This window comes from Aplidium turbinatum, chromosome 1 (assembly GCF_918807975.1).
Source record: "Aplidium turbinatum chromosome 1, kaAplTurb1.1, whole genome shotgun sequence".
Lineage (NCBI taxonomy): Eukaryota > Metazoa > Chordata > Ascidiacea > Aplousobranchia > Polyclinidae > Aplidium > Aplidium turbinatum.
In genome coordinates, this window is record NC_137472.1 from 42,363,624 (window position 1) to 42,435,712 (window position 72,089).

General features: G+C 38.7%; 4 protein-coding genes across 4 annotated transcripts in view; 2 read left to right on the plus strand and 2 right to left on the minus strand.

Moving 5' to 3' along the window:
* Positions 1-23,689: 23,689 nt before the first annotated feature.
* LOC145780047 (methylcrotonoyl-CoA carboxylase beta chain, mitochondrial-like) lies at positions 23,690-28,657 on the plus strand. Its single transcript, XM_082591758.1, has 9 exons — positions 23,690-24,807; positions 25,178-25,427; positions 25,707-25,836; positions 26,143-26,312; positions 26,523-26,626; positions 27,067-27,254; positions 27,497-27,659; positions 27,882-28,037; positions 28,153-28,657. The coding sequence occupies exons 1-9, from the start codon at positions 24,236-24,238 to the stop codon at positions 28,307-28,309; spliced, it is 1,890 nt and encodes a 629-aa protein (XP_082447884.1). The 5' UTR covers positions 23,690-24,235; the 3' UTR covers positions 28,310-28,657.
* A 1,389-nt stretch (positions 28,658-30,046) lies between these two features.
* LOC145780100 (choline transporter-like protein 1) lies at positions 30,047-41,455 on the minus strand. The gene is made up of 14 exons (XM_082591819.1): positions 41,282-41,455; positions 40,781-40,923; positions 38,218-38,308; positions 37,945-38,084; positions 37,062-37,216; positions 36,617-36,706; positions 36,095-36,234; positions 35,742-35,933; positions 35,340-35,506; positions 34,696-34,849; positions 33,801-33,884; positions 33,302-33,434; positions 32,505-32,749; positions 30,047-32,034 (listed from the first exon to the last, which is right to left on the minus strand). The coding sequence occupies exons 1-14, from the start codon at positions 41,414-41,416 to the stop codon at positions 31,921-31,923; spliced, it is 1,983 nt and encodes a 660-aa protein (XP_082447945.1). The 5' UTR covers positions 41,417-41,455; the 3' UTR covers positions 30,047-31,920.
* Positions 41,456-41,460: 5 nt separating this feature from the next.
* Positions 41,461-54,926, minus strand: LOC145780111 (putative splicing factor YJU2B). Its single transcript, XM_082591827.1, has 7 exons — positions 54,852-54,926; positions 51,045-51,167; positions 46,580-46,681; positions 45,971-46,145; positions 45,615-45,799; positions 43,411-43,537; positions 41,461-42,989 (listed from the first exon to the last, which is right to left on the minus strand). Exons 1-7 carry the CDS (start codon positions 54,852-54,854, stop codon positions 42,592-42,594), a joined length of 1,113 nt encoding a protein of 370 aa, XP_082447953.1. The 5' UTR covers positions 54,855-54,926; the 3' UTR covers positions 41,461-42,591.
* A 14,821-nt stretch (positions 54,927-69,747) lies between these two features.
* LOC145771343 (zinc finger protein 330-like) overlaps positions 69,748-72,089 on the plus strand; it is a 2,435-nt gene continuing 93 nt past the window's right edge. The window contains exon 1 of the mRNA XM_082583095.1: positions 69,748-72,089. This exon is cut by the window's right edge and continues 93 nt beyond it. Coding sequence (XP_082439221.1) covers positions 69,820-70,644 — 825 coding nt within the window. The 5' untranslated portion in view covers positions 69,748-69,819 and the 3' untranslated portion in view covers positions 70,645-72,089.

Genomic DNA, 72,089 nt, shown 5'->3' on the forward strand with positions numbered 1-72,089 from the left:
ACATAGCCGCTTGGCGACACTTTTTTCCATAGCAATGTAAAGGCGAATCGATCCATATTCAGTATACGGCACCCCTTGTTTGCTGTGATCGATAAATAGTGCTTCCACTAAACTTGCTGTAGTTTTCTCGTTTCTGCTCGGATTTTAACAATTTTGCCATCGTTGGAAAGTACGATTATATATCTACACGAATCAATTAAATGCAAGCACAAACCAAGTATGAGATTTACCTTGTGATAACTTAAACTTCACCAAATTTTACCCATTTTCAGCAATTTAATTTTTACAATAAAATTATTAAACTTTTACAAATGGAAAGGGTATGTCTTGCTTTATTCACCTGAAAAGTTTCAGGTTTATATCTCATTAACCAAACGCGCAATCGTTGTTCAAACTTAACCGCCCAGCGAAGCTTTGTTTCAATGCCTTTTAGCCTAAAGGCGAATCGAACCTTATTCAGTTTACGCCACCCCCTGTTTGCAGTGATCGGTAAATAGTGCTTCTACTAAACCTGCTGTAGTTTTCTCGTTTCTGCTCGGATTTTAACAATTTTGCCATCGTTGGAAAGTACGATTATATATCTATTCTAGAGGAATCTATTAAATGCAAGCCTACAGTCAGTACTAGATTTATCTTGTGATAACATAAACTTCACCAACTTTTACCTAACTTCAGCAATTTAATTTTTACAATAAAATTATTAAACTTTTACAAATGGAAAGAGTATGTCTTGCTTTATTCACCTGAAAAGTTTCAGGTTTATAACTCATCTACCAAACGCGCAATCGTTGTACAAACTTAACCGACCAGCGAAGCTTTTTTTCAATGCATTGTAGCCTAAAGGCGAATAGATCCTTATTCCGTTTAGGCCACCCCATGTTTGCTGTGATCGGTAAATAGTGCTTCCACTAAACTTGCTGTAGTTTTCTCGTTTCTGCTCGGATTTTAACAATTTTGCCATCGTTGGAAAGCACGATTATATATCTACCCGAATCAATTAAATGGAAGCACAAAATAGGTACTAGCTTGATCTTGTGATAACTTAACCTTCACCAATTTTACTGATTTTTAGCAGTTAAATTTTTACAATAAAATTATTAAACTTTTACAAATGGAAAGAGTATGTCTTGCTTTATTCACCTGAAAGTTTCAGGTTTATATCTCATCTACCAAACAAGCAATCGTCGTTCAAACTTAACAACCCAACGAAGCTTTTTTTCAATGCATTGTAAAGGCGAATCGATCCTTATTCAGTATACGCCACCCCTTGTTTGCTGTGATCGGTAAATAGTGCTTCCACTAAACTTGCGGTAGTTTTCTCGTTTCTGCTCGGATTTTAACAATTTTGCTATCGTTGGAAAGCACGATCATACATCTACACGAATCAATTAAACAGTAGCACAAAATAAGTTCTAGTTTTATCTTGTGATGACTTAACCTTCACCAATTTGTACCGATTCTCAGCAATTTAATTTTTACAATAAAATTATTAATCTTTGCAAACTAAAAGAGTATGTCTTGCTTTATGCACCTAGAAAGTTTCAATTTTATATCTTATCTACAAAACTGGCAATCATCGTTTAAACGTAGCCGCTTGGCGACACTTTTTTCCAATGCATTGTAAAGGCGAATCGATCCTTATTCAGTATACGCCACCCCCTGTTTGCTGTGATCGGTAAATAGTGCTTCCACTAAACGTGCGGTAGTTTTCTCGTTTCTGCTCGGATTTTAACAATTTTGCCATCGTTGGAAAGCAAGAGCATACATCTACACGAATCAATTGGCTACAAATCCAAACCAAGTACCATCTTTTTCTTGTGATAACTTAAACTTCACCAATTTTTCCGATTCTCAGCAATTTAGCCTACTTTATACAATAAAATTATTAAACTTTTGCAAATGGAAAGAGTATGTCTTACTTTCTTCACATGAAAAGTTTCAGGTTTATATCTCATCTACCAAACGAGCAATCGTTGTTCAAACTTAACCGCCAAGCGAAGCTTTCTTAATGGATTATAAAGGCGAATCGATCCTTATTCAGTCCACGCCACCCCCTGTTTGCTGTGATCGGTAAATACTGCTTCCACTGAACGTGCGGTAATTTTCTCGTTTCTGCTCGGATTTTAACAATTTTGCCATCGTTGGAAAGCAAGAGCATACATCTACACCAACGGTGTTCAACCTGCGGTGTTCCACATGCGGAAGCACTATTTACCGATCACAGCAAACAGGGGGTGGCGTATACTGAATAAGGATCGATTCGCCTTTACAATGCATTGAAAAAAAGCTTCGCCGAGCATCTACGTTTGAACGACGATTGCTCGTTTGGTAGATGAGATATAAACCTGAAACTTTTCAGATGAAAAAAGCAAGACATACTCTTTCCATTTGCAAAATATTAATGATTTTATTGTAAAAATTAAATTGCTGAGAATTGGTACAAGTTGGTGAAGTTTAAGTTATCACAAGATAAAGTCAGTGCTTAACTTGTGCTTGTGTTTAATTGATTCGGGTAGATATATAATTGTACTTTCCAACGATGGCAAAATTGTTGAAATCCGAGCAGAAATGAGAAAACTACAGCACTTTCAGTGGAAGGACTATTTACCGATCACTGTAAGCAGGGGTGGCGTATACTGAATATGGATCGATTCGCCTTTACAATGCATTGGAAAAAAGCTTCGCTGGGCGGTTAAGTTTGAACGACGATTGCTCGTTTGTTAGATGAGATATCAATCTGAAATTTTTCAGGTAGCCTACATAAAGCAAGACATACCCTTTCCATTTGCAGAATATTAATGTTTTTATTGTAAAAATTAAATTGCTGAGAATTGGTACAAATTGGTGCAGTTTAAGTTATTACAAGATTACAAGATAAAGATAGTACTTGTTTTGGATTTGTAGCTAACTGATTCGGGTAGATGTATGATTGTGCTTTCCAACGATGGCAAAATTGTTCAAATCCGAGCAGAAACAAGAAAACTACAGCAAGTTTAGTTGAAGCACTATTTACCGATCACAGCAAACAAGGGGTGGCGTATACTGAATAAGGATCGATTCGCCTTTACAATGCATTGAAAAAAAGCTTCGCCGAGCATCTACGTTTGAACGACGATTGCTCGTTTGGTAGATGAGATATAAACCTGAAACTTTTCAGGTGAATAAAGCAAGACATACTCTTAGAATTCGTAATGGATTAATGATTTTATTGTGAAAATTAAATTGCTGAGAATCGGTACAAATTGGTAAAGTTTAAGTTTTTCCAAGATAAAGATAGTACTTGTTTTGGATTTGTAGCTAATTGATTCGGGTAGATGTATGATTGTGCTTTCCAACGATGGCAAAATTGTTAAAATCCGAGCAGAAACAAGAAAACTACAGCAAGTTTAATTGAAGCACTATTTACCGATCACTGCAAACAGGGGGTGGCGTATATTGAATAAGGATCGATTCGCCTTTACAATGCATTGAAAAAAGCTTCGTTGGGCGGTTAAGTTTTAACGACGATTGCTCGTTTGGTAGATGAGATATAAACCTGAAACTTTTCAGGTAAATAAAGCAAAACATGCTCTTTCCATTTGTAAAGGATTAATGATTTTTTGTGAAAATTAAATTGCTGAGAATCGTTACAAGTTGGCGAAGTTTAAGTTATCACAAGATAAATCTGGTGCTTAATTTGTGCTTGCATTTAATTGATTCGGGTATATATATAATTTTACTTTCCAACGATGGCAAAATTGTTCAAATCCGAGCAGAAACGAAAAAACTACAGCAAGTTTAGTGGAAGCATTATTTACCGATCACAGCAAACAGGGGGTGGCGTATAGGCTACTGAATAAGGATCGATTCGCCTTTAAAATGCATTGAAAAAAGCTTTGCTGGGCCGTTAAGTTTGAACGACGATTGCTCGTTTGGTAGATAAGATATGAACCTGAAACTTTTCAGGTGAATAAAGCAAGACATACTCTTTCAATTTGTAAAGGATTAATAATTTTATTGTAAAAATTAAATTGCTGAGAATTGGTACAAATTGGTGAAGTTTAAGTTTTTACAAGATAAAGATAGTACTTGTTTTGGATTTGTAGTTAATTGATTCGGGTAGATGTATAATTGTGCTTTCCAACGATGGCAAAATTGTTAAAATCCGAGCAGAAACAAGAAAACTACAGCAAGTTTAGTTGAAGCACTATTTACCGATCACTGCAAACAGGGGGTGGCGTATACTGAATAAGGATCGATTTGCCTTTACAATGCATTGGAAAAAAGTGTCGCCGAGCGGCTACGTTTGAACGACGATTGCCAGTTTTGTGGATAAGATATAAACCTGAAAGTTTTCATGTGCATAAAGCAAGACATATTCTTTTAGTTTGCAAAGATTTAATGATTTTATTGCAAAAATTAAATTGCTGAGAATCGTTACAAGTTGGTGAAGTTTAAGTTTTTACAAGATAAAGCTAGTACCTCTTTTGTGCTACTGTTTAATTGATTCGTGTAGATGTATGATCGTGCTTTCCAACGATGGCAAAATTGTTAAAATCCGAGCAGAAACGAGAAAACTACAGCAAGTTTAGTGGAAGCACTATTTAGCGATCACAGCAAACAAGGGGTGGCTTATAGCCTACTGAATAAGGATCGATTCGCCTTTACAATGCATTGGAAAAAAGTGTCGCCGAGCGGCTACGTTTGAACGACGATTGCCCGTTTTGTAGATAAGATATAAACCTGAAACTTTCCAGGTGCATAAAGCAAGACATACTCTTTGCAGTTGCGTTAGATTGGTACTTTTATTGTAAAAATTAAAATGCGAGCTGAAGTTGGGTAAATTTTTAGCTGAATTGATGCAATTTGGTAAATTTTATGTCATTCTAGGTAGTTATATTCAACACTCGACGTTGGTTTAATGTTTTTATTGTAAAAACACAGTAAAATTGTTAAAAAATCCATATCCATTCCGCTTTATCACCTTCATTCCGCCGCTTTTCAGCATCCTTTTTTTCACCCCTTATGTAGTAGTTGCGTCCGTTTTGTGACGTCATGTTGACTAGGGTGGCGAATTCTATACTTGCACCAAGTCAAGTCAAGTCAATTTATTTTGTTTTAACAGCGCCATATATTAACAAACAATCAGAGTAAAATGTAGTTGTCAAAACAATGCATTGTACAACTGTTGGTTAGATTATGGCGCAATCAGGATGGTAGCGAAAGACCATAAGCAGTCATCCAAAAGTATGGTATGGGGTAGTTTCACTTGCGCTGTAGTCCAATTTAAAATGAAAGCGTGTGTGTTTCAAACTTGTGATGTGACTGTTCCTATGTCGACAAAAAGTAATAATTTCAAAAAATACAAATCCTGTTTGATGTTGTGTCAATATATTAGTTCCGTAACAGCAAAAGAAACCGAACCAAACAAAAACATTAAGTGGCTAGAAACCTGGAGTAGGCAACCTGGAGCTAGAAACCTGGAGTAGAAACCTTCCTTGGACTAAGCATAGTCCAAGGAAAGAGAGAAACATCAAGTACGGTAATAAACGAAAATGCTGCACGAAAAAATTATAAGTGCAGGCCTCGAAATTCGTTTTTGTTGACGGCGGACAAACGTGTCCGGTCTGAGCAGCTATCTCGGCGGACAAATCAAGTCTCACGGCGGACACACCAGTTTTAATATCGATCGTCATGTTTAATCATTTTATTTTGATAATTCTTTGCCATTTGAGAACTATAGCTAGGGTTTGGAAGGCTTCTTAAAATTTCAGCAAAGTCACTCTGAAAGGCTTTCATCAGACCAACGACGTGCGCTTGAAGAGTGAAAGCGCCGTGTAGCTGCTTAATACGCCGCATAACTGATTAACTTTCACCGAACGAGGTCGTACGGCTTCTTGCGTCACAATGCTCTGGACACGAGTCGGAAAACTCCCACACTAACTCTACTATTTTCTGCTGTGCAAAGTTTCACTAGGCTTCTTTCTATAGGTTTATTTTTGCGTGTCATGTGAGCAAAGAGCGAGTAGGTTCATTGCCCTCATTCTCACTTTTACAATTTTCTCTGTGATTTTTTTTTCTTACAGTAATACCAAAAGTTAACAATTTTTTTTGCATCTTGCTGTAATAGCCTACTCGTGCAATCTAATTTTGTAACCAAGCTTGCCTTGTCAATATTACTCAGAGATCAAAGCCAGACATTGTGATGTAATGTAAGACTTGAACTAAGTTGCGCGTGATTAGTGTAAATGTACGGTACTCCCATCGATTCTTAGCGAAGAATTCACCTTTGTTACGCTGATTCAATGTCATCCATCGTTGAAGCAACGTAAAAATGGAAGGTTTTCCTGCTTGAACGGAAGCTAAGAGATACAATATTAACATTTTCTAGATGCGCGCTACCACGCTAGAATGCGCGGGAAATTATATTCTCGCAATAATTGTTCGTGCTGTGCAATGACGATTTGTATCGCTAATTTCTGTGCTATTTTTCGGCGGACAAATATGACCGATCTAGATGGTACTTCCCGCGGACATCACATGCTGTGACGGCGGACATGTCCGCGGTGTCCGCCGTGAATTTCGAGGCCTGAAGTGTTGATTCTAAACGAAATAATTACAAGTTTAGGCTAGCTGTAACATCACTTTTGTGAATATAAAAGTTATGTGAGCGAATCAAAATTTTCCTATCTGGAAATTAGGTTGTCTGTTAGATTACAGAAAAACGTTTACATTCTCCCTTTTGTCTGCAGCGCCCGGAAAAGCAAGTCTATTAACTATCTTAGATTTTGACATTTTTCACACTCAAAAGGAGTCTATGCCTCTTTTAGTCATACAGGGCGCCCATATTTCTGAAATTGTGTGATTTTTAACTTTCAAAGCATCGAAAAATTTATCAATGCGAGGTGCTTTCGTTCAGTGGCCCCGTGCAGTAGGCTATATAGCGCTGTGCCGGCGGTAGTTAGGCCATGGGCTACGGTCCTGCAGTCAATTTAAAAAAATTCTGAAAATAAATAACTTAATTGTAATACTCAGTCAAAAAAGTACTTTTAGGACAAAATGTACGACTAACATGAGCGATTGTTCAATAACAATGTTTAAAAATTGTGTTTCACTACTTCGATTTCAGTTCTAAAGTCGTTTGTTTTCCACGTCACCCTTCAGTGGTTGGTTGAAGGAAAGGTCTATTGTGGGCTATGCCACTGATTTTCAAGTATCGTACAAGCTTCACTAAATCAAATTTTGCTTGAATTTATTTTCATTTTATAGTCAGTTTGCTTAAAGTGATTACTGGTGTAACTCTGCCGCAAAGTTTGTTTCTTTTTTCTTTGTTCAGTATGTTTAGTTGTTATTGTTGCTTTTTTTCTCTCTGCAGTTATAACGACCATTCACTCTAAGTTTAGTATCATAATAAATTGTCATTTATTGTTTTTTTTTGTGAGAGTGACTGTTTTTGTCCTCTGCATTTTTACTCTTAACTTCCAGTGAGTGGGTTTGGTGGCTGTGCAAACTAAAAATATTAACTTCCAGTCACTGTTTTAACGATGCAATGCATATTTTAAACCTTTTGGATTTGCCATCTTTTCATTTTGCTGGTTCCAAATTTGTGTGTTTAATTTATCGTTCTTTTCATTTTCACGCCAGCAATAAAAAATAAAATAATTAATTTTTTTTTTAATTTGGCATTTTTTGAGTATTGGGGCTGGCAACTTTGTCTGAAATCATTTCACTTCACCATGACTAAAGTTGCTGAACTAAATCTGAAGGCTGAACGCCGCTGAAGCTTGTTTTCATCAGTGGTGACACGGCTTGTGGTTTTACTTTTGATCTTGTGTTCTTGTACTTTCTGATCGATTTTTGGCTAAATCTTGTATTTTTTGATCAAAGTCAAATTAATTGCCACCTTTTCCCGTTCGTTAATGTGCTGGTAGGTTTATATCGATTTTTGTAGTTAGTATCTTTTTCGTCCCGGACGCGTTAATGACGAAAAATAAAATGATTGAATGATTGATTGAATCGTTGCTACCATGGCTTGAGTTTGGTAGAGCATTAAGGACTGGAACTAAAAGGTTTTGGTAACTAGGTTTCTGGTACCGTACTTAGGCATATCGATCAATTTTACTCATTGAGTCATCAAGCCTGACAAGATTAGGTAATTTATCCTTGATCTGCAGAGCCTTGATCTGAAGAGACTAGGCTACGATATGTGCTCGTCGTCAGACTCAGAGGTTGTGTCGCTCGATTGGCTATTAGATAACAAGAGTAGCTAAAAGAGTACATCAAATAAGGACAATCATTCACTAAGTCCCAAAACAAAAAAATGGTATAAACAGCCTTTTAATCGTCAATGGTTGAATGATCCTGATTTTAAAAGTTTGATGCAAGAAGACAAAACTGATGGATATGTAACCTTTTGTGAGATTTTTGATAATAAATTAAAGAGTCCCACGAATCGAAAGAGAACAGTGACTGAGTAGTAGGGGGTGGCGACGATGTCGTCCCCTGCCGATGTCGTACCCCCGATGTCGTACCCTCATACATCGGGACGCGCAACAATTTAAGCCGCCAAAAAAAGCTTCACATGCGGCACGCTGTTGGATTTCAGCTCGAGCGTCAATGCCCATGTCGTCCCCGGTGAGTGATCATGAATCACGCTGCCGAACAGACTTCATAATGCGGCGGGCTGTTGCATTTCAGCTCGAGCGTCAATGCCCATGTCGTTTCCGGTGAGTGATCATGAATCACGCTGCCGAACAGACTTCATAATGCGGCGGGCTTTCTTTCAGTTTGGTACAACTTGTGGGATTAGTTGATGACCAAACAATTTTTTGTTTGTTTGTTCAGATGAGCAAACAAATTATTTTAATTTCAAAAATAAAAATTAATTTCTAGGCTAATTATTTTTTTTCAAATGTCCGCTAGCCAGGGTTAATTATTATGTTGCTGACGAGTGCACAGTTCTGCACAACCGAGTGAACAGTTTGTTTATTTATTATTATTTCTTTAAAATTACATAACCTACGGACACGGTGGCCCACAGCTACGAGTGGCGGACCTATGCAAAATGGCGCCCATGGCAAAGTTTAAATGTGCGCCCTTTTTTAACAATTTAAGTTAAATATTGCTTACAAGTCTTTTATGAACAAATCATGAAGAAAATAAATCAATGTAATATTGACGTTATATAATGTTCAAAGGCAGTCACGTGAGATTGTTTCGTCATGCAAATTTTGTTCTCTCTGCAGAGCTAATCAATTTGATAGAATGCTGCGCTATTGCGTCTTTCCAAGTTATTTCCAACAGAAAAACTAGCCAACGCGGCTTATTACTTTTCATCTGACGCTGTGTGTGTATAGCCTACTGTAGCCCACTACCAAGTGAATTATTGGACATAATCGGACATAAGTTTGTCTGCTTGACTTTTCAGCTTCTGCTGCTTGCAAGTTTCGTCTCTTTCGCCCTTCAGCCCCACTTTCCTTTTTCTTTGTATTGGTTTGTTTCAGGGTCTATAAGGGCAAGTAAAAGTTAAATTTAAAAAAATCCTTGGTCGATAATTATAATAAAATAGCCTAGGCATACGCAAAATGTTTTCGTAGTCCTTTACGTAGGCCTAGCCAACTTAAAATTCATCTCAAGAGAGCACTGTGTTGATGCAACCGGCGGTGACCGACCTGTAGAGTGTAGATAGGGGTATTTTTGTCGGATAACTGTGGATAAAAATAAAACGACCCAAGTCCGCCAGATTTTTTCAAAAACTAATATTGATTAATTTTAATTTGTCGCCGACATTTGTTGGCATGTCGGCGGGTTTTGTGACCGTTGGGTTGTAGCCTATGCTAACTAGAGATTGAAGAAACTGATAGCGAATCAATCCCAACATTGGTGTGTAGGCTACTACTACGAATTGCGTTCATTTTATCCGTTTGACAACTTGAGGAAGTTAGGTAAAAGTACGGTATCGTATATTTATAAAGCACAGTTTGTGAAGTTGTCAATGAACCTCAAAACTTCAGACTGCTTAGTGCTAGGCAGCGCCAGCACAGCACGTAAAAGAAATCATACCTAGCATAATTCTTGGTCTCAAAATTTCACATGATGATGCTTATAGGCTCAATAATAGTTCAATGCTAATTTCTTCCTAGAACAGACTGAGTGGTCTGGTCAGGCCAAATTGAAGTCATACAACAGATTAGATTTATAAATTCTTATAAAAATGAATAAGTAAGATCTGGAGCTACTTCTAAGCTTCAACTAATCGCTGCTTAGCGACTTTACTAAACTTCCAATTTTTAAATGGCAAAATCGTCATTTCCGTAAGGTGGCAAATGACTATAGGTCGTCTCGTTGTCTCTCTGTCGGTATGGGAACTTGTGTAACTTTTGCATTGTGTATATTAGTTGCATATTTCAAACATGTAGGCTACTATGTTCCTGTTACTGACAAATAAACCATTGATTGATTGATTCCAATTGCTGCTGACTGAACGCAAAGTGAGCCAGTATAGGCACAATGTTGCTTTTTCAACGTCCATTGTTTAACAATGACCACAGTAAAAGAGTGACCCTTTTTGATCTTTGTTGGGCGCAAATTAGATTTTGAAGACAGTATAAGTCACAAATTTTATTTTTTACCAACCGATTTTTGCGCCCATGGCTCGAGCCATGCCTGCCATACCCTAGGTAGGCTACGCCACTGCAGTGCTACGGCCTAGGGAACGAAGTCGTAAAAATGTGGCTCGTAATTCTGTTCACTTCTGTTTAATTGTGTGTCTGAAAATACGTTATCAATGGAAAATCACCATCACAGAAATGAAGAAGAGCAAATTCTAAAGTTATTTTGCAGTCGTTATATGCTTATCTTGACCTAGCCTATAGCATAAATTTTAAGCTAATACCGGTCCGCTTACAACAATTAGCTTTGTTTTCTAAGTAGGCTAGTCCTATGTTGGCTTGCGAACAAGGCGGACTATATAGAAAGCAGTATAGACTATATAGAAAACAAATGCGAACCATCGATGCAGTGCAGTAACGTGGCACCTTTTTTTAACATTATTGTTAAGCAGAAGCGATATGTTCTTTGCTTGGATTCGCTATCATGCAATAGGCCAAATGCGTAAAAGTAATGCTTTGAATGATGATCAAGACATAAAATAGCCCAGTCAAGCTTACTTAGGCTATTTTCCTGAGTGTGCACAAACAGTATTTTCTGTAAAGCTAAACCACAAATCAAACATCCAAATGAACTAAATTTCTCAAGCCAAATAAAGTTTTTTATTGCATAAAAAAAGAATTTTTTACCTATACAGAAAAATTAAGTTACCTATATAATTGTGTTTGGTGTTGGTCTACATTTAGGTGAGTTAAAAAGCATATTAATTTAGGCTTAAAAGATTAATTATATTGTTGTTCCAATGAGCAAATTGTTGTCAATCAAATTGGCGTCCAGGTGTTGAGTGCCTCCTGAGATAAAAACGCGGTTAGTTGTCCGGTTTTTGGAAGTCGCACTATATGTTGTCAATCAAATGGCCATTCAGATGTTGAGTGCCTGTTGAGATAGGAATACTGTCACGCAGTTGGTTGTCCGGCTTTTTGGAAGTCGCACTGCGTTGCCAAGACAAATATTGAAAGGTTTTGTTATGAATATAGCTTGCCAGTTGACACTTAGCTGCGTCATTGGTAACAAAACGTAAGTTAGTGAAAAGTTTTAGCTAAGTTATTGGCTACGTAACAATTCACTAATATTTCCTGCATACTCCATCTTTCAAAATTCTAATTTACATCATCGGTTAATAAACATATCGAATCAAGATTGCAGCCCCTCCACTACAAATGATCACAAGCCGCCACTGCTGTTAGCCTACGCTACTTTAAAATGTTATAATAGTGCAACATTTCACATCGAGATAACTAATTGGTTTTCATTTCGCAAATGATCCATTGCAAAGGATCAACTTTTCTTCCAAAACAAAACAAACACTTAGGTGCCAAATCAACGAGGAAATGTGTTAAATGGAGATCAATATTACAGGAAACCAGACGGGAGTAATCCTCGGAGAGACCGTAACCCATCGTGAAGCAAACCACGGAGCAACGTGAGGTAGGCCTCCTGGTGTTAATTAATTATTTAAAGATTGAAAATAAAAAAGAGCAAGACACCACTATAAAAAGGTGTGGATCTACCAACAACAAGTTATTACTTGGGCCAGTAACAGTCATTGAAGTCATATTTTTCTTGGTCGTACAGAAAGTTATAAAACTTATAATAGTGAAAGAACTACGTTGTTATGAGCTCTATTTAAGAAGTTATAAAAAGTAATATTTTCTGTTAGCCTATAGGTCATAAAATATGACTGTTAGTTTAAAATGCAAAGATCGAACCCTAGTAGAATATGTTATTGTTCTAAATACATGTAAAAACTTGCATGCGAGTTGTTATTTAGCCTACAGAAATTAGCATAAATTTGATGTTTAAAAATATTCATATACGGTATTGTTATAGATTTAAAAACATAAAGTAATATTTTTCGATTTTTTAGGTCAAAAAATATTTGCCCTAGTTATTTCAATCGTTCGATAACTACTCGCCGAAATGTCAGATATTTGCCCTGTCTGTTCTAAATCTGTTCGTCCTCGACAAGAAGCACTACAATGTGACTCATGTCAAAAATGGCAGCATCGTGTCTGCAAAACAGGAATATCACGAAGTATGTACCGCAGTTTAGTGAAAGAAATAACAACGTTGGAATGTTGGTATTGCATTATATGCTCTCATGAAAAGGTACGTAAAAGTTAAGGAATAGCGAATATTATTTTGACATGCTAGAAATTATTCTTAGCATTGGGTTGGCGTATGAAGATGATTGTGGTGTGATCTCTGATCTCAGTTTGGTCTGAGATGTACGTTAGTGTGGCCATACAGTTTTAGAACTATTTATTCCATTGTTGCTGTTGTACGTAAGTGATTAACAGCTAAGTCAAAACAAAATTGCTGGAGTTGGTCTGTTCATGAAAGTAGTGGCAGCTCAAACGAAACTATCTATTTGACTTTCTTACTTTACAGGAAGGATCGTCTAATGCTTCCACTGACATACGTGATTCCGAAAATGAAGGTGTTCTTCATCAAAGCTCGTCATCAACTCACCGTCGTGAGGTACCGGTAGGTGGATAGTGTGTAAATGAAAGCAAACTTAATCGATACCGAAATGCAGAGGTTGTTAAATTGAAGACAGTACCCTACAAAGGTGTTGTATTTTTTATGTACTGTAGCTTATGTTTGGCTGCAAATCTGCAATATAATTTTTCTGATCGGTATAGTAGCTATAAAGTAGCCTACAGTTTACGTTAGTGGCAGACGTTAAGCTGCATGCAAGTACCATAACATTTGTAATCATGTCTTTAGGAGGATGGTATAACCGAAGATGTAATTCCCGGATCTTCGATGAATTCTTCTTTTACGGAGTGTTCCTACAACGAAATTCTTCCTGTGCAAGCAATGATAACAGAAACGTCTTTCACTGACTCAGAACTTGAGGATTGTACGACAACTGGTAGACCTGGGCCACATCAACCAGGAGAATTAAGCTTTTGGATTCTGAAAGGAGGCACAATCAAAGGCAAGGATAAACTATTCGACAGCCATGGCTATTCTTATACTCTTAAAAAGAATACGACAACTTCTGCCACTTGGACTTGTTCGATTAGGAATAAGAAAGTTACTTGTCGTGCAAAAGTGCTACAGTCTCGCAGTAGTCCTCCAATGTTTCAAAGAAATCCAACACCACACGTCCACCCAGGGACGTTCGGGGCCAAGGAAGCAGCAGTTGTTGCGATGCAATCAAAGGCTGAAGGTCACATACGGCCGTTCGACTCTGCTGCACAAGTAGTGAAAAATGTTATGACCAAAGTGGTCATTGATGCTTCCATGTGTGAAGCTTTGCCTTCACTAAACAACCTGTCCAAAGTTGTAAACTACAACAGACGTAAGCAGAGGCCAAGAGATCCGGATTCCAAACACTTCGAATTGTTGGTCGAACACTTGCCGGACGACTTTCTTGTAAACGATATTGTTCTGAGTGGAGAGAGACATATCATGTTTGCAACTAAAAAACAAGTAAAGCTTTTGAAGTCAGCAAAGACGTGGTATGTGGACGGGACGTTTTCTCCAGTAAAGAAACCTTTCTATCAATTGTTTTCGATACACGCTTTTGTACGGAAAAATAGCGAAGTAATCCAGCTTCCCTTAATCTTTGTGATGATGAGTTCACGCAGTGCTGCTGATTACCTGGCAGTACTGCAGGCTGTAGAAAAAATATTTACAACACCGCCGGCAGTGACCGATGTCGTGCTTGATTTTGAAAGAGCAGCATGGAACGCTTTTCGTCAATGTTTTCCCGCTGTGCGTATGCATGGCTGTTCATTCCATTTCACTCAGGCAATTTTTAGAAAGGTCCAGTCTTTGGGCTTACAAAGCGAATACATGGAACAACATCCAGTGAAGAAGTTTATTCGTAAGATCATGGCGCTATGTTTCCTACCGGAACACCATGCGAGTGGCATGTTCTCTTCTCTTGCAAAAAAAGCTACAAGCGAACGACTGCAGCAGTTGGTGGATTATGTTAAAAGCACATGGTTTTCCTCATGGCAGCCCAAAGACTGGAGTGTATACGGTATGCCAATCCGAACTAACAACGACGTTGAAGGTTGGCATAACAAGTTAAAAAGAAAGTGCCGTCCAAGCACGTCGTTTTATTTGTTGGTTTCAATTTTACACCAAGAATCCATGGAAATTTCTTTAGGCTTGGAATTGCTCGATCAAGGGAAATTAAAGAGGCGGCAGAGGAAAGTGTACAAAGACTTGCACAAACGAATTTTCCACTACTGGAATCAATATGAACGAGGTGAAAAAAGTGCAAAACAACTTCTATCCGCCTGTGCACACCTAGCACACTATCCGTGTAATTCGTCGTAATTTCACACTGCAGCCTGGTTGCAAGTTTATTCACGAGCTTTCAACATGAAAACAAACTCCTTTTTCTTCTTTGGAACTGTTACTTTTTTGGGACATTTTACAACAACTCTCCAATTCTACTTTTTTCCTCTCCTTTTTGGGACTCATGTTGTCAACCTCCACGTGGTGAGTCCTGGTAACTGATCAACAATCAGGCAAATGACAACACCTGGGACATGCAAGACCGGATTTATTTTTTGGTGAACGGACAAACAAGGTGTAGGATAGCCTATAGGCCTAGGCTAGCTGACCTGTTATGGACATTAGTTGATTTTTTTTTCTTGCAAGCTATAGGCTATGCTCCAAAACAAATTGGCGATACTTTCATTCAAGTTCTTGTAGTCTACTCTAATCGTATAAAATATGATGAAAATATACAATGGTAGGCTACCGGTACCTTAAACTTTGGTCACACTATGAAGTAGCATTAGGCTATTCTTAAAAAAAATAGTCAAATTATATCGATCCTACTCAGGCCACACAACCGAAAATACAATCAATAGGCCTAATGTACTCGTAGTTCATTGGGTTAAGTAAGTCAACTACGTCGTCTAACTAAAACATTACAGCTATGCGACATCAAGAGAGTTAAGTTAGGCTATATCATATTGTTTGTTTTCAATAAAAAATGTAGCCTATCTAATGTAACCAAGCTGACCAGCAAACTAAAAAAATTATCGTCAATGCAAACTGAGTAGCTTATGTAGGCAAATCTTTTACAATGTAGTCTAACTAACTGGTTATTGTTAGCAAATGGGCGTTTTTTTAATTCGATTCGAAAGGCTCCCACCCTTGAGGAAATCCTGCGTACGCCACTAAGTCTACATTGCAGATGTGCGAAAAGTAACATAACGTTAAAAAGTAACAGGTAATTTCCTTAACTCATATTAACAGATAGGCTAAGCAAATAGAAAAGTAACAGTTAAAAAAATTGCTATAGTTAACCTAATCGCCTTCAACTTTTGACCTTTTTTTAGACAAACTAGATTAAAATTATATCGTTTACAGTCCAGGGTGGTCCAAAGATTTGTGAATATTCATAGCCTGCGAACAATAAGAATATAGCGTGAAGCTAAAACAGATCGAAATCTATAGAAAAGAAGTTCAAAATCGCAACCTAGTTAAGTTTTTATTTAATAACGTTTCTACTTTCAGCAACGCGTTATCATTTCTCACTATGCGGCCCGTGAAGTTTTTCTCAGACCCTAATGTGGCCCTTCATGTTCACAGTCTTGGACCACCCTGGTTTACACAATTGTTTTTTTTAGTCACACGTTATCTGAGGTTTACTCTAGCCTAGCTTTTTGCTGCTTTCATGGTTTTAGCTTTTAAAGTAGCAGTTCAGATTTTCAAAGTAGGCTAACACTTATTTAAAACTTAAAAAGTAACAGTTAAGCACATCTCTAGTCTACATAACCGGTAGGCTACCAGATAACGTAGGACCACACTTGTTGCATGTCATAGTTAATGTTTTTTTTAGCTGTTTCTGTGTTTTTTGTCATGGTTAGATATGTTTATTTTCGCCCTTTATTACGTTTATTTATTGTCCGCCCCGTTAGCTCAGTGGCTATGCGCCGGCTCAAGATCACGCGGCGCAAGCTCGACGCTCGGGATGTGCGCTTGAGCAACGCATTTCAGGACTGCTCTCCATTCAGCGGCACCTAGTGAATGGAATAATTTCTCGGCAACAACACTTCAACAATCGGAAAACTTCACTCTGCCAATCTCGGTGACCGGCCCTGCGTCAAGAGCCACTGCAAGTACGCGTAACTACCAGGAATAACCAATCAAGGCTTTGTCAGTCCGAGGATAAAGATTCAAAACCAACCAACCAATTTGCAGTGGGCTACGTTAGCGATGTCAAAATAAATGTTCATGAAAAGAAATTGAGTGTTGATTCAGTGGCGTAGCTTGGGAATGTGCCGCCCGGGGCGGATTCAGATTTTGCCGCCCCTTCAAGAAAAAGCATGTGAAAATAAAATGCGTTTTTTTCTCAGATTATAATCAAAATGAAAAATCGTAGTCTGAAAGTGCCACCCCCAGACGTGCCGCACCTCCTCCCCCCCTTAGCTACGCCACTGTGTTGATTGCAGGAACATGAAATTCATGTTCTTCGGACGAAAGAGCAAAGCGAAATTCATGAGGAATCAGAACAGGGCAAGAAAGATTTTTTTTGTTTTTAATTCAATTTTATTTTTCTTTGTATAAGTCATGATGAGTTGAACAATATTGTAACGAGTAAAACAGTGATGATAAATTTAACAATAGAGTACAGGAAAAAAACCAACGAAAGAAAAAGGTAGCAACAATTTCGTTTCGATTTGAATAAGTTCGTTTCGAACAACCATAATTTTTACCTACATTTAAATGGACAAAAAAAGTTGAACATCTGGCAACAGGGACGACATCGACGTGGGACGACATCGGCAGGGGACGACATCGGGGGGACGACATGTCCAGGGGACGACATCGGTGGCATTCAGTAGTAGGTGGTACCGGTATCTTCTCTAAACTGTTGATTTCAGAGTTATGTTATTCTTCAAATTGGCACAAAATAGGTCGCAAAGGTTCAATTTTACAATCTTATGCTTTTGTATCCAAATCTTGTGCTTTTTCCGAATTTGCTGTGGCAGCATTGGTTTTCATGCCTTGGTGGCACCGTGGCAGCAACCTTATTGACTGATTTTTATGAATCTGAAGGGTAAAAATTTAGTCACTTGTTTTTTCGTTTTAATAGCAGACTTCCCAATCAAAGAAGGTTTCAAATTTTACTGTCCAAAAAATAGCGTGTGTTTGAAAATAGCTACTGATACTAATCAACTTGAAAAGTATTGTTGATATAAGATTTGCAAAACAGCTGAGCGACTGAGCGTCCACCTGGCAGACTACCTCTAAACCTGCTTAGAAGGCAAACGAGCTTAGTTGGTTCGTTAGTAGACTTAACTGGAAATAGCACATAAATGACTGGGCGCCACAGTGTGCGCACTTATTTGGCAGACACCTAAAAGACGTGCTCCGCCTTGAAATGCATGTAAGTTACAACACTCGCCATCACAAAAAATGTACGTTGTTTTTACCGCCTGTTAAGTGTTAAATCACGGAATGGCCCGTTTCGGCGAGTCCGATTCGACGAGTCCGATTCGACTAGTCCGATTCGGCGAGTTCCCTATTCGGCGAGAGCCCTTTTCGGCGAGTGCCCTATTCGGCGAGTTTTTGAAATTTTTAAAAGGAAATTATCGGGTACCGTAGCCTAATTGCAATTGCCGTTTTTACATTGTTTTAACGTCGCTAAACGTTGAAATCGTGCAGAAAGGAATAAAAAGAAAATGTTTGAACTATTAATTAAATTAAAATTCGTCATGTCAGTTCAGTTGTTTTTATTTCTGACCATCATATGAAAAACAATACACGTCAACATAGCAAAGGTAGAAGCGACAATTCACGTCAACATAGCAAAGGTGTAGAAAAAGGTAGAAGCGACAAAACGCGAACGTTAAAACGTGCTTGTGACCGAAGTAAGTTATTGAGTTGAAAGAAATTTGGCAAGGTTGCATCACCTTCAAAAAAATTTAAGATATGAAGGAAAAATAAAACAAAGAAAATGTTACAAAAAAAATAATGTTTTTATATGTCTATAAGTTAGTACTTTTGAATAGTTAAAATCATAGGCGCCTAACTATTTTTTTGGCCGTGGGGGCGAAAGCGTGTTTCATCAGCAGCAACGTAAATTCAGCGAAATGTCACGCAGATGGATGACGTAATTATGTCGTCACACTAGGATTGCTTTTATTGCCAGACTCGGAGTTATCGCTACGTTCGACCTACCGTTAATTATTATAAACAAAGCTCGACCAAAACACATGCTATGCGTCTGCGTTGGCTAGCGGTTGATGGACTGCGACTCTTTAAGCTAAGCGCAACATAAAGTTTAGCAACGAACTAGATTTATTAGCATGAAACAAGAGACGAAAAGGTTTACTAAAAGGTATACTGTAAATGGAATGAAAATACTAACTTGATCATATGCTTGAAAATATACCTGTTGAAAGCAAAATCATTCATGTTTACATCAATTCAACAGCACGTCACCTTTAATAAATTTAAAAGTTGCTGACATCCGTAAACAGCCCTTGAAAAATAGTTACAGAGAGACGTTTGATTAAGTTTTCGACTTGACATTGCTCCCTTTTCACTACAATATCGCAACTTATGGCTGACCAGCTTTCAAGTTCCAATTCGCTGTAATACGCCCGTTTTCGTGTTGCAGATGAAACAAAATATGCGCATATTCCCCGCCTTTGATCGGGTTTCTATGGCAACGGACGTGTGTGCGCCATGCAGTTTGCGCCAGTCCGTTGTTGTGTTGATTATGCCGCTTGTGCGACTGTGGGCAGTGCGGTTTGTACCAGCCCTTGTTACGTTGGTTAGTGGTAACCTCAGGCCGAGACTTCAAGTTCATTTTCACAGCAACCGATTCACTGCCGCGACAATTCTCTGCAGAGGTTTCGACTTTCGAAAGCGACAGGAGGCTGTTTGCAAGCGCATTAAGCTAAACGCACGCTGCGTCAACGTAGCAAATTATGTTGTTTTTGGGTGCATTCAACATCTGATGACATTGAATCGACGCAAAATGGTAGATTTTTGCTATGTCACAGGCAGCAAAATCAGTCATTTTTACATTGATTCAACGTCTGCAGACGTTAAATCAACGTAAAAATGACAGATTTTTTTGTCTGGGGTGGGATTGTAGCATCGCTACTCGTTCTAGTGATTATTTACTGCGAAGCTGTTGCGGTTTGTATTTAAAAATGTTTTCCTGCTGCCGATCGCTAGTTCATCTATTGTTTTATGTATCAATGCCGCATAAAAAGTTGCTCCCACGTGGAAATATGCGTGGGGGCCTGGCCCCCACGGCTTAGGCGCCTATGGTTAAAATGATTAGTTTGGATCAACAAATGTGTGACCTACACTCCTACAGCTTAGATTGAAAGGAAATTATCGGGTAGGCTACCGTAGCCTAGTTATACCGACCAGCAAAAATTTGTTCCAAGAACCCAGTTAGCCTAACAGTTCATTTTTACATTGTAGTAACAGAATGAAAAGGCTAACCAAATGTGTGGCCTATCGTTTTAACGTCGCTAAATGTTGAAATCGTGTAGAAAAGGGTGCTTTTGCTGACTAGGATACGTTGAAACTGAGAAGCATTCATAGAAGCCCTACGATACGTTGCATTTTTAAGATAATGTATTCAGACGTTGAATCAATGTACAAATGAAATGTTATGCTAAATGGGTTCTTGGAACAAATCGTAGGGCTTCTGTGAATGTTTCTCAGTTTCAAAGTATCCTAGTCAGCAAAAGCTCCCTTTTCTACACGATTTCAACGTTTAGCGACGTTAACACGATAGGCCACACATTTGTTTAGCCTTTTCATTCTGTTACTACAATGTAAAAATGAACTGTGTTCTTGGAACAATTTTTTGCTGGTCGGGATAACTAGGCTACGGTACCTGATAATTTTCTTTCAATCCAAACTGTAGGCCACACATTTGTTGGTCCAAACTAATCATTTTAACTATTCAAAAGTACTAACTTATAGACATAAACATGATCTATTTTATTTATTTTTTGTAACATTTTCTTTGTTTTATTTTTCCTTCATATCTTAAATTTTTCTGAAAGTGTTGCAACCGTGCCAAATTTCTTTCAACTCAATAACTTACTTCGGTCACAAGCACGTTTTAACGTTCGCGTTTTGTCGCTTCTACCTTTTTCTACACCTTTGCTATGTTGACGTATTGTTTTTGATATCATGATCAGAAAGAAAAACAACTGAACTGACATGACGAATTCAAGCACGTTTTAACGTTCGCGTTTTGTCGCTTTTACCTTTGCTATGTTGACGTGTATTGTTTTTCATATGATGGTCAGAAATAAAAACAACTGAACTGCCATGACGAATTTTAATTTAATAGTTCAAACATTTTCTTTTTATTCCTTTCTGCACGATTTCAACGTTTAGCGACGTTAAAACGATGTAAAAACGGCAATTATAATTAGGCTACGGTACCCGATAATTTCCTTTCAACAATTTCAAAACCTCGCCGAATAGGGCACTCGCCGAAAAGGGCTCTCGCCGAATAGGGAACTCGCCGAATCGGACTCGCCGAATCGGACTCGCCGAATAGTAGCAGACCCGTTAAATCAAATAGTGGGAAAAAAATGTTATTTTTTACTGGTGTGAAGTTATGAAGTGACATTTCTAATGAGCTGAAAAATAATACATACGTATAATGTCTTTATAGCTAAGTACAAGTGTTTTCTTCTTGGTCAATATGGTAATAAATTCATATTTGCTTTAAATTAATGTTGATATATATTATATATATATTTTTTTTATTGGTGTTCATATTTTATTTATTTTTTTATTTTTTAGTGTGATTATTTGTTTTTTGTTTGTTTGTTTTTTTATTACTGTGTTAGCCTACCTGTAACAGGCTAGGGTGGCAGCTGACATAGATGACCTTACCGGCCTTTCGTTGCCATCCTGTTGTGCTGATAGACACTCAATTTGTATGTACTTTTTGTTTGTTTATCGCCAGCGAAACAATAAACTGAACTGAACTAAATATTTTCTAAGATTTAAACATTGACCTCAAAGCATAATTTAGTATAGTTCAAGTATGATTTATTATATGTGTTAGGCCTAGCATTGTTGAAAAACAATATTTTATATTTTCTCTAATAGTGCATGTTATAGTTTCCTTTATTTGTTGCAGATACAGTAAAATTTTTCTTTGTTTATCTAGGTATCTTAAATTCAAGAAAATAATGAGGTTAACACTATTGTTGAATATCCGAAAATATCCGAAAAGTTCATTTCGTCGTCCAATGGAAGGCCGGGGTCTTGGCAGGGAAAAGACAAAAAAGGGTTTATATTTATGGTCTTTGTCATTTGGAGAATTGGATGAAGAAGTTCAAGTTCATGGACGAAGCGTCCCAACACGTGACCGGGTACCTCAAATAATGGTTCCAGATTTGACCAACTTCACATTGAAACCGTATGTCACATATCGTGCTGAAGACGTCTATGAACCACCCATCCAATCAAAAGACTTGTTTGACACGTTTTATGCACCTGCGGTTCAAGCAAATGCCCAAAGTGTACCTCTCGAAGACATTCCAGAAAATACACCCAAAAAAAGTTGGTTTTCATCTTTTCGCTCTAAAAAAGAAGCTGCATAGCTAATTGTCCACTAAATGATGCCTTTAATTAATAGTAAATTATGTTGTGTACTTTGATGTATGGTTGTCATTGAATCTACATGGTATGTAAGACAAGAATAGCAGTCAGCTAAAAACTTTGATGTTTCAGAATGGAGATTAGTCATAAAATAATCTACAGCTTAAAAACTTTAAAGAAAAAGAACTTTGAATCCTACAATGCAAATTTTTATGGCAGCTTCCTGTTCAAATTCTGGCATGTGTAATTGTGTATGTACTATTTGGCTGAAACAGGTTTTGTTTTTTGATAAATTGCCTTATAAATAGAAAATATAGCATCTTCAAAAATAACTTAGTGTGTCTTATGTGTGTGGTTTTTGCTCAAACTTTGTTTTAACTGGCTGTTAGGCATAATTATGTTATGTTTTTGTTTTGTATTATTGTTATAACTTATGTCCGCAAACCGCATGCTATCAAAACCATTATTTTATGATAGGGAAGACTCTTGAACTTGGTACTTTGCTTGTCATTTTTCCAAATATCAATAACATGCGCCTAGGCTTCTTGAGAAACTCCCAAACGGTGTAAATTTGGCAGCAGTAAATATGTCATGTGAATTGATATAAAAGATCAAGCTGATTTTTTCCCCTTCAGTTCAATCTTTATTCCAAAACTGGATTTAGATTGCAAAATAAACATATGGCAGTGATGTCACACAATCATAGCATGGATGTATTATTTTGTTTTGTCAGAAGGATAGATTTTAAACGCAGCTGTCGAATATACTATTGCTTGTTTCGTTTATTGAAAAACATGATTTTTAAATCTGTTCAGTAGGACTAAAGTTCAACCACTCTTCAGCTACACTATGGAGTTTGTGTTTTGGCAGTCGCACACATTTTAAACTTGTTTTAACAACTTTTTGTCTGACATCTGCATTGGATCAATTTACAATAGTAATAGTAGTTTCATGTCCATTGTCACATCAATTAACACTGCTCTTAATGTTTTTAGAGATCTTGAAACAGTTTCTTAAGATGGCATCATCAATTAGTAATATTGATAGCAGCGGTTATGTTGATGATTTGTTCATGGCAGTTGCACTGTTGGACAAAGATGCAGCACATAGTAGTTACCTAGAGGGATTTCAAGCTGGCAAAGCGCATGGAACTATTGAAGGGACCTCTATTGGGAAGAAAAAAGGTTCTGAGATTGCAAGCGAACTGGGATTTTATTCTGGATTTTGTAAACTAATCCTGGGCTTTTGTCCAAATCTGAAAAACAAACATCAAGGAAAAATTCTTCCAATATTAAATTCCATTTTATCAAAAATCAAATGCATAGAAAACTCACTTTGCAGTATTGATTTTGTTATTGAAGAACTTTCTAAAATTCGCTCCCAGTTTAAGCATGTCAAATCCCTTCTGCGGTGTAAGGAAACGTTACAATATAGCTCTTCTTCACTGTTAAACTATTGATGTAGAATTGCTTTTTAGGTTTATTGAAACAGGACAATCAGCAATGAAAAGAATCTTGCATTTTTGGAGAAAAAAAATTGTTGACATAAATTTGTTTATTTCCCAAAAAGGAAACTTATTCCTACCCTGTCCAAGAAGGGTTCTGATCTGGAATTCTGCTTTTGTGTAGATAGATGTATAAAAACATGATTTTCACTCAAATATGATTCTGAGTTATGTCAAAAAAGGCAGTAATAAATGATCTTGTTTTATTAACTTGAAAATGTCATCTACTATTAATGCCAGATATTCAAAATATCCAATTTGACAATCTAGTTTCTTTTTATCCGAATTTGTATGGATTGGTGCTGATAGTCCATGCAATCTTAGCATCAATTGCATAAATGACTTGTCAACAGGAAATTTGAAACAGTATAAGCTTCCAACTTACGTTTATCGCTTGCTGCTGTGTAAAGTATTTATGTTTACTTTCAAATCATTATCTTTTGTATCAGGATGTTCTATAAATCAGTTGTGGGTCGTGTTGTTTAAAGCCAGATTGCATTCCCTATGTCGAAAATTTGTTGCTGTCCTACTTTTTACTCACTTTATATTAATCTGCAGTTCTTCCTTACACTTGTATTAATAAATACTACCTTAGACATGTCAATGATTGATATATACCATGTTGAATTGTTGATACTTTTTTCTCAACAGCACAGCTGCTTAAAATTAATTATGGCTGCGTTGAACACATACCAGTGTTTGCTTGCCCGGTCGTTGGGATGTTTATCTCACCACACATCGCTTTGTCGAATGCTACATTTCAACAATCTTTCCCATGAAAAATATGCTCCTCTTCGAAGTGATGCAAATCGCCGCTCGGACACATTTTTAGAGAACTATGATGACATGGCAAAACTGGTAGAAGAGTTAAAAAACAAAACATCAAAAATCTCCCTCGGAGGCAACGAGAGGGCGAGGATGCGTCACACGGAAAAAGGCAAGTTGCTGCCTCGTCAACGAATTCAAGGCTTGATTGACCCGGGATCTGCTTTTCTTGAGTTCTCACAACTGGCAGGATATGAGCTGTATGGAAACGAGGAAGTTCCTGCAGGGGGAATCATTACTGGGATTGGAAAGTAATGTACTTTGCTGGATGCGTGAAAAAATATTTAATATTGCGCAATCGTTTTAAAATAACGAGGCTTGAGGTACTCGAATACTGATGTTGTATTGGTAGGCTATACAGTACAAGTGAAGAATGTTAAAAACTGTATGCAGATATTTTCTGTAAAAAAAAAATGCAAGCTATTTTCATTGTAGTTTTGAAGGCATTGAAGTGCAATATCTGATTGTCAGTGTTAACTGCCATTATAATATCTCAATTGTATTATAGTTATCACTACATTTATCCAGCAAAATCCATCTTTTTTAGTTGACTTTACGTCTGTAAACATAAATCAATCAAAAAAGATGGGATTTTGCTAGTTGGACATCCTTGCACTGCAGAGTAGCGGGGCGTGAATGCATGATCGTTGCAAACGATGCTACTGTGAAGGGCGGATCGTATTATCCAATCACTGTGAAGAAGCATTTGAGGGCTCAAGAGATAGCCAGAGAGAATCACCTTCCATGCATTTATATGGTGGACTCTGGAGGAGCGAATCTTCCTCGCCAGGCCGACGTCTTTCCCGATCGTGACCATTTTGGAAGAATTTTTTACAACCAAGCAACAATGTCGGCAGCCGGGATTGCTCAGGTAGCTTTTCTCATTTGTAATGAAAGCTGCTCTGCTTTTTGCGTTTTCCAATGCTCTGCTTGGAAAGCGATAAAAAACTGGAACTGCTGTCGTAGTGGCTGCTAGGCAGTTTTGCTTTTGCTAAATTGTGCTTTTTTTATACCATCGGCTCGTTGTAGTGGTAAGTTTTGATGCAACCTTCACCTGTCTTTTGCATTAGTTGGACTGGATAAGCTAAGCTCCAGTTTTAAATAATTTTATATTGTCATGCCGATACTTAATCAATATGAAACATTACAGATAGCATTGGTGATGGGATCGTGCACTGCGGGAGGAGCGTATGTGCCCGCCATGGCAGATGAGAGCGTGATTGTCAGAAAGCAAGGGACTATATTCTTGGGAGGACCACCTCTTGTTCAAGCTGCTACTGGTTAGTTGACTAGGTGGTTGAGGTATTCATGGAATTCAGGATTGTAAAGTGGTAAATTTCTTTAATACAGATTTTCGGAAGGCTACTCACTGTTAAACGTATTAGGAAAAGCTCGAATGCTGTTAAATTAACTGCTGAATCATTGATTCATTCCGGTATAGGAAGAAACATCATTATATATTTGGAATGCTTAGTCTACGTTTTTTGCACTTTGCCTCGTTGCAGTCGTAAGTATGCAGCCTTTACCTGTTTTTTTTCGTGATTGCCGTTGAATTGATGCTTCATAGGTATGTTCTTAATGTTCAGGTGAGAAAGTGTCAGCCGAAGATCTGGGTGGAGCCGACCTACACTGCGCTCAGTCAGGTGTGACAGACCATTACGCGTTGGACGACCGGCATGCTTTGCATATTGCTAAAGGAATAGTGAACAACCTGAACTACCGTAAGGAAGTAGACGTTGCTTTGGAAGATAGTGAGGTTTGTTGTTGTGTAACATTTCCTGTGCTATGTTTTAATTGTTTCCTTTTATGAAACATGACGTCTGCATTTTTGTTTAAAATAAAATTGTTGTACATTTTATTCTTGCTCTGTCCGTCGCATTTACTCATGAAAATACTGTAAACAGCTTTTAATTACATTTATCCGTTATTCTAAACTTTGTCTTTTACCTACCACTTACGTCAACAGGAACCTTTATACGACGCCGATGAGTTGTATGGAATAGTTGGAACCAACCTGAAGCGAACGTTCGATGTGCGGCAAGTGATAGCAAGATTTGTCGACGGAAGCAGGTTGGCTTGTTTTTCCCCTGGTATTGGCGCCATTCGACGTAACTAGCGGTCTGGTTTCAGTCTTGGCATTCCCAGATAGATCCACTGAAGGATTGCAGCGACTTTTAGACATCACACGAATTGTTCACACCCAAAAAGGCCACGTTGATATTTTTGGTAGATGAAAGACTCGGAAGAAAACTATTTTATAGAAAATGCATTTGTATTTATTTGCAGTTGTTGAACAGTAAAACACAAAATATGTTTTAATCTTTATTAACTGATTTCCCTTGTAGTATCGAAATACAGCAAATGTTTTGTTATTACAATTTTGTTGTAAAGTCTTGCCTCGCATGCAATTCATCCAGACGAACTTTTAAAGCTCATTGTTAGCATCGAATCATGCACGTGCCTTCCCTGAACCCGTACAAACGGTTTTAAATTTGTTTGTTTTGTTATAGATTTAACGAGTTTAAGAAACAATACGGAGACACTTTAGTATGCGGGTTTTCACGGGTGTATGGAATCCCCGTTGGTATCATCGGGAACAATGGAGTTCTATTCTCTGAATCCGCGCTCAAGGGAACGCATTTCATCGAGTTGTGCTGTCAGCGAAAGATACCACTTCTGTTTCTACAGAACATAACAGGTATCGTGATCCATTCACATGTTTTTTTCTTCTATTAAGTCTTTCAAATTTTATTGGCACCAGTAGTCTACTATTGGGCGAATTTTTCCGCAACAGTATTGCTCGCTGAAAAGTCCCACTTGCTGCACTGGGTAAGAGCGCACAACAGTCCATTGTTGGGACCCAAAAAAGTTTATGTAGCGATGAATATGAAGCAAAAACTAACCCGATTCGCACTTAAATTAATGGAGAAATGCAATTAGGATTCATGGTTGGACGTGAGGCGGAAGCGGGAGGGATCGCTAAGGATGGTGCAAAGATGGTGACCGCGGTGGCTTGCGCCAAAGTACCGAAGATAACGGTGATTCTGGGAGGTTCTTATGGGGCAGGAAACTATGGAATGTGCGGCCGATCATATCAACCAAGGTGTGATTTATAATTTTATATTAACACACGAGGTATCGTTAATTCATCTTTTTTTTTTGTCCCTTACCACTCTAAGGATTTTTTTCACTCGGGTTCCTGTTTATTTTGTGCTATGATTAATAAGTAACTCTTGAAAACAAGTTTTAACCTAATTTCATTCAAATATCCTATTTAAATGGACCCGAAATGAAAGTTTTATTTACTATGTTAATGCTTTGCCAGGTTTGCATACATGTGGCCGAACGCCCGTATATCAGTGATGGGGGGAGAGCAGGCCGCTACTGTGCTCGCTACCATCACCAGAGAGCAAAGATTGAGAGAGGGGAAGACGTTTAGTGAAGCAGAAGAAAAAGAACTTAAAGATCCGATCATTAAGAGGTCAGTCAATAAAGATCTCACAGATCTCATCTCACATATTTACTTCAAACACCAATCTGCTGCATTTTTTTTCATTCCAGTCTGGCAACAACAATGTTCTTTTTGATCTATGTAGGTTTGAAGCGGAAGGCAATCCCTACTACGCCAGTGCGAGGTTGTGGGACGACGGTGTCATCGACCCTGTAGACACCCGGAAAATCATCGGTCTTAGCCTCAGTGCCGCCTTGAATGCTCGCATCCCGAAAACAAACTTTGGCATTTTTCGAATGTGATCGTACTGACAGTGACAAAATGCTAAGTTGTTGGAACGGGGTTTCTGGTCATGCCAATTACACGCGGTCACGCCATGTTAGCATTCTTTTTTCATTTATTTCGTAAATTATTATGTTTTTTTATTTCCAACGTGTCAGTTCATTTTACTGTCGATTTCATATCGATGTTTTTTGATCATGTAATATCTTCTGCTCACGGTGATGGTTGGTGCAGTCACTTCAGGTTGGTGATGTACAGTAGCTCATTCCTATTGTTATGCCTAACTACTTTACCCGCTGTTGCTTTTAAACAATTCTATTGATGATGTTTTTGCCAAAGTGTGTTGAATACATATTGTCAAGGTTTTAGTCTTCGACTGCAAGTCGCATCCAGGAGCCACTCCTTCGAGAGTTTATGATTAGGATAACAAGCCACCAGGGGCATAGCCAGTGCAGGAAGTTATACAATTATAGATATCCCGAAGCCAGTGTCTTCCTTGTGGAAAAATAAACCTTTGCACGGTGTTTGTGAAAGCCAGACCACATAACTTGCGCCCAACAAACGTTCGCCCAATGCGAAGTGATTGTGGGTGGTAACAATCTGTGAGTCACCAATTCAATGCCGGGATAGGGATAGCTAGGAGTGGAAGAAGAACTCCTCAAGACTTCAAAGTTTCATTTCCGACACCAGCCCCCACCCAACCGGAATGCATTTGCCAAGGAAGGCCTGGGTGCGACTCAACCGCCTGCGCACTGGCGTCGGACTATTCCGCTCCAACATGCACAAATAGGGGATGGCTCCATGCGCGATCTGTGAGTGCGGCAAGGAGTAACAAACCGCAGACCACACCCAGGGACCACACCATCTGTAACTGCGCCAAGTGGTCTGCGTGAACTGGATGACGAATCAATTAAATGGCTGCTCGACACCTGCCCAAACATCTAGACCGCGTCGCCGCCACTGCTCAAGGGTGATAAAAGGCAGAACCCTTCGACCCTTGAAGTGGCGAAGAAGAATGCTCTTGAAACGCACATTCAAAATAGCGTTTAGCCTCTTTGCAGTGGAAGGCTGCCGTTTAAGTTTGCTTTTATCGCGCTACAACTGCTGTTGTTGAAGATCTTGAATGAGGTCTTGCATGAGCGTCCAATTGAACTTCTCAGAGCTTCCTACCTTTACCACGGAAGGCACTTTAACATTACCCACTCGTCGAAGAGGTACGCAATCATGCGTGACATGTTCACTCGCGATTCAGCTGATTTCAGTCATGTGACCTCACACGTGATATTCTGATCGAAAAATTTTGATACAAACCACAACCACCGTTGCCTAATGGTTAGGGCAGAGGAGTAGTAATTTCGATTTCGTGGGTTCGATTCCCACCCTCTGCTAATACTATTTTTTCTTCTGCAACTGAACTAAGTGCAAGAAGGATCTTAATGACGGGCTGACTGCAATCAATGGAGTTTATAAGGAAAATTGTGACTAAACAAAACACAAAGCAATTTCACATTGAAAAGCAGGCGCTCTTCGACGAGTGGGTGATGTAAAAGTGCCTACCCTTTACCACTGCCCAACAGTTTGCCGTTTTATTATCAGTGAGAAGCATATTTTAAAGCTCTAAAAGATATTGCAATGCCATGAAAGCTATGATGTGTTTGTGTGCTCACTCAGCGTGGACATCGCAACGTAAACGTTACGGTAAGCTATTTTTGTGTCATCATTTTTCCAAATCCCGAAGTTCTCAAATGGGATGACATCAGACATCATTGCCAATAAACATGATAACACAATACTTATCCAATATAGTACAAAACTACTTTATTGGTACAGTAAGTAAAAAGTAAACATTAACAAAACAAAATTAGGTCAATATCAGCACAAATGCAAAATACATTTCAATACAAAGAGACGGCTTTTTAAGAAAACTTCAACAATGGTTATCTTGTGGCTTGTGTGACGGTGTGAGGAAAACGTGGTTTACCAAATCATATTAAATACCGCACCATATATAAAAGAAACCCAGTAGTCAGGCAGTATCTTCGCACCTCGGTGAAGTTTTATCTGTTTCCGTGTTACAACAGATGGCAGGTACAAGATACTGCATCAACATACATGCCAATGACCAACGTCAGGTGGCAAGAAACACAATGAAAACACATGTCCGCATTCCATAAAAAATTAAGCATTGACAACCATAATCGTAGGAGAATAAAACAATTTGGGGATGCGAATAAAATTTTCCAAATTTTGTCTTTGTAAATGATGGTTATGTGCCTGATCTGATACAGACGTTGGCGATCATGGTCTTCCAAACTTCTCTGTGATTTGACATCCGTAAATATATTGTTTAAAACGAGGAATTTACGATTTTTTACAATTGGCCCAAGTTTGGGATGTTTTGTTTGTAGCGGGTGAGCGACCGCATCCACATCTCCTACCGCACGGCCATGTTGACAACCCTATATCATAGCCATCAATAGTGAACCGAACGGCTTGACAGCCACGTATAACACAAGTGTATTACAGTGTTAATAAAATGCAATACATCCTTCGAATAAGCGCGAGAACACGTGACTTGTCGCAAAGTTGCGGCTCTATAAAACATTTTGTTTTATAAAGCCGTTTTATTTCTCTATAAAATTGTTTTATAGAGCATGTTTTATTTCTCTATAAAACAGTAGTCCAACCGTAGCATGACGCATCAAAACTTCAAACCTGTGAAACCTTCCAAGTGGCGAATTTTTAATGTTTTGCTTAATCAGACGCATTGAATTTGAAACAATAGTGAGAGTGCAATGCCACGGACAAAATGCGTAAAATCACGTTTATACAGTTCTGCAAAAGTTATGAAAACTGCAAGGTCCTGCACAATCTACAGCTTTACAATTGCTTTTCGAGACGTAAAAAGTTGAAAATGTATGATTATTTTGATTTGCAAGATCTACAGTTTTATATCAGTGTTAGCACACGGCAACAATCCCTTGTCACAAAAAAAGCACCATAAAAATATCACAAACTGTATGAAACACACTCTGTTGAGAATATATGTGATCAGAAATGCAGCCTTTACGTCGTAGAGTACCAGCTCAGTTTCAATGTTAATGTTTCTCATTCACCACACGTCGATTAAGACGGCACAAGTAATGGGGCATAAATTCATAAACTGCGAGTTTCAAATCAAGATCTGCTTGAGCAAGTTTGTCTAATCAGCATAACCAAATGAAAACAACTTCATTAGCCTAAAGCACTTCTTCACTCGAGCAACTTTGAACCACTGTTTCTTCACGTTACAAACTGTTTTGGTGAAATGAGGTTGTGAAAAACGTGTTTTTACTTGTAGGCCATACTATGATTTACTATGGAAGATATCGTCATGAATGTATCCTCACAGTACACAATATTTATATGACGTCACACGATTAATAAGTTCACAGCAACAAAAACCCAGCAATAAAAATATACCATTGTTGTAAAGAAACTAGGTATATACTATAGTATCTGTAGTTCCATCCTGAGTTGCTTGTTGATTTTGGTTAAAGAAATACTGTACATTCGCAGTACAACGTAGCAGAAATTTGCACAGTCAGTGTTCCTGTAATTGTCTGTGTGTAAATGTCGCAATGTGGCTCTCCTATACGGTAGTATCGTGACGTAGGCTTTCCTCTTCCTCGGAGCCAGAACCGGACTTTTTCTTCTTTCCACCTTCCAACGTTCCAAGTGTCTTGCTGCTGTTCTTCACATAAACCTGAACGAAGCACACTCTTTAGACAAAACCATATTCAAAACAAGAACAGCGATAGTAGGCTATTAGACGTTTATATGATGTTGGCACCTTTCATAAGACAGAGCCATTCGTGACAATAAATAACCAGTGCAGCAGGATGTTTCCTTTTTTCATGATTTTTGAAAACAAAAGTGCTTGGGGTCTAATCAGATCGGATTTTAGTCACATACAGCCGATGCAAAGGATTTTGTCGATCGGTTCTTAGAAAGTCTTACCAGAGTGAGTGGACTGTGTTGAGGTTGTTCAAACGTGGGTTAAGATCCGCACAAGTGCTGTGGTGGTCCCAACCAACAAAATCGTTCCTTTTTTCTTTTTTCCTTTTGGCATTGATTCAACGTTTGCATGCGCCGAATAACGATAAAAAAGAACCAGTTTTTCCTACTGAAAAACGGGTGCCGCAGAGAAGTTATACAAACGAACATATTATTTACCATAAGTGACTTTGGCATGAAATATTCCTTTCCTGGTGTACCATCATTGACTCGACTGTCCTCACAGAAGCACAACAGTAATGTGTCCACCGCCATCTCGTATATCGACAAGAAGCAGTGAGCGGTCAAATAAGAGAAAACCGCTATCATGCCTACAGGTGCTGCTACGTAGTGAACATTAGGATGATACTTCAAGACCAGGACTCCGCCAACTCCTGCTACTATGGCAACCACCAGCAACTTGCCTAAAAAAACGTCTTGATTAATCCAGGGACTAGGCAAGGTCGTTCGTTTTAGTTGAAGAGCATGCATAAAGTTCAAGATTGATTGATTGAATCTTTATCCTCAGACAGGAAAAAAGCTTCTTGAAGAGCTTAATCCTGGCGGTTTCGCATACTTGTGGAGGCTTTGAACCACTGACGCAGGCCCGGTCACCGAGATTGACAGAGTGAAGTTTCCGATTGTTGAAGTCTTGTTTCTGGGGAATTATTCTATTCATTAGATGCCGCTGAATGGAGATTGGTCCTTAACGTGCATTGCTCTAGTGAACACCCCGAGAGTCGAACCAGCGCCGCTTGCTCTTGAAGCTCTTTTGTTCACGTTTAGTCACGCGCTAACCAACTGAGCTATCGGGGCGGACATTCCGGTTACGATTCGATTCCCATTCCGGTTAAGTAGCACTCTACCTATGGTGAAATGGGCGGTGCCAATGCTATGTATTACTAAACAACGCAGTAAAACTGCGATACAGGAAAATTAAATCCACGATAAAAAGCACAAAATAACCTACACCTCACCAAGAAACAACACGAAACTTCCCACCGAGTTAATGGCGATCACACGAAGCACGTTCGAAGCAAGTGTGGCCACCGCGTCACAAGCTGACTTGCAGAAATTCGTCCCATTGATGGCAACCAAAGAGTAGGCATTCTGAAAAATAACGACTTGAAAAACACTCTATACCATCTTGAATAACTAGCAGCAGTGCAAAAAATATCGGAAATCTATTAAATCGTAGCCTGCAACAGCTTATGAATAAGATTCTAGAAGTTCTGGAAGGATGTGTACTGGGTATTTCTCTTTGAATATGCACCAAGACAAGTGTACAGAGGCTAAAAATCCCTTCAAATACACCTTCAATGCCAAACAAATAACGGTTATATTCATGGTTAGTTATGGGTATGATTATTCCATACCACACAAGCAAATAATATCAAACTTTTTATTTAAACAAATAATGGTTAAATTTACAAAGTTTAAATTGACGGCTCACTCAAACAGAAACTTCGAACTCACATAATTGAGGTAGCGGAGACACTTCTCCAGCACACACAAGCAGCAGATGCAACATTTCACCAGCAACTTTGCGATGATGTTTTCCTGCAATAAATTATCTAAAATGACATTTGATACACGTCGATATATTCAAAGTCACAATCAAAGCTGTCAAGTTTATTGTTGAAAATGAACGGCAAATGTAAAAATTCGTATTCAACCCGAGGTTTCTTGCTGTATTTTAATCCCACGCCAAACGATTGCTTCATGACATGCACGGCCCATTTTTATACATCGCTCTCAGAGCTTTACAATTCAAACAGCTTCAGCCCAGACATGTAGATAAGAAACCGAATGGACTACCGCTATATTGTTACTACAAAATCCATCTATGCTGAGAGCAAGCAGCTAAAGTAGTCACCTTTGTATGGAGCTATAGTGGATTAAAACATAAGGTACTTTCGAAATGACTGTAACGTATGGAGTCATTGTGCCCCCGTAAGTCCGGCCATTGCCCCTGTAACTCAACCATGCACCAATGGGGAATGGATTCTTCCTTTACTTGTGAATGTGGTGCTGAGGAACAAACCGCTGACCACATAATCAACGATTGTACCATCTTCAAGCCACCTAATGGGGTGGAAGGTCTGCGTGTCTTGGATGATGAAACCAAAGACTGGCTGCTCTCTAGTTGCCTTCCACCTTCGTTCGGAAACATCTCGGATGGTAAAAGGATAGACCCTGGGCCTCAGAGGCCCACACGATGACGACAACTCTGGCCAAACTTAGCAATGCTTCAATTAGAATTCTTTAAAAAACATACATTTAACCACGACCTACTTCGACACAAATCCAACATCAGACAAACTAATAGGGCGACAAATTTAAAATGGTGTAAATGGAAAGCATTACTCACCGAATCTTTGATCTGTCTGCTTATGTACATTAAAATACAGCGTGGAATTTTCACCAGCAAAATAATAAAAGAACCCAACGCACACGATCCGATGTGGTTCGCTATCAACCGGCTGACAGCTGAAAGGATCGGATTGCCAAGTTTGCTTTTGTCTCTGAAACGGGTATTAGCATAAGTAAAAATCTTAGAACAATAGCTTCCACATACAGATCCCTGTTTGGAGAACCACTTGTGAAAAAAACGTCTTCATCTTTAACGAAAGGTTGATACAGCAGACGACCAAGCAATGAGAGGGTCGCATCACTGACGTTTAACGCTGCATCTCTGAGGGCTTGTGACCAATCACACACGAAAGCGTTTTACGAAAAGTGCTTCGGACAATGTGATTCAACATCCTGACTGTGAAGTGTACGGTTTGTGAGAAATGATATACAGCAACGCACTTGATGTTGCAACTGGTGTAACCACTTTAAGCTGCGTTGAGTATCTGACCAGCGTTAGAAAGGTTCTCAGTTCGACTTTCATCACGGCTGCGCCTTGGCAAGGTATTTAATGATATACTCAGAGGTGGACACGAAAATTACCATTCCATCCACTCAATTCAAATCTTCAAGCACCCAGGGACAAGTTGGGATAGAACTAACCTGGTGAAGTAAAACTTGGCCACAGCGCCAGCGATCGTAATTTGTTGGCAGGCGAGCACAAACTCGCTGATCCATATCAAGCCAACGATGTGATACCACCACATGTACCGGACCAATGCCGTCTCGTTGTACTTGACCCACCCGGTGTGCACGTTCTCCAGGTAGACCTGCAAGTTGCAGATACCGTGTGATATGGAAGTCAATCTTACGAGATAAGCTCGAGGCTACCTTAGAACACATTGTTTTTAAGTCTACGAGGGACAATCCGTAACTGATAAAAATAAGGTGTTGAAATTTTTATAATAGGTTTCATGATTTTGTTTTCGTACTTGTGCATGTTACATAAGGAATTTACTGAACTGTGAGTCTTTGAAGTCAAAAAACAACATCATCAGCAATTACCTCGCCTGAAGTTGCTAAGAAAGCAAACACAGCCAACCATCCAACCCAGAAAAGAGCAAGAACCAAGAAAGTCCACAGAGGTTGGAGGAGAAGGAACGGGATGTGGATCATACACTTCCCAGCTTCGTAGAAGAGATCAACAGTGAGTCCGACTCGCTTCCTCATGATCAAAATGAGGAGAAGTAAGATCACCTGGAAAACAATTGAAGACATATCAACAAGTTCATACAAAAGCTATTTAGTCCAATGTTTCCAGTTGCTTTCATTTACAAAGCTTTGCTAATATTGTGTTACCACTGGCAAACGAGAAAATGTTTCACATAGCAAAACTAGCACATGATGAGTTGACATACCGTAAGAACAGTTGAAGCAATGGAGTACCATAAGAAGGTTTCAGCGTTAGATGTTTCGGTCACCAATGTGATATTGAATGGCTTCAATGTGAGATTTTGCTTAGCAGACGCATACATCCACCACAACAGGGCGGTACTAGCTGGAATTTATCGAAATAATTAAAGAGGAAACATAAATTGCATTTAGAAGCACATTTGATTCATCCCATAACAATTCAGCATGAGGATATTCTAGAATTATAGGGCTAAGCCACAATAGTAAGTCGCTCGGCAATGCTGTTTCTTCGTAAACCGACGTATTGGTCCAGTGGCTAATCATAGACCGCTGCAGTGGTAAACAACTAAACATTCATTCGATATTAAGTCGAGTTGTATACTACAAATCACAGATTTGCGCCATCCAAACGCTAAATGAACACAGGACTGCTTTGCTTTGAATTAAACAACGACGATATCTCTGCTAAAACCAATAAACAAAACGCGCTTGAGCTGTCGTAAAACATCAACAATAAGACAACTCACCAATCGAAGCCAAGGCGACGAAGATGTTGATGATGTACACAACAATGCTTGCCAGATAACGAAGCAGAAGGACAATGATGAACGAAACAACTGGACATAAAAACAACGGTTAATGACGTGGAATAACACCACAGGTGTGATACAAGATTCGTAAACTCAATTTCATTAATCAGACAGGCAAGCCTAAGTTGAGTTGCAATTCTGATGGTTTATTTTATGGGAGTACACAATAATACAAGGTAAAATCAAAAGATTGCAGAAACTAAACTAGAGAGAGATATTTCGTGACGTGGTGGAAAGAAAACTTACAAAACTTTTGCACTTCTCTATCAGGCAAGTTGAATAACCACATACCAAGATGATTATTTCTTAAAAACAGATACTTTCATACAAAACGGCAATACAGTGTAGTCGTTATCATGAAACAAACATGTATTCTACTCACGCAATGCAAGAAAGCAGAGGCCAAAGATGGCATAGCGGCACATGTATATATCGCTAAGCACCAAGCTGATCGAATCAAGGTTGTTGAAGAATGTGACAAGGTTGATGATGAAACTGGGGACATCGTCGGGAACACAGCGGAAGAGTATCGGAGAGCTAGAAATGTTATCAAAGCGACAATGAAACCAACCTACTGCTACTACATAGTTGTGGCAAGTGAAGACACCCAATGTGTAACACATTTGCGATTAAGAGAATTTCGGCCGAATAGTGTTACACAGCGCTTCCAACCTTCCTTTCCGAATAAGGACTCATGTGGTTGCATTATCAATCTCTCCTCTGTTCTTTCGTTAGTACCGAACCGTCCGAACGCCGAGCATAACGAATTATTATCTTTTCATTCCCCGAGGCTCAGTAACTGAGTACGGGACATACATTATCTCCCTCTGTTCATTGAATTTACATATCATGGACAAGATGAATCCACTATCGTACAGGCGAAGAGGTACAATAGTACATACAATAAGTGGTACATAAACAATTAAACATGCACTTGTCTGCAAGCTACAATGATACTGGCTTGTAGTTTCTGCCGCAAGCACTACAATACCTTAGCATTTTCATAAAACTGATTCACAATTAACTTTTAGGTCATTTTTCGTAAGACCACACTTTACTCTTGTTCCAAAGAAAATGGTTGAAGCCATAATTGGTTTGTAATTATAGGTGGTGGCTGGTGAACAAAGCTGAACACATCGCGGCCGCACAAAGGCAGGAAATTAGCATTACTTGGATCAACGAACGAACGGTGCGCCATAACAGAACGAGCAGCCAAGAGCCGACCGACAACCATCGTTTGGTGAAACACAAAGCAGTTGACTCACCTGGTACGGATCGGAGGCTTCAGCATTGGACATGGTCCGACCTTGCTGTTGACAGGTCTGGGGCTGCTAAGGTATTCTTCAGGGGGCACACTATAATCACACAACGCTGATCCAGTCTCTTCGTAGAAAGCGTGCACTTCCTAATAAAATGCAAACGAGTGATTCTGGAGCGGAGCAAAGAATTGATACAGTAGACTCTAACTTTAATTTTAGTATAAAGTGAAAAATGTGGAATTTAAGTTAACGAAAAAATTATAATCAGTAAAATCTTACCTCCATGGTGGAGAGTACACGATCTGGGCATTTCTTGACACAAATTTCCAAGGAAGTATGCGGGTCTAAAACTTCCATAAAAAACACGTATCTGTAAACAAGACGGTTTCAAACATCAGGCATCTTGTTATTGTTGCAACTATATTGTGGTGTTTGAGCCTTCAACTCGTCTAGGACTGAGTCAGACTCAGTCGAGGACTGACTCGCTCTCCTTATTGTGAGCCCATAAGAGACAAGGGCCACGGAGTCCTTGGATAACCTCATGGAGCTCTAACCTCACAAGTCACAATACACCAACAGTAGTCAAATTTAAAATACCAAAATTAATTTGCTCTCACAGATTGACCAATGTAAATATAGCGAACGCTGTCCATTACAGAGGTAAGGCATGTTTATTGTTTATTTAATTTGTATTGATGCAATAGAAATGCAACCGTGCTTTGCAAAGCATTGTCAGGCATTTTGAGCATTGTCAGGGTTGCCCGTTCTAGTCGCACCAGTTTTGTGGATTACGGTTTGGGTTACGACTAGGGGTCTGGGTTAAGATTATGCCGACAATGCCCAGTAGTGCCTAAAAGTTTTCAAGGATTGCCAGATCCGAAAGTTTTTCCCGTTAAACTGGGTTGGTTTTGCTTCCCGGTTGCGGAAAATTCTTAGCAGTTGCTGGTTGTTGTATCATTGATTTCCTATTATTTCGAATCGACTTCAATAAAATAAATACTATCTTTAGTTAAAAACACCCTGTAATACGGACAATGCCCGACAATAAGTATTTAAAGGTATCAGAAATTAGAAGCAATGATAAATGACAAGTGAAGAAAACGACGGCACGAGAAAGTCATATGGTTCTCCAACTCATTCCGAGAATGAGATTGAAAAGATTTTCCTCACTGGTCAGGTGAATCAAAGTCGCGTTTTTATTTCTCAATGACATGGGTAGGTCTAACATTAAAGTTTCGTTTTTTGCATGGTTTTGACATTTAGCGATGTAGAAACCATGTACGAAGAATAGCCGTTTTGGCTGGCAGAGGGTTATAATTTAAACTAAAGCCATTTCTTGAGAATTAAACTTATATCTTTCTAGTGTTATAGTGATAACATTCTTTCAATCGCGATTTGTTATATTTTTAGGATTCTTGTTCTGATACTGCATTGCATGGCCATATGAGCCAGGGGGAAGACGGGGTGAAGCCGTTCGCGCTGTTGTCAAATAATCCGACCTTTGGTAATATCTACTTCATATACGTAATCAATGTTCCAACTGAGGGATTTACCACTCTCAAAAAGCGCTCTAAAAGGTGCCTCATGGCAATATTTAAGGTCCTTCAAAAGAGATCCATTCAGGAGTAAACTTTTGGGTAGATTTCAAATTTTTTGATAAAGTTTTCTATCCACCAGATATAGTATTGTTTTTAAGATATTGAAGACTTTTAAGTAACATTATTGATCCCATTATCAATGTTACGTTAGCCATAGCGCCCTATGGTGCGTATACGCAACATAGGGCAACATAAGTACATTTCTTTGGGAGAGTAAAATGAATATTTGTGAAGAAAATGAAACAAAAAAATACTTTAAAGTGACCGTTTATAGCTCAATGTTGCAAATTTGTAACATGTTGTGCTGCTAAATATTTTGTGTTGGCTGTACTAAGTTACAGACACCTGTTTGAAAAAAACCTGACAATTTAATTTTTTATTGGGCGCTGCGGGTTGACCAGTGTTACAGTTAGCCTATATAATATGTATAGCTGTGTAATGTGTACCCTATTCTTGCATTACTGCAGTCCCACAATGATACAAAAAAAAAGATTTATTCAGGGTTATAAAGCTGACCACAAGCACACATACAGCTTTCACACACACCTCTGGCTCCGGGCCGGAGCCGCTATCACCTACGGCCCGGAGGTCGTTTCATGACTAATTGGGGCACCAACAACATATGAAATTACGTGAATCTGATTAATCTTTCTATGAAACTGTCCAAATCAACATGTTCAATTGTTCATGTAGGCGCTCATTTTCTCAAGCTTAACACAGATAGCTATTTCGATATGTATATTTGGGCAATTGCAGTGAAATCACGCAGATTTGGACAAATTTCTCTTCTGCCCGTCCAAATATTTTAGTCCCGTATGGCTATGCTGCATTGACATTCTTTGTAAAAGTACAGTAGTTACGCAAATTCGCACGCAAGGTAAAATAAACTTTAAAACATCCGTTTAATGTCCCTGTCGAATCAACTGAAGACATTTTTAAATGGCGCTGAAATTCTGTCTTGTTTGGCACTGAGAAACCACAGAACAAGATTTAGCTTAAGGTGTACTCAGCTATAACTTCTACGAGGCTGCTTTAAAGTTAAACCGAAAAGCACTGAGAACAAACCACAACATTCAATCATCCCTTGCGTGCCAGTGTTTGCAGATGTTGAATCAATGTAAAATAAAATTGACTTTGTCAGCTGATAGCGACATCTGCGTGGACATAGCGTTTAGTAATACAGTTACACACTCTGATTAATATTTCGACTTAAAAAAATTTGCAAAATCAATCCACACTCTTACTTCTTCCCTCTGAGATCGAGGCCAGAGTTTTCATGTTCAGTTAATTTCTTGTTTGTCCGATCGCAAATGTTTCCGTAGCTGTCGTAGCCGTTGATCAGTCTTGCAGCTGCACCGTTGGCAATCGAAAAAGCGGCTATGATTACCTAAAACCAAAGTTCTAGATTAAAGAATGAAAACAAAATGCAAAGATTTAATTATGCTATCTGCTGATGAAGTTCAACAACGTTAATCGATGGACAAGAACGAAAGCTGTTAATAAACGTACAACTAAAAACAGACAAAACATTTAAAAATTTGCGCAGTAATGATGCATTGATGCGCATTTTAGGAGAGATTCTTTCAACAAGGGCAATAAGCCGATGCTTAGTTCGCTTCTTTGCACTCTTCTCACACATCATATGAGACTTTTAACTTTAACATAAAAAAAAGAATCGTTCGGATGAGTTTAAGGACGTGTATTTGAAGTGCAGCACGGCACCATCCCTGTGTTCGTACTCTTACCATGCCAACGAAAAACAACATGAACACTCCCAAAGGAATGATATCAGTGCAAGTGCGCTTCTGCAGCGGTTTCCAGGTTGAGGGCTTTGGCGGTTCCCCATGGTCACTTCTACTGGCGCTATAGCAGCAACCCATTATCAACTAAGTTAAATCCACAAGTTTGAAAAGTAACATTTATCTGAACAAATGCAAAATAAATAAAATGTGAGAAATAAATAAAAGTGAAACCTTAAACACCACGTACATGTAGTTTACTCAATGAGCACGAAGTCAAAACTTTACAAATGCGATTATTTCTTGTTAATTTCTTGTCTGCACTCTTCTAAGTTATCGAGAACTTACTGAAACAATTAATTAGCAAGAATGGTGTTTCACAAACATGCCGAAACGCAGATAGCGAAATCCGTCAATTTTGCATTGATTCAAATGTAAAAATGACGGATTTTACTATCTGAAAAGTCTGATATACGGCACTTTCATGACTAGTAAAGCGAAAAAATAACAATGGGCATAACTTATAATTACATGCAAGTTGCAGATATATAACAATCTTTTCACTCAATTTTTCTTAAATTTTCAAAATACTGGGCAGGAAATTAGCAAAGCATAACAATAAAGGTGCGTACATGTAAGACAGACCAAAAGTTCGTTTCTCAAAAATAATGGAGTCTTAACTGGAGTCCACAGATTTCATAAAAGTATTAGAGTCAATGAGTGCATTAATCTTAGGAAAAAAGTATTAAAATAGAAACATTGCATTTAAAAGAATAGCAAATTTATTACGTGGAGTTAAATTTAGAAGCTTAGACAAGCGCAGGCTTGACGTTTTAGAAGAACCCGTGACTACAGAATGGTTGAGGACTGTGTTGATCAACAAGACATACAGCAATACGAGCTAGTTCGAAAAACATTGCTGCGTCAGCAATTTGAAGCAGATTTTATAACGTTTGTGAATATTACAGCGGAAAACGCTTCAAGATACAAAATTTCAATTGAAACTTTTCCAGAAATTTGACCCCCAACAAATAGAAGTTATAAAATGTTGCCAGCCGGGATTGTGATCACTGTAGTTCATACAATTGCAAGAAGTCTTCTCAAGGTTCGCTTCTTGTATAGATGAATTCGCATGAAAAAAGTGTTCACTGCACAAAGTATTGACGACAAGTCACCTCGTGCTGTCATCTGACTCCCAGACAGCCGCCATCTAACGCTCATGGTCATCACTGCATCACCGAATCCTTATGCCCGTCTACAGTGACAGTTTGCTCAGACATGCAAGACTTTTTAAATCGATGACGATACACAACAGATCATGTGTCTTCATCTGATGAATAACAAGCTACTAGAGAGTGACCAGAAGCAGCTACTTCATCGCTTGTAGTCGTGCTAGGCGTACAATCAGGTGATGCAGGTGTCAACAAAGCAGACTCAGTTTTTGCATTGTGGGGTTTCCGTAACAACCCGGCTGGTTTCGCAGCGTCGTTGGTGGAAGGACCGTTGTCATTTGAGGTTAAAGATTCGTTTGATCCAGACACAGTTCGTCTTCGCTTCACCTTGATTCCCAACTTATTAGCATCGACCTGTGAAGCCTGCCCACTCGTGTTGTGAGGCGTAGAGTAGAGTTTATGTTTCCCGTTAGAAGGCGTAGAAGAGAATATCGGCTCGTTTATTATTCGGTCACGAATTTCATCTTGGCTTCGTTTCAAATCTGCATTGGTAGAAAAACCGTTACATATTGGTAAAAATCAAGCAGCATTTATTTATTAGTAGAAAGAGAGAATTCTTCCTCGCCATGAGCACTGGACTCAGCCCTCACTAACACAGCCAGCATATTGCGTTTCGCTAACAGTAATGGTTTATTGTTAACGCTAGGCATAACAATTCCATTCAACAATCTGACAGAGCAAGGATTGACAGCGATAGATTCTAATGTTTAGGCATTCATTAGAATGGTCGCCACAACGACACACAACTAATTCTGTCAGAAGTCTCGCCCACTACTAAAATGCAACCAGTGGATTCTATCAATCCTTGACTCTTACTACATAATTCAGTTGATATACAAAAACTTTACCTAACAAGATGATGAATTCACACTATACTTTCAATACCACAATCTCGGTACTCACCAGAGATGTTGTCGTATTTGATAAGTTTTGACAACCGAACATCTTCCTCTCTTTCTTTCAAGAGAGCGATGTCAAGTGACGACTTAATGAGCAATTGTTGATCTTTCTCCGAAGATCGAGCAATGATCTGGAACGGATTTCGGTCACTGTTGGTCAAAAGCTAGCTGGGTACATTTGCCTTGGGAGCAAGTCTTTTAGGCGCAGACAGTTAGGCGCTGGTCAAATAGGCGCGCACATTGTGGCGTCTGGATATTCAGGTGCGGAGCACTGTGGCGCCCGTTCATTTAGGTTCATTTAGGTGCTTATTCATTTAGGTGCTATTCCCAGTAAAGTATGCAGATTGCATCAGCTTGGTAGGTACAGGGCAATGCTTTTCACACAAAATGTTATTATTATTATTGTAACTGTCTCCGCCGCCAGTGTAGCCAAATTGTTTGGCATCCGCTGGCTTCGATCAGTCTTTTAACAAGGTTGACAGGATCTCCATTCTGTTTTGTCCTTTGCGATGTTTTGCAATCGATGGAGATGTGGTGTGCTGAGCAGGGATTCCAGGCCAGCTTTTCTGATGTCAGATCTCAGCAGTTGTAATAAGTTGGTACGGTGACGTCCGGTTCGGTCTTGGTACTTTTTGCTGCCAATTATTGCAAATTCAAGGGCTTTCTGGGGAGGTGAGTCCTAGTGAAGTCTCAGAATGTGTCCAAACATGTTCCATCTCATGGTGGAGATCTTGCAAGACAATGGTTCACTGTTGCATATTTTGTAGAGGTTTTTGTTCGAGATAAGACTGTTTGGCCAAGTATGACCAGTTATGACACGTAAATGTCTTCGATGACAGGCATCCAATCTTTCAAGACTTGCTTTGGTAACAGACCAGCTATTACAGTTGTAGATCATAATTGGGATGTAGTACGCGTTGTACAATCTTAGTCGCAACTGCAATGAGATTCTCGATCTCTTGCTCCATAGTTTCCAGTGTGATCTGAAAGCGGCATTGCCTAAATTGCAGCAAGATTTGACATCGGCAGTGCTGCACAATGATGATCCCAAAAGTTTGTGTGTACGCCATTTTTCGTTTCCTCGAGGAAACAAAATGTTATATTGAACAAAAAAATGTGTTGTTTTGTTAATGCGCGTGCATTTATTTGTTGTTTGTCATGGCTTCAGAGAGTGAAGCTGCTTAAACCGCCAATGCTTTTCACACAAAATGTTATATTGAACAGAAAAATGTATTGTTTTTTTTAATGGGCGTGTTCGGCATTTATTATATTTGTTGTTAGTCCAGGTTTGCGTCGGCGAAATCTTTATCAATAAATTATTCAAGTTTCCGAACATGACTGAGTTCACTTTTAGTTATTAAACAGTAAACATCAGTAAAAAATATACCGTAGCCTATATTCAAGCGGGTGGTAGGCTTGAGTGAAGAGTAACTTAGTCTTCCGTCAAAACCCCGACTAGGTTTTGCCAAAGCTGAACTGACACAATCTGCAGACTTTATTGGGAATAACACCTAAATGAACGGGCGCCACAGTGCTCCGCACCTAAATATCCGGACGCCACAGTGTGCGGACTGTGCGCGCCTATTTGACCAGCGCCTAACTGTCTGCGCCTAAAAGACGTGGACCCTTTGCCTTTATTAAAACTTATTAACTGGCGTTTCAATGGCGAAAATCAGTCGATTGTAACAAAGATTTATCGTCCACACACGTTGAATCAATGTGAAAACGACTGATTTGCTGTTTGGGTAATTGGCTTTTTTCAGCGACCTAATTTATGGAACTATGGACAATCGATCATTGTGGAGACTCAGGGTAGCCGACGCCTTATTCAGAGATGGCCAATGATGATAATTTTATGGGACAAAGAAACCGTAATGATGCCAAATTTTGTTGAAGAAAAAAGATAAAGACATAAAAGATAATAAATGTGTAATGAAATGGAACGCTTCGTGGTTTAATAGTTAGAAAGGCCTGGTATACATGGTGACTGTTATAAGTTTGAGACAACAATACTTTTCAGACTACTTACGGGTAATATTGCGCGTTTTTTTTTCAAGTTTTGGTTAGCTTGATCAATGATCATGAGTAAATTTCGCAACAACAGTGCAAATAAATAATTTCTAAACTATAAATGGCTGCATAGGAAATGTTATATGAGCTATGTCGCGTGCGTGCTTCAATGACGACTGGTCTCTGGATTGAACGCACCTTTTTCTCATCTCGAAATTTTTTCCGAAGAGCTTTGTTGAGAAGATAGTCATCACGCTTTGCTTCCTGTAAGTCCTGAATTTCTCCCAGCGTCGGAACGACTCTTTCCAACTTCACCTTGTCTTTGACTCCATGTTCGAGTTTGTACATCGGATCGGTCGCCAGTTGTTTTTTAACTGCGTGGTCTGAGCAATCAAACGTTTACTTTAGCATAGAGTTGATTTCAAAAATATGTTAGAAGGTTGACATAACATGTAAAGTATAGGGTTAAAAAAAGAATGCAAGGCTCATAGCTAAGTAGAGAAACCAATCACTAATAATGACGAGTATAACCAATATCAAAACCACTCGTCAACCTGTCATTTCTATTTGCTCGTTGTCTTTGGCATTCCATCTCTCTTCTTTGCGTCGTGCCCCACTCAATATCACATACTCGCAATTAGCTGGATCTGTTTGAATCTCAAAGTGTTGTTCGCAAAGATGGCATTTCATTCGGAACTTGTAAATTATTGTTGAATAATAATTTCCAACCTACAAATCATACAGTGCAATGATGAGCTGTTGTCGCAATTGCTTTCAGTATTTTCACTGAAATAATCGGATTAAACGTACAAGCAGTATCGTTGTCACATGACGAAACTCAACACTTAGTAAGCATTGTTTGCTTTGCATGGTTGCGTCAATTGTATCATTGTGTGTAAAAATTTAAATGGATTGTCCCATTGGTTCGAGTTAGAAATTTCAGAAGAATTTTCGCAGCAATTCTTCACAAAAATAAGAAGCTTTTAGCTCAAAAAATGGAAATCGGTTCAATATCGTAAACCTCCAGCCTGAAGTAACAGTTTGACACATATTTGTCTGCACCTCAAAATGAAAGCTCAGCCTAATTTCCATCTTTGTCTCAACATCATACTTTGAATGCAATTATTTTATAATCAACATAATCTTAGAATAATTAATTTCACCTTCTTTTTTTCTGCATTATATCGTACACCCATCCCAATATGGCTGTTACATCCATTGCACCATATGTTGTAAGGCATCTCAAACCGAATGATAAGAATACCCTAAAAACAAACGAGAAATAAAAACTGTAGTGAAAAGTTTAGTTTTACAACATAAATACATCATGGCGGGAGCAAGTCTTTTAGGCGCTGACAGTTAGGCGCTGGTCTAATAGGCGCGCACACTGTGGCGTCTGGATATTTAGGTGCGGAGCACTGTGGCGCCCGGTCATTTAGGTGCTATTCCTAGTAAAGTCTGTAGATTGTATCAGCTTGCCAGAAAATTATATCCTGACTTTCGTGAGTGAAGCTGCTTAAACCGGCAATGCTTTTCACACAAAATGTTATACTGAACAGAAAAATATATTGTTGTTTTATTGATTTATTACTGTTTTATTTGTTGTTAGTCCAGGTTTGCGTTGGTGAAAGCTTTATCAATAAATCATTCAAGCTTCCGAACATTATTGAGTTCATTTTTAGTTTACTTTTTCGCGACCACGGACGTATTCGTATGCACACGTGTTGGGATTTTTGCCATGATGACCAAGGAAGTATCCCTACGTCTAAGGTTGAAAGGTAGCCTATTTCAAGCAAAAAAAATGTAAATGATGGCAGATAAAAATTTTCTCATGTGCAGAATTGTTTTGGTATTCGATTAAACTACATATATTTTCATATTATTGTATCATGCTTGGGTAGTAAGGATTATAATGAAGTAGGCTACACTTTTCTGCCAATTTTTAATTTTTTTAGAAATTAGAAAAAATACCGTGTGGAAAGTTGCTAGTTGTACATTGAATGTTTTAAATTTTATAGCAAAGCTTTGCATCTTCGGATAGCTGAAGATGTATGCTTTCATTTGATGTCAAGATTGTGCGTCTATGTCGATCACATGAGATGTTTTTACGGCGTAAATACAACAGATTTGTGTGAAAAATGTCTGGTACTATTTAGATTAAACGTCTTGACCTCGGTGGTTGCGAAAGAGTCAAATAATAAGTACACTTGTTTGTTTTGTTTGTCGTATCCAGGCTTACTCCTGGTGATTGAAGATTTAGATTAAGTGGACGGGAAGGCAAGGAAGCCAATCTTTGTGTCCACCTTCAAGCATGCCTTTAAGTGTCTTGCCAAAGCCACAGCCGCATGCTCTAGAGCGGTGTCGAACCGGCGTCCTTTCGATTGCCGTTCCAGTGCTCTCACCACTCGGCTATGCAGCCGACACACTAAACTACACTAAACATCAGTAAAAAAAAATCATACCTTGGCCTATATTGAAGTGGGTGGTTAAAATTTTATTACATGTAAACAGGGCTGCAATTTTTTCTTTCTTGTCGAACGACTAAAAATTCTACGCTTGTTTGTCGAATAGTAATATGACGTCACAAGAGTCAGATTATAAGCGTTTGGCCGCGAGTTACCGCACAAGTTGTGTGGTATCAGAATCACTTACTTTAAGTTTTTAATCGCACGCTGGTTGAGTGATTCCATCTATGACGGCGAAAACATTGCCGTCGCCAAATCAACACACCTTGGATTGCTGCGACAATTGCCGTATGCTTTAATGTTTAATCAAACGAAATTTTATGCGCTTCTTCATCGCGTGTCACACGGCGGTAGCCCAGAGCATCACGCAATCTATTTTATGCGCTGACAATGCTCTTGTGAACTGTAAAAAGTTTGCAACCTAATAAATACCGGCTTATTGTTACGCAAAAGTTATTCTTTCATCGAATGCTTATTGTTTACCGGTGTCGTTGCGAATATAAATCATCGTGAAAGAAGATACAGTTAAAAAGTGGAATTTACCTGCTATAGATTATATCAAACAGGAGGAAGTTAGTGTGGTATTTTGCAAAATTTGTAAAGAATTTTATGACAGAAACAAATCGGAATTAGAAAAGCTACGGGGTCAAGTTAAAAAAGTAGTACAAAATTGGATAAACGATTCTTCGGCAGAAAAGAAAAATAATGCTTCTGATCATAATTTATGGCATTGCGCGTGCGTGAACGGGCAGTTTTGCGTCTTCAAGTATTTCAGTTACGATGCGACAGCTTCATCCTCCCATACAGCGTCTTATGATTCCGATTCTGACAGCTAGTTCTTTATCAAACAGACTCGTGTTTGCTCGCAGTATCTCAATTGTGCCGAAATTATGTTAGTGTAAATGTAAATCGAGGCAATCATCCCGTAGTGAGATATTAATTTGTTACCGGTACCTGGTTGAACAAGTAACGTTATTTTATGATAATTCAAAGTCGCTAGATGTCGAATTAATGTAAAACAAACGTAAATTTCTTCATGGGCATTGTTACGCAGGCAGCAAAATTCGTTATTTTTGCATTGACTTCACGTCTGTAGACGTTGAATTAATGTAAAAATGATGATTTTTGCTGTCTGGGCACGCAATGTAACCCGCCAGGAAATTTAAATAGATTTGTGCTGACTCGAACGTTGAATCAACCCAAAATTAACTTACTTTTCCCCCTGAGTTATTTGACGTGATTTAACGTAACAGCGTGCGTATCGCTACTTTTGGTATTATTACAACACTACAAATCAAACAGTGCGGTCGTGACTCGTGATAGACTACTCTAGTGTATTTTTCGCTTCTCATTTTTTCGATTCAACGTCTGCAGACTGTAAAAACGACGGGTTTTGCCAGCTGGGTTGTGTGCTTTTGTGAATGCAAATGCAAAATCGCCCATTACGTAATCACAGAAACCCTTTTAGTGGATAGAAGTCAAGTTGCAACCGTGGTTATCTGTCTACTATTCTTTATTCACATTGCAAAACGTTTCTGCAATCTTGGATTAACAAGTGCATAAGTCAGACATAAATCCAAACTTGCAAACACGTTGACATTTAAAGTAGCCTACTTCGGTTATTTTATCTATAAAAGAAACCCGTTGTGTCGAATAGCACAAAACGTGTGTGGCGAAATGTTTGATGCCAGGCGTTGGAACTTCGATCAAAGCATTCTCCCGCAGTGTTCAAAATGGTGGCGCTGACGCCTTGGGAGTTTCTCGTGTGAAGCGTTGCTTTTAGACCTTGCTTTAAAGTACCTGGCGCAAGAAAGTTTACGTAAGCCAGCACTCTTATGATTGCATCACGTGATGTCCCCCCCCCGATTGTTCCTCGACCTGACGATGTTTAGTCCTCTCTCAGTTTTTTTTCCTTTTTATTTTCCTCTTTTTTTTCGTTTTTTTTTCGTAAGGCACGGCGTTTGTCAAATAGTGATGGCGCGTGTCGAGTGACCTCGTCACCAAAAAAAGCAAAAATCGCAGCCCTGCATGTAAACTAAAACATTACATGTAAACTAATAGGAAAATCTATCTAATAGTTTTTAATGTAGGCTACAGTTTTTCAGGCTATAGCTTAACCGCTTTCGACATCTCAAGTTTGTACACACTATAGCATTAATTAATCAAAGTTGTGCGCTTTTAAACATTTTGACTGGTTTACTATTGACCTAGTCAAGAAAAGCATTTATGTTGAAAAATAGCCTACCTGAATACACTATTACTCAGCGCTGCCACTCAGCAACTTCACTCACTGAAGCCATGACCAACAACGCACACGCATTAACAAAACAAATTTTTTTCCGGTTCAATATAATATTTTGTGTGAAAAGCATTGCCCTACGCCCCTACCTGTCAAGCTGATACAATCTACAGACTTTACTAGAAATAGCACCTAAATGACCGGGCGCCACAGTGCTCCGCACCTAAATATCCAGACGCCACAGTGTGCGCGCCTATTAGACCAGCGCCTAACTGTCAGCGCCTAAAAGACGTGGACCCATCATGGCTGCCTGATTTGTCACATTTTGCAGATTTAGATTACCGCTACTGCTAGTATTTGACTGACATTTTCTGAGATGTTTTTACTTTTTGCTGTCTCTTATATCTTTATTGCCTTGGGGAAGCAGTAGCAAATGCAAAAAAGTAAGTTGAAAAACGCTCAATCAGATTGTTATTGAAAAATTAACAGTCTGACTAAATCTTCAAAATCAAATTGTCTTTGTTTTTCAACATCTGATGATGTTAAAACCTATTGTGTCATCTGGGGAAAACAGTAAAGAAGGAACAAAATATCATTTAAAAAAAAAAATTCATTTAAACAGTCCCCAAAGTTGGCAGAGTCTGAAAATTTCTGTAAAATGTGACAAATCTGGCCATATCTTTAGGCAGCCATGATACTGATTAGTGATTAACATGACATGCATGTTTTATTGGTTTCGAAGCTTAAACTGTTTAATTACAGCAAAACGGGTAGAATTAAAAAAATACTAAATATTCCATAAAGCTTCTTAGCATAAGCGTTACATAAAAGCAGCATAATTCATTATAACCATTAACCAATTGTCATTTTGCACACAAAATTAGACAACATTGACAAAAAACATGTTTGTTACACTACAATTACCTCAGACTTGAGTTTGCGAGCTCGCTCTCGCAATGGATGAGAGTTATGGTAACGATCAAGAGAACCATGTTTCTTGTAATCAAAGTCTGGGGGATAGTATTTGTTTACTCCTTTCCTCTCCCCCTACGTGAACAATAATAATGTGCAACATAAGCAATCATGTAAGCTATCGTTTCAACTAAAAATTATGCCTCATCACCTAAGCTAGGGTCTGGGGCAATTGGTATAAAACGCGGAGTTCGTCAAGGATGTATACTATCTCTATGACTCTTCAACATGTGTAGTTGTGTACTGAAATGATCTTTAGACAAGTTGATGGCATGGAGGATATCAGCATAGGAGGAAAAAATGTATCCAACCTGTAAATGCAGATGACACTGTCTTGTTGGCTGAATCAGCAGAAGCTCTCCAAAATATTTTAGAAAAAGTAAACAATATTGAAAAGGAATATAACATGAAAATTAACAGAAAAAAGACAAAATGATTGTAACAAGAAAAGAAAATGCACCAAGTTTAAATTTTGCTATTGGCAGAATGCTGGTTGAACAAGTCAAAAGCTTTACCTATTTGGGACACACAGTAACTGAAGATGACAGATGAGATACAGAAATATTGAGACAAAGACAAATAGCAAGAAACAACTTGTCAAAATGAAAAAGACACGAAAAATTAACATCAACACTCAAAAGTGAATTATGAAATGCTATATCTGGACTACGTTTCTTTACAATGCAGAAACATGGATAGGGATGGGCAATTCAGAATAATTCACTATTCCAGAATTATTCCGGAATACTAAACCGAATCCAGAATCGAATCCAGAATACCGAATCCTATTAACTTCCAGGCTCCACAAGCCTTAAAGCAGCCGGCGGCCATCGCGGCCATGGCCGCTAAGTAGTCCTTGAATGGCCGCCGGTGCCACCTCCTCAGTCGGCAAAGTTTGGCCGCCGGTTTCTTCTAGCCAATTATTTAATTTTGCGTTTTATTTATGTAATTTTTTCGAATAATTGTGGATTAACTGTCAAAATATATAGTATTAAAGAGTGACGTAGAATTAGGTCAGCGCGTCATAATCACCACTGTTGTGTTATGCAGGAACATTTGCTATTGCATATAATGGAATATATCCACTATCCACCTGCGATTACCAGCTACAAGTCTTGTTTGTAATTCCCGACGTTTATTTAACAAAGTGTTAATCCGAAGTGCTAATTTACATCCTTGGCAATATTGTCGTTTTTATGTTGATTCAATGTTCTCTGACATTGAATAATTAATGAAAAGGAGAACTAGGTTAGTTAACAGCCGAGAGGAAAACATGTGTCTTCACAGTTGAGGAATGTTCTCGCTGTGGGTTAGTGACTTCACACCTTCAATGGTGACATCATAACAGTATAAATGGTCAGGTTTTATGAAAGGCGGTATGCAGTTGAAACAATTTACTGAGCAGCAAGCAGTTGAAATAATATCGTGTCGTCAGATGGTCCCGCAGTGATAAAGCAGTTATTGCGTGGTACAACAATTCTAGGACAGCAGGACGTCGCCCAGACTTCAACAATTCCAAGTGATCATTTTAGCAAGTTTAATTTTGTTTATTTGTGCTGTCGTTATTTGTATTTTGGCCTACAACTGCGCAGATTTGGCCGCCGAGAAGGAGCTTCCGGTAGGCCACAATGGCTGCCAGAAAAAAATACGAGTTTTAAGGCCTGCTCCAGCAACACAAAAAGTAAAAAATTTCAGACACAAAAGCTACACAATCAAAGTAAATGTTTGTTGCAATGCAACACATTAAGGCATTCTAGATGACTGCCAGCCAAACGGGAGCAGTGTTGCCAGATGATGGAAGCCGCTTGGCAACAAAAGTAACTAAAATTTCACCAGATATTTAAAACACCCTAAACAGGCCCGTAGCCGGGGGCCAGGGGGGCATCGCCTCCCGCCCCTGAAAAAATTTCACCCCCCCCTGGCAAAATCCCAACATTCTCGAGCAACAGCTACAATTAGAATGATTTTGCCCTAACAAATTTTTGGGCCTCCCCTAAAAAAAATTGCCTCCCCCCTTGCTTTGCGGTCTGGCTACGGCCCTGACCCTAAATAAAGCAATTTCGCTTAAATACAAATAGTTGTTAAGACATAAGACACTGCCATCATCCATACGCAAACCTCTTGCAAAACGTTTTCTATACGAGCGTTGAGCAGGGATTATTTGCTAAAAAGTTAAAAATTGAAAAAACTTTCTTAAAAATTAAATTAAGTAGGGAAAATTTCACTTTTTGAAAGAGCGGAACTGCGGATGGTGTCAGTGCAAAGAAAAAAGTGAGTAAATCACACTTTTTTTCAGTTCACTGTCTCCAGCTGACAGCTTGCACAAGACTTATGTATATCTTTAAAATCGAATCTTACTACCCGGTTTTATTGCCGTTTTGGATTCGGATAGTTTAGGACCCGAATCCTTCTGGATTCGGTATTCTGAATTGCCCATCCCTAAACATGGACAATTGGACATTGTCATCATAAATGGCAAAACGACTAGTCTAGAGCATTTGAAATGTGGGTTTCCAGAAGAATGCTTAAAATTTTATGGAAGGATAAATTCACAAACGAATGTAATATTTCGAATGCAAGCCAACATGAAAATTCTACAAACAATTAAACCAAGAAAATTGAAATATTTAAGCCATATGATTCGCAAATTGCTGCAAAGACAACTACGGTACTCGAAGAAAAATTGAATAAAAAACAGAATAGGGGCAGACCACCAAGAATTTGGACTAGTGATATTGAAGACTGGACAGGACTAGATAACAAAAGAGAAATTTGGCCTTCATTGCCCCCAAACCTCTACCTAGAAGAATGAACTTAACAATGATTATGATTGAAATGTCTGTCGATTTTACTTTTTTTTATATCTAAGTAATAACTATACTAAAATTATATAATGTAGCTCTTGTTTGCATGTAATTTCATTTCACAATTATTTAGATTTATAATTAAAAACATTTTTTAAACGTATTTGATTAGTCTAAGATGACATTGTCAATCCATCATGACAAACGACTATAATTACAATAGGTCTCACCCCAAACAGCAAACCAGTCATTTTTTACACTGATTTAACGTTTGCAGATGTTGAATCAATGTCAAAAACGACTTATTTGCCGTCTGGGATTTCACATGTCCAGTTAATAGCCTAATATCCAACATTGCAAGACCAATTAGAGTAAGATTCATTCCCTATGCCAGCAGGCTTTTATTCGACCTAAGACTGACTGTAAAAGCTTAATAATTCTGATTCAAAGATGCAAACAAGAAGGATCCACAAAATATCACAACATCTTTTTGTTATTGCAATTAATATATACAAGGTAACCCTGGCACTTTCATCATATGATTTCTAAATTATACATCTCTGGAAGACAAGAATAAAAATATATTATAAGTGTTTCAATGGATTTTGGTAAATCAGGCGTCTGCTTAACGATGCTTACTATTGACGTAGTTTTCGAAGCAAGGGAAAACAAAAAACACAACTACTCGAAGGGTAAACCACCAAAAATGTTGACTAATGATATTAAAGACTGGTCAGGAGTCAGGACTTGATTACAAAACTGCAAAAAGAAAAGACTCACAACAGAGAAACTTAATTGTTCCTGGACCTGACTTGACGCCTTCTCTCAGTTTTTTTTTCCATAAGGCACGGGGTTTGTCGAATAGTGACAGCGCATAAAAATCGCAGCCGTGGCCATGGCAACACTTTAAAAATTTGCACCCCAGCCCTATTTTAAAAGTATTAAAAACACTCACCATAATGAAGACTTGAAAAATATATATAATGAAAATAGAACAGAAACAATTTCAAACCATGTAAAGTTATCAACCTTTCTAAAGAGCATAAAAATGTTATTAATGAATTGCCAAGAGTATAGCCTAGTCAATACACTGAAAGAAGCCAAAATACAGCATAGCCTAGTAGGCTATATATAATTTACATATACAATACTAAAAAGTTCATCAGCAGCATCAGCATACAATACTAAAATGTTCATCAGCATTTTTATCCTTTCCAGCAGTACCCAGACAGCAGACTTGATGTTTCCTGCAAAAATCAAATACTTTCTTTGATTTTTTCACGCATTGTTTCCATGAAAAATCTTTAAAAACAAGTCATTTTTTTTCACTTTCAAATGGAAAGTAGTGAAAGTATCACTAAAAGAAATGTAGCGGCTCTCCACTACATTGAAAAAAATAGTGCAGCTACTACAGTAGTGATGCAAGCCGCACCACGTACACGGCCGCTTTTGATTTTGTTGCCACGTACCGCGCCGAAGGTTAAAATGACAAAGTCGCGCCACGTAATCTTTCAAGAAATATCAGCTATGAAACTTCAAATTTAAATTGGAAACACGGATCAGTTTTTTTTTCCTTTAACGGAATCGGAAACCCTAAGCTGGAAAGCTATTCAAATGGTTTGCAGTTGAAAGGGTTTTTGGGGTTAGCTTGTGAGGGAAGCTGTACGAGTGTTTTTGGTTAATAGCCTAGCTGATAAGCTCAGTTACTAGGCTCTTGGACTAGCGCAACTACGGTACCGCATTAGTTACCGTACTATAACAGTTAGCCTAGTACCGTAAGTTCAGGCTATAAGTTTTACTCTTGAGGTCTTGTCTGTCTGTGTAGTTCATACCGTACAACCACTGACATTAAAATTGCATTATTGCTTACAAAAAGTGTTCAAAAGTCCTGATACTGGATCCAGAAACATTCTATTGAAAAATCGGAGCTGGTATACAAGTCCCCCATCCACCACCCTTGGCAACTCATGACAAAGACAGGACTCAACCAAACATATCGGGTGAAACTACTTTACCTTTGCTTTACTGTTCACACATTTCAATCCACATGTTTTGGTCAATTCCTCTTTGTCATGAGTTGCCAAGGGTGGTGGGGGGGGGGGACTTGTATACCAGCTCCTGACTTTCTAAAAAATAACGAGTTAAAATGTTTTTTGAAAATTTTGTAATTTTCGAGGTGCGGTGCAGTGTCAAAGTTCCAGATAAATTGTGGTGTACGGCGTAGGGATAGGTGATTCAGTTGCGGTGCGGTGTGCGGATAAAAATTGTGAGTTTGCTGTGCTCTCTAGCGGCTACTGCAGCTGCTACTGTACTTCAACAAAAATGTAGTGGTGATACAAAAGTAGCACGCTACTGCCCACCTCTGCTTACATCCTCACAACTAACATCACTCATCCTAATAAGATCGCACTACCTCAGCAATAACCGTTCAAAGTCAGCAAAAGCAACATATAAAAATAGGCAGTGGTTATTTGACCGGCTCCGGTCTTTGAATCTGAAACACTATTTGACCGGTCATGACGTCACTACATAAGCACTTTTTTCTTTTTCTCTTTCAAAGCAAAAGACGATAAGCGCCTTAAGTTTTAAATTCAACACGGTTTTTTCAACTGAATCCGTGGCGCATACGTAACGTCTCGGGCTGCCATTCTAGAGGGAATGAGTTCGGTTCTATCTGGAAGCGTTCGTTTTTGTTTTTTTTAACTAAATTTTTGAAAGTGGAAAGTTGTCTTGAAGGGTTGGTTGAGATGATGATTTGAAACTTGACTGATTGTTGTGCGACAATGAGACTGGATTTAATTTTTAACTTCGGACTTCAGCGAAACGTAATCTTACAGCCTATTAGAAGGTGTGATTTTTTCAGAGAAATTATGCTAAGAAATGAAAGGAATTTGTTAAAAATAAAGACTAGAAAAAACTTTTTTAATTCGTTTTGAAACTTTTTTATTCACTTGTTGATTCATTCATATCAGTTTGTATCCTTTTGTAGTTAAAAAAAAAAAAAAAAAGAACGCTTCCGGATAGTATCGAACTCATTCCCTCTAAAATGGCAGCCCGAGACGTTACGTATGCGCCACGGACTCAGTTGAAGAAAACGTGTTGAATTTAAAACTTAACGCGCTTATCGTCTTTTGCTTTGAAAGAGAAAAAGAAAAAAGTGCTTATGTAGTGACGTCATGACCGGTCAAATAGTGTTTCAGATTCAAAGACCGGAGCCGGTCAAATAGCCACTGCCATAAAAATAATAAACATAGTTACACAAGTCAGACTCTGTTTCTGAAATCTGAATTCTTTTTTCATCTGCATTCCTGCAAAATTCGGAACGGAAAAATCCGCTTCAAGAACAAACGGAAAATCCACAATACATTTATTGCGAAAACAATTTTTTTGGCAAGTTCAGCGTAAATATTGGTATGCTAAACAGTGGCGGACCCAGGGAGCGATCGCCTTCCCTCTTTCTCTAAAACACAGAAAGTAACTTTGTTTATGACTTTTGTAAGGTTGGATTAATGCAGACTCGGTACTAAGACCTGGGCATTAATGTGTTTTGTTGAAATCGTTTCCTCTGTAGCGGTGTCGAGTAGTCCAAAGCATTGCTCATACCTAGCTGTAAATTATTGCAGCAACATCCCGAGCACATCGGTGGTGGGGATGATCCGAGCAGTGGCGTAGCCAGAAAAAAATTGGAAGGGAGGCCAAATATTTGATGAGTTCAAGGGAACTACCGGTACAAAGTGTTTGTTTTAAGACACCGCCACCTGATGTAGAAGCCTATAGACATAAAAACTTATAAAGTCACTATAGTAGGCAAGGTTGACTATAGTAGGCAAAGTAAGCTGCAAAATTTTGCTAATTAATTGGTTGTTCAATTTAGAAGCACAGTCCATATAAAAAGAATTGTGGAAAAAACATGCAAACCAAATTAGGTAGGCTACCGCTACCGGTACCACATTTCAGAACGCCCATCACAAACACCAATCGGCTACATATTACGCTAAAAGCGCAGAAAAAATTCGACTGGTGAAACTCATCAACATTTTAGATAATAAGCATTCAAATATGTAACAAAAGGAAGATGGCTTAAAATCATTCCCTAGCTTTGTTAATATAAAATCGACTTTCTGACAGACTCAGAAAGTAATTTTAAACAATTTATTACATGATCAGAAAATGACAACATCACGATTAAAAGTCTATTCGTCGCCTCCCGCCATATTCTTAACAACTCGATTGATCTTCTTCTCACTGATTATTCCGCAATGGAAATGAAGCACATACAAATTTGAGAGGTGATCGGAAGTCATTGTTGAGCGTAGCCCAGTCTTGACCCCCCTCAGGTATGAAAAAGTCCTTTCAGCCTCAACTGTTCTTGCCTGCAAGGCTGCAAGGCCAGGATGACTTGGATTGCACTATGCACGCTTGGATAAATAATCTTTATCACTAAGAAGAAGTTCTTGCAAACTTTCCTGGTTGACTTGAGAAGCCAGAGAAGACCTCCAGAGAATTACTTTGCTGTCACTATTTTCCAAATAGATACAAATGCTCAATCTCATCTATCTTGGTTGGTTTGATGGAAGGGTAGATAGCAACGCAGAATATGAAAGGTTGTCACTGAATCTGCATCTTTTCACTGAATCGAATACTGAATCAAAATTAAAGAACCCTGAATCTGAATCAAAGAGAATTACCGTAGGCTACTCAATCCATCGGTGCATTGGACATAGGTAGCCTAAGTAAATAGCCTACCGAACGTTGGAAATACTGGTAAGCCGGTTCAGTACAACGTTAGCACGGTAGGCTAAACTTGTACCTCCACTATTCTGGGCTTTGTCACCTCTTTTTACTCCGAGTAGGCTACTTCACATGCTTCTTTGTAGGCTATAGCCTATGTTCAGCGAAACGTTCAGGTCGTTGCGGTCATGGTCGAGAACGCTTTGTAGAGAAGTAATCAGGCTCTTCACGCACGGCACGCTGACTCCAACATTCTGAAGCTTGCGTACTAGTGGTTCTATCACAGACCACTAATTTTACAAGAGTCGAAAATCTCCGAAGCAAGCAACAGTGCCGGTCTTCGGGTATTTCGGGCCCTGTGCGGAATATGCTTTGCGTACCCTAACGACAATGATTCAATTCAGTAGCGTAGGTAAATATTTTGAAAGGGGAGGGGGGTGGTTTGACGGTCAGCGGGCGAAGCCTAACGGCTTGATTGTCAAAGGCGCGACAACCAGCGACGGGGGTCTGAGGGGGCTTCCCCCAGAACATTTTGAAAAATTACTTTGAATTTGGGGCATCCTGAGAGCATGTTCGAAATTTGGGTAGGCCTGTGAATATTGCTGTAAAATGGTGTTGTCCGGTGGCATAGCAAAAGGATAAGATCATGCATTCTTTGGCATTTTTCGGAAATAAAGCTATGTTGAGTCTGGATGCAACCTATTTCGTCCCCTGAAAAATTCGTACCCCGATTTCGTACCCTGAAATCGGAGTAACAATCAAATTTCGACATATTTCATCCCCTAAAAAGATCGAGAGAAATTTTGAAATGTTTGCTGCAACTCCGATCAGCGACTTCGGCTCTGTTTTTTTTCTCTCGATCTTTTTAGGGTACAAAATGTTCAGGGGACGAAATAGGTTGCACCCGTTGAGTCTCTATGTTTTCTTGTTGCTAATTCCTTTGTTGAATTCACTTGTTGAATTTTTCCATTGGAAATGACAAAAATACGGCATTTTCTGAGTAAATTGCGGGCCCTGTGCGATTGCACGTTTGCACACCTCAAAGACCGGCACTGCAAGCAAACAGCATAAGCCACCTCAGATCAGAGGTGGGCACCCGCTACTTTTAAAGTAGCGCGCTACCCGCTACCGCTACTTGCACCAAAATAGCGCGCGCTACCCGCTACCAATTTAAAAAAGTAGCGCGCTACCCGCTACCGCTACTCGGACCAAAGTAGCGCGAGCTACCGCTACTTTTGTATAAAATGACACTAGGAAACACTCTTTAAGTCCCTAGTGACGCAAAAATGACTTTGAAAACGTCGTTATACTGTAGAAAACACATTCTAGGGGAAATTTATTGTTCCGCATCTTTCAAAAACACGAGCATTTCAAAATGAGAGTCACTCCTGCCGCTTATTTGGCTTAAGCACATCTTTTCCAACAGAGAAAAGTCTCTCCACCGCAGCACTGAAAGGAATGGGGGTGTTGTTTTTAATGAACAGATGTTTTAACTCGGTATTCGAAAAGCTCAAAGACTAATTATTCCTGTCCGAAAAAAAGGCGCCCACAATTGCTGTTTCCTTCTGCACCGACGTTTCACGGGATGGCGCCAACACACCAAAAAACTCATCCTCGGAGTTGTGACTGGTGTTGGTGTCACTCTTCTCAGTATCAACCTGGCTTGATGTCTCCCGCAACAGTCGAATTACATCTGGTTGACTTTTTCTCGCAGTGCGTCAGCATCATCCGTGGAAACGCAGTGCATAAATTGTAGCCACGACGTCTTGAAGGAGGGATGACGACGTGATGCCATAACGCATTTCACGTCGTTGAAACACTTGTTGAATCGTTTCTTTACCCCTTCAAGGACTTTCACTCCCAACTCCTCACAGGTCACAAGATCACTGATGTCGGTCAACTTTTTCGCGCAAATTGTAATGGTTGGAACCAAGACTCTGTAATACGCCTCGGACTTGCCCTGGAGAATGTCATCACACGGATATAGGCTATTCACCGAATAAGTTGACGTCAGCTAGAAATAAATGAGCTGTTTAGAAATAAGCTAAACTAAGTTATGTTGTAATAGCTAAACTAAGCTAAAACTAAACTAAACTAAGCTAATAAGCTAAACTAAGGCTTCTTTGATTTTACCGCCTGATCTTCAACAGCTGTTTCTTTTATTTTGTTCCGGATTTAGATGTCTTGCTGATATTGAAGTCGAAGCTGGTAATCCAGCAAGTTCTTTTCCTAGTTGGATCTAAAAGTTTATTCTCTTTCATGCATGCATGCTTCAGTGTTGTGCTGCTAATTTTGCCTTGCAATTGATGCCATATCACAAAAGCATCGACAGCAGTGACATCGATCGTATTGTAAAATAGAGCTATCGGCCATCATCTCGTCATTCTTTTGGAAGTGTATTTCCTAACCATTCTGTCAATAGTGTCGACTACTCTTTTAGTGCTGTTGTAATACAAGATTATTTCGAATGCAGCAGGCTTGGGGTCGGTTGGACCCCACGGTACAAGATGCTATTATTTTTTTCTAGGCTACCAACTTTTGTTTCAGATCAATAATTATTATATTGTCCTAAAGAAGAAGCAAAGCTGTGAAAAGTCAAGGCATATCAATATCGCATCTTGTTTGTTTATCTTTATCCTGCATTGCGGGAAAGCGGACTTGAGCGCTATGCGATTTCTATGCGATTTTGAGCGCTTATGCAACTGCTATATGTCCTGAGAAATCGCAGAACAGAAATTGTTTTGGGGTCCATTGGACCCCACGGTAGACAGAGGGTTAAAGACTTTTTCTGGTATGAAAATATTTAGCTTAATACTGCAAAATGTTGTTAATCAATAATTCTTGCCATGCTGATAAGCACCGCAAGTGACATTTGTTTAATAATCAAAGAAAGACGGCTTTATAGACTCTCACATAAAGAATGAAAAACCAACTCATTGCTTTTTTATAGGGAACACTGTTGATGAGTTATGATAGAAACGTTATTTCGGTGATTTCCACAAGCGTTTGTTTCATGGTGCCGGATTTCTTTCTCCCGGTTATTGGAGCCTATTTTTCACTGATATGTTTGCAGGTCATTATTGTTACCTGTATTGCGATGTGTCAAACATTTCCTTGTTTACTGAAACTGTTAATTGCAAGATATCTTTTGTGAAGCGAAGTGACAACACCACTCTTGCTTGGCGATGAATATTCTGATGAAACCGCTCGCCTCGCTATACGTGCGCAAAACAAGTGGCCTCGTTTATTAGGCATTGTTAAAGAAGTCAAAAGTGTTGTTAAAGGAGCTTGGCCTGGCAGTAGCGTTGTTCGACTAATTTTGCTGCTGCGATATTCTAAGATTTAAGAACATGTAACGCTGGATACTGGGTACGAAATGCGTTCTTTTCTAGCATAAGAGTCAACCTACCCAAAATTTTATTTATTAGTTTAGTGTAGTTTAGTGTAGTTTAGTTAGTAGTTTAGTTTAGTGTAGTTAGTGTAGGTTAGTTTAGTTTAGTTTTATTTAGTAATTTTATTAGTTTAGTGCGGCCCGCCACAGCTCTCCTAAGTGTCAAAGTGGCCCGCATGCAAAAAAGGTTGATGACCCCTGCTTTAACCAATAGGCTACGTTAAAACCTCATGTTTGGACATCTTAGCATAGGTGATGACTGTGATGAGGCAATGCTCACTGCATGTAGTCTATATTCTATAAACAATATACAACGTTACTTAGGCCATTATTAATATTATTGATTTCATACCTTGATCGCAGGATCGCAGCTCCACACCAAAAAACGAGATTCCAAAAAACCGAAACTTTGCAACCAAACTGATTATATAGGCTATATAATATTAAAACGTAGCGCGCTACTGCCCACCTCTGAATATATATAATGTCACAATAAAGAGGTTACTTTGTTTTGTTTTTCATATATTTATTCTGCATTGCGGGAAAGCGGACTTGAGTGCTATGCATCGGTGTACACCTTCCGACGTAAACCTGACCCACGCTGCAGCCGACGGCAATGTCTGTGTAACATCACTTTTGTGAATATAAAAGTTGTGTGAGCGAAATCAAAATTTTCCTATCTGGAAATTTGGTTGTCTGTTGGATTATAGAAACAACATTTAAATTCTCCCTTTGTCTGTAGCGTCCGGAAAAAACAAGTCTATTAACTATCTTAGATTCTGACAGTTTTCACACTCAAAAGGAGTCTATGCCTCCTTTAGTCATATAGTGGCGCCCATATTTCTGAAATTGCGTTATTTTTAACTTTCAACGCATCGAAAATAGCCTGTGTTGTCGGATTCTTTCCCGTTGATTAATTATTGTGAGATTACATCTGTGTATACATTGGCATAGCACAGTTTGACGTTGATTCTATGCTAAATAGGTTCGCTTGTTTCAAAACGTAGTTCTTTGTGTCAATTTCTTAAAGATTCGTTGTATTGTGAAATACTCAGCATTAGCGTCAACGAACGGCCTTTTTATGCAACTGTAACGTTTTCACATTCAGCATTAGGAATAGCATTTTTCCTAATTCATGGCTTTAAATAGAAGAACTTCGCATTATTTTTCAAATTCAGCAATGATAGCTCATCTACGCGAACATTCCTTTGCGTCAATTTCACACGTAATAAAGGATAGAATTGTTTAGCAGTTTAGAAATAGATTACTGTATTTGTTAACTGAGCTATTGAAATGAACTCTTGATCGTAATTTAAGAAAGGTTATTTTAGACTTTCTGGAGTATTTGTTAACTATAATTCTATTCTATTTAGTCGTGATATAATGCTTATAAGGCGTATCACCTTGTAAATGCATTCTGGAAAAAGGGTTGTCAACAACCGGTAAATATGATTTTCATTTTACTCATACTTTGTCTCATTTGTTAACCAGCGTACATCTCTTATCAAATTTAACATACCAAACGTATGATGTCTATATTGTTGTAACTGTTTATTATTATTATACGTTTTCGTATTCGTAAAGTCACGGTTATTTTCCCCAGAGAAAAACCGCGACCTGACGAGGACAAATTGAGTGCTTCGAAGACAATTGCGCGTTTTTCCAACATAGAACAATCATTCCAGCTTGTTGGTGGTATGCGAGCAGACAAATTCGAGTGGAATCACCTCAGTGTAGATCGGGTGTTTAACATCAGTCAACCTGCACCGCTATACGATCTTACAGTCTGTTTCCGGTTGTCTACTCTACTTATGACTTAAATTTGGTACTACCCATTACTCGAAATCGATCACTGGGTAGAGGCAATTGTCGTAAAGTTTCTTGCCCAGAGTAACAACAACAAGTGCGGGTGGCTGGAGTCGAACATGCAGGCTCTCGTCTCGACTGCGAGCCCAACGCGCTAACCACTCGGCCACTCCAGGCTACAAGCAGACAAAACAAGTTAAGCCATAAATATTATGACATGACTCTGGAAAAAAGTAGAAACTCTTCGAAACGTCTCGAAGGCCCACACCTCAAAAACTTGTTAAAATCAGGTAGGCCTAGTCTACTCCAAGAGCAGCAAAGAAAACTTTTAAGATATGACTTGATTTAATTGAAAAGACATAAACCAGCAATCTAACCCTAATTATAATTGCTTCTCGTGACATACAATTACATTTTAAGTCAAAATCCAAGGTTCCAAGAGTTAGGACCTATAGTGAAATGACACAATCGGCAAAAAGCCGGAAAGTGACTTAAAAATAGTTCGTTCATTTGTTTTTATAAAATTTATTAGTGTAGCCTAATTTTGTTAGTCTAAAGCAAGTTCTGGGGGGTGTTAATAACCAGATGTCTTGAAAAACGATATAATTTTCTACAAATTGCATTAAATTTTCAACAAAAAGCTCAACTTCGGAATTCCAACTTTGAAAACTTTTGGCAGGGCATGGCCCCTTTCTCCCCCTCTGGCTACGCCTATGTCTAAGAATGATGTCTGGATGTCTACATGTATGAGTTTATTGGAGAAAACAAACCTTCCAATCATCCGGACGAATCAACTCATGAGGTTGCAATCGAAAAATACCAGTGATGTACGCGCATGCAGTGGTGTAGCCAGGAAAAAAATTTGGGAGGGAGGGCAAATATTTGATGAATTGAAGAAAACGACAAAGTGTTTGATTTAAGACATCGCCACCTGATGTACAGTGGCGTATCCTGGTGAGTATATATAAGCAATAAAGGGAAGCAATAAAGCTGGTGGAGGGTTAAAGCGTGCCGAAGGCACGCGTATTCTAAGGGGGTCTGGGGGCATGCTCCTCTGGAAATTTTTTACAAAATTACACTCAAATAACGGATTATAGCGCTTTCTGGAAACACTTTCAGGATAGTATTTGTATGAAATTTATTAGCAAATAAACAGCTATTAACTTATTAAAGGTAGCTGTTACATACAAACGGGTAAAAACTGCGGCTAAAATTAGAGAACACAAAAAACTCAGCTACACAAAAACCCAACAGAGTAAGCGATTTTGAAATTGCTTCCACAGATTATAGTTAAAAGAAGCGTAAATCGCGTAAACTTTGCGCGATTTAGGCTACGATTTGAAAAATTTATTGGTGTCTTTTTGTGTGTCTAAAACAAGTCCTGGGGGGTGTTTATAGCCATATGTCCTGGAAAACGATATAAATTTATACAAATTATATTATATTTTCAACAAAGAGTTCAACTTCAGGATCCAAACTTTGAAAATTTGGGGGAGGGACATGGCCCCTTTCTCCCCCCCTGGCTACGCTTATGCGCGCATACAAAAAGTATTGAAGCCGTCAGTGTAAACGCAAACGTTCGAAAAACTATACGCCGTATGCGTCAACGTAACTTGCAAAAAAAATGTTGGCGGTGTCATCGTCAGCGCATACATTAGCGTAAACTCATGTTGTTTGCTAGGTGCCAAACATTCACACGGTATAAACCACTCGAAACAAACAAGTTTTATTTTGAATTTCCACGAAGAAACACAAGCATCTGAAAGTTTTCATCTGACATTTTGCTGCGTTTTGGTTTCAATATGTCTTTGCCCATTGAAAACATTATTTCAACTGCAGCGCTGGTAAGTATTGGTGTGTTGTAGCAAAAAAAGACATTAAAAAGTATGCGTTGATGCTATACGCTAAAAAAAAACGCGAAAACTTGACGGCGTAGCCTCAAGCGACAACAATCCAAAAAAATGTGGCCGTAAGCGTTAGCGTAAACAAAAAGTCTACGCCACAAGTCTACGCCGTAGAATTTGCGGCGTATAGCCTATACGTACATCTCTGAAAAATACCTAACTAACAGAACATAGCCTACGAACTGAAACAAATCATGACTCGTAGCCTACGGTAACATAAATTAAACTGATACCTCAACTAAACTGGTACCATAACTGCAAACAAAGAGTGGTGAACTGACTGAAAGGTGCCATCACCCAATGACTGAAAAAAGTCATAATAATGAAATTCAATGCTGGGCTGGGCGCGTTGGTTTAAGAGAAAATCCAGTGTTGTTCGAATGCTCCAAGCGATGCATTTAATCACGACACACAAACGCACTGTGGCATGAAGTACATGGACAACGCTAAAAAGACGTAAAACTACGTGTAGCCTACCGTATATGTAGGCTAGGCTTAATAGCAAATGAACTTAATGTAGGCCTAAGCCTAATACAAAAGAATCTAATGCAGCTAATTAATTAATATGAGTAGGTACGGTTGTCGTGTGACGTGGTGAAGACATTGGTTTCACTTCTAGTGCTTGTTAGCTCTGGTCGAAGTTACTTGTAGGGAAGGCCACGTAGAGGCTGTCTTCATCTTCCCGTTGGCGATGCCTCAACCGCTTAAGAACTGGTATTGGCAGGTGTAAAACCTTGATGAGACACTGGGGGTATTCCATGGGGGGCACAAGTTGCAAATGCGGACAGGAGCAAACGATGCAACATCTACTCGAATGCCCTGCCTAAAAGCAAGGTTCTCTGCACAGGATTTGGCCGAGTTCAACGATAAAGCAAGAGCCTGCGTGATGCTCTCCGGGCTACGGCCGTGTGACACACGATGAAGAAGATTAATATGGGCAAAGTACCAATATATGAAGGCCTATTTTACCAACGAAAACAAAAGAACTTCGTAATATTTATGAGCAAATGAATAAGGCCTAATAGGCTAATATTTTTCTGTGCTAAGCACCTTTTTCAAAAGTAGGCTACAGCATTCGATGTTATCTTTTCATCAAATTCATTACATGTCAAATCATAGGTGTACGAGTCGGGGGTGCAGGGGTGCAATCGCACCTCCAATCTGTCGAAAATTTGGGCAAAATTTCATATTTGGGCAAGGTTTTATAAAAATTCGCTCATCTTGTGCTGATGTCCCAGGCAAACAAAACACAAACTCGACAAGTTCTTAAAAGTTTGGAATGGTTATGTTTTTGTCGATAAAAGTTTTGAACAATTGGATCCACTTTTGTTCAAGAGATGTCGTTGCATTTTGCCATGATTCTTTCCTCTCACTCTCAGACATGTATTTCTTTACTTCATCGAAAAGGAAATCGATAAATAGAGTGACTTGCGTTCTTCGATGTTGATCATTTGCTGTTGAAACATTTTGTTGATAGCTAGGCTATATTTCGCACATCCACTTGCGAAAGAATTGCTAAAATAGCTAACTCAAGAATTTTTTTCTGCAAATCTCAAATTAAAAATTCCGGGACAAACTGGTTAACCTGGCTCAGTGCCGGTTTTAGGGTATTTCGGGCCCTGTGCGGAATATGCTTTGCGGGCCCCAATGACAATGATTCAATTCACTAGCGTAGCTACCCAGCCAGCAAGCCCATATGGGCCCCACATGGGGACCCATATGGGCTGATGTACGGGCCCCATGTGAGCTGCCTATATGGGGCCCATACACATTGTGTCCGCGGGCATCACATTGCCCCCATATTCATTTATGGGTTTCATGTGGGTTGCTCACACTCAACCCACAAATCTAATATGGGCTGCCCATATGTAACCCATAAATCTAATACAAGCTGCCCATATGAATATCAGGTATATATATAACTGCAGACAGATGCCAAAGTGCTCAAACTGCAAGCAGTGAACTTTGCGCAATGCATAGCAAGGTGCCCCCAGTAAAGTGCTCAATCGGCGTAAGAATTTATACACTGGAATGGCCATGAAGTATATAGCTCCATGTGACATTTTTCTATTTGTGGTACGTAAGCACCAAAAATAGTACTACTGGCAACCTTGCCAAAGTGCTCCAACTGCAAGCAGTGAGTTTTGCGCAATGCATAGCAAGGTGCCCCCAGTAATTTTGCTTGTTCAATTTCATTTTGTGTTTGTTTAAAAGATCAATAAAAGTCGTTTGAGACAACTAAAAAATCTCAAAGTCTAGACAAATGCTGATCGAGGTGTATATCATATTAGTATGGGTTGCCCACAAACCATTGAATCACTGTGTGGGTAGCCCATGGTCTGCCCATAAAAAATGTGGGCAGCCCATGGTCTGCCCATAAAAAATGTGGGCAGTCCATGGTCTGCCCATAAAAAATGTGGGCAACCCATGGCCTGCCCATGAAAAATGTGGGTAGCCCATGGTCTGCCCATAAAAAATGTGGGCAGCCCATGTTCTGCCCATAAAAAATGTGGGCAGCCCATGTTCTGCCCATGAAAAATGTGGGAAGCCCATGTTTTGCCCATAAAAAATGTGGGCAGCCCATGTTCTGCCCATAAAAATGTGGGCAGCCCATGGTTTGCCCATAAACAAAGTGAGAAGCCCATCAATATTTCATGCTTAGCCCATGATCAATAATTTTATGTGGCTAAATTTATTAAAATGCATTTATATGATCACGCATTTGAAGACTGGAAGTTTTATATTCCACCTTGTCATTTAGCAACACTTTCTGCAAGAAAGCCCATATTGGGCACATATGGCAAAAACACAAAAACCCACATAGAACCCACATGCCCACAAGCCCATTAAAATAGTATATGGGGCCCATATGGGCTTGCTGGCTGGGTAGGTACGGTAGCCTATTTTGAATGGGGAGGCCGGAGGGGGGTGGTTTGATGGTCGGCGGGCGAAGCCTGACGGCGTGATCGCCGAAGACGACACCCAGTGGTAGGGGGTGTGGGGGTCTCCCCCAGAAAATTTTGAAAAATTACTTTGAATTTGGGGCATTCTGAGAGCATGTTCAACAAAAATTTGGGTATGAATATTACTGTAAAATGGTGCTGTCCGGTGGCATAGCAAAAGGATAAGATCATGCTTTCTTTGGCAATATTCGGAAATAAAGCTATGTCTCTATGTTGAGTCTGGATGCAACCTATTTCGTCCCCTGAAAAATTCGTATCCCGATTTCGTAACTAAAGGCCTCCAGGTTTTCACGACATCAATAAGACACAAAGGAACACAATAATGCCGTAAGAGCTACACCCATAAGTTCACTTGCTGGATCCGCCCCTGAAGCAAAAAGTGTCTATCGGTAAGAAATCGAACGCTGGCTCATATTTTTGCCAAGAATTTCAGACTTTGGCTTCACTCCCACCGAAACCAAAGATTCCAGCGCCTCTTCGTCGCCGTTCGCTCAGTTGGTTAAGCACTTGACTTTCTAGAAAGACAAAAAACTGCAAAATGAATCTAGCTAAATCGGCTCTTGGGTGGTGCGCTGTTGCAACGCAATTCAGGCCTGCTCTCCATTCAGCCACACCTTGCGCATGTAATAATTTACACTTTACAGATTACATTCACTTGAAAAATTAAATTTTCATTGGGCAACTTGTAAAATTTTAATTCAAAAAGTAGGGTTGCCAAATAAATATGTTTACTTCAAAGTTTTTTAGGACATTTTGTACATTAGACACAAAACTCAGGGAGCGGCCTGATTGTGAAACTAACAAATAGTAACTCATGTGTTTGAGAGGACAATATGTTCCTTTTATAAAATCATTTAAGCTTTCAGATTGGTAAAAAAGCAGTTTCAAAGCAAGCAATTTTTTTATTAATGACAGCCTGCATTAAAAATCGTCAGAATTAAATTCAGAAAATGACATTAGAAAATTTTCGAAAGGTTTTTGCAAATTTATTTGTAGGAATCTGGCAACACTGTTTTGATAATGCTCCTGAGTCCCGTTAACCGTATGTGTGTAGTTTCTCAATTCTCAATTAAATTGTAATTTATCGGTTTTATTTGATTAAGGCTATCTATATATCTTCAGTGAAAAATGCCAAAAAAGAAGACAGGAGCTCGTAAAAAAGCTGAAAAGCAAAGCCAAAGGCAGCGACAGATACGAACATTAAGAGAAAATATTTCTGTTGCTGATCAGCCATGCAATATGTCCATGGAATGCGACAAATGCGGTGTTCGACAAAAAAATCGTGCTTTTTGTTACATGTGTTTTCATGTGCAAAAGTTGCCGGTTTGTGCACACTGTGGAAAGCAAAAGTGCATGAAGTCATCAGACTGTGTTATCAAACATCCTGGAGTTCATGCAACTGGGATGCAGATGGTAGGGGCAATATGTGATATATGTGAAGCATGGGTTTGTCATGGAAGAAAATGTCTTTCGACTCATGCTTGTGAGTGCCCATTACTAGATGCAGATTGTGTGGAATGTGAGCGTGGGGTATGGAAACATGGTGGACGCATATTTAAGTGCTCCTTTTGCAATTCATTTCTCTGTGAAGATGACCAGTTTGAACATCAAGCAACTTGCCAAGTTATAGAGTCAGACAGTTACAAATGTGCATCTTGTAATCGTCATGGCCAATACTCATGTATGCAATGTAAAGTGTGCTTTTGTGAAGATCATGTTCGGCGAAAAGGAGTGACATATAAACGCAATGAACCGATTCCATGCCCTAAATGCAGTTATAAAACTTCTGAAACTAAAGCATTGAGTGTATCAATTAGAAAACATGAATATGGTCGACACAATATGGATGATGAGACTGACAACAAAGCTTATTCCCAGGAATATCTATATGCTACTCAGAAATTTGAGAGTTTTGGCATCAATGATTATGAAGACGATGATTTGGATGATTAAATTGTTTGACCTAATTTTTGGAAACCATTTGTTTTAAACAATAACATTGACATGCACCAAATATAAACTTTATAAAAAAATTTCACTTTTTTTGAACAATTCAACACAAAGATTCGTGATTGGCTAACTACCGTATCTCAAACCATAATGCTTCTATTTATTTCAATTGACATCCTCAAATAACGGCTGTCCTCATGATTTAATTTAAAAATCCAAACTATATGTGAAACTTTTATTGTAGCTTGCAACATTTACTTTTTCATGCGTGCATATCTACTAGCAAATATGTTTGTTTAATCAATAATGTGTCATCAACTATATAAGTATAAGTATAACAGTATAATTTGCAAAGGAGCTAATCGAATGTTCAGTGTGTTTATCAGTGTCATGTGGAAATGGTTTTAACAAGGCTAATTGATCTAATTATATGACTGTATTTTATTCAAACGTTTTTGCTACTAAACATTAATCTGATAAGAAAAATGTTTTTCATTGCATTCTGTTTTGTTAACATGCTTTTCTTTTATTATTGAAAATAAAAATACCTTCATTTCAAACTCATGCAGTTATTAGCATTTCAGCGTCGGAGACAGAAGTGAATTTTTTTGTTCCCTTCACAATCCAATCTCAATATGTAATGTATGTTAAATGAATCTTGCTCTGCTATCGTTAAAGTGCTTAGGTTTTACAAGCAAAGCATACTTTACAACTACTGTTTTTTACCACTCACGGTGAAAGTAAATGCGATGCCAAAAGCAAGAAACAACAACATGCAATGTGAAAATTATCAAAACTAATTTTTTAAAAGGAATTTTTTGTTTTATTAAGTACCGTACCGTACAGAATCAAATGTTCATAATAAATAATGTGTTTTCATAAATAAATTTATGTTCACTTTAAAAAAAATTGTTATTATAATGTACATATCTAGTGGAGTGCTGGATTGGATTGTGAAAAAAACTTAAGTCTCCATTAAAAACAAAAATTTATTATCGTTGCTGACTTTTAGTTTTTTTTTTTATATCAGACAAAAAACAGTGTCACAGTAAAGCCAATACTTCTGGTTAATTTATGGTTTGCATTTGTATAATTAAATATTGCTTTTAAAACCTCAATGAGATGCTTAGTGCTTACTAAAAGGACAACTGTACATTTTTACCTTATTCCTAGTAGACTTCGAGCTTTTCATATCTGCCGTAGGTTTGCTATGTACTTTAGGCTAGCCTATATTGTACTGCATGCACTGCATGGTGCATACAGCGCTTTTGTTGCACTATTGGCATTGGTATCAATTTCAGGGTTTTCATTTTGACATTGTCTCCTATGTAAATTGCTGAAAGTAACATGTACATCTGTGGTGGATATAGTGCTGTATTATAAGACATTATGGTATTTGGTTACAAAACCATTTAAAAAAAAACAATATTAACTGTATTTTAGTTGCA

Coding starts and splice junctions, on each gene's coding strand:
- LOC145780100 (XM_082591819.1), bottom strand. CDS start 41,416: ATGGGTTGCTGCTATAGCGCCAGTAGAAGTGACCATGGGGAACCGCCA. Junction 37,217..37,944: donor AAGCCTCCGATCCGTACCAG/GTGAGTCAACTG, acceptor TAACATTTCTAG/CTCTCCGATACTCTTCCGCT. Junction 32,035..32,504: donor TCATGCCAAAGTCACTTATG/GTAAATAATATG, acceptor TGCTTCGTTCAG/GTTTATGTGAAGAACAGCAG.
- LOC145780111 (XM_082591827.1), bottom strand. Junction 45,800..45,970: donor CGAGCAAATAGAAATGACAG/GTTGACGAGTGG, acceptor TTGATTGCTCAG/ACCACGCAGTTAAAAAACAA. Junction 43,538..45,614: donor AATTTCGAGATGAGAAAAAG/GTGCGTTCAATC, acceptor AATCCGTTCCAG/ATCATTGCTCGATCTTCGGA.
- LOC145780047 (XM_082591758.1), top strand. CDS start 24,236: ATGTCGAAAATTTGTTGCTGTCCTACTTTTTACTCACTTTATATTAAT. Junction 25,837..26,142: donor TCTTGTTCAAGCTGCTACTG/GTTAGTTGACTA, acceptor CTTAATGTTCAG/GTGAGAAAGTGTCAGCCGAA. Junction 26,627..27,066: donor AGATTTGTCGACGGAAGCAG/GTTGGCTTGTTT, acceptor GTTTTGTTATAG/ATTTAACGAGTTTAAGAAAC.